This window comes from Homalodisca vitripennis, chromosome 8 (assembly GCF_021130785.1).
Source record: "Homalodisca vitripennis isolate AUS2020 chromosome 8, UT_GWSS_2.1, whole genome shotgun sequence".
Taxonomy (NCBI): Eukaryota; Metazoa; Arthropoda; class Insecta; order Hemiptera; family Cicadellidae; genus Homalodisca; species Homalodisca vitripennis.
This window is the reverse complement of record NC_060214.1, coordinates 40258338-40330426: the sequence shown is the minus strand read 5'-3', so window position 1 is coordinate 40330426 and position 72089 is coordinate 40258338. Positions and strand designations below refer to the sequence as shown.

The 72089-nt window shown below is 33.1% G+C and overlaps 1 protein-coding gene and 1 long non-coding RNA gene across 3 annotated transcripts; both read right to left on the bottom strand.

The window, feature by feature from the left end:
• Nucleotides 1-24067: 24067 nt before the first annotated feature.
• Nucleotides 24068-42161, bottom strand: LOC124367596. Its single transcript, XR_006922913.1, has 2 exons — nt 41996-42161; nt 24068-30764 (listed from the first exon to the last, which is right to left on the bottom strand). It is a non-coding gene; the product is annotated as an uncharacterized LOC124367596 (long non-coding RNA).
• A 2324-nt stretch (nt 42162-44485) lies between these two features.
• LOC124367595 (putative gustatory receptor 28a) lies at nt 44486-70476 on the bottom strand. Of its 2 annotated transcripts, XM_046824554.1 has the most exons (5): nt 69769-70476; nt 61569-61846; nt 59633-59701; nt 55934-56023; nt 44486-44670 (listed from the first exon to the last, which is right to left on the bottom strand). In XM_046824554.1, exons 1-5 carry the CDS (start codon nt 70451-70453, stop codon nt 44536-44538), a joined length of 1257 nt encoding a protein of 418 aa, XP_046680510.1. In that variant the 5' UTR covers nt 70454-70476; the 3' UTR covers nt 44486-44535. The 2 variants fall into 2 exon arrangements, with proteins under 2 accessions (XP_046680510.1, XP_046680511.1); XM_046824555.1 differs by lacking the exons at nt 44486-44670; nt 55934-56023 and adding an exon at nt 58318-58357.
• Between the last annotated feature and the right edge of the window lie 1613 nt (nt 70477-72089).

Here is a 72089-nt window from a genome sequence, read left to right as displayed (position 1 = left end):
TCTTGGATTGTATCACAAATCTAATTACTCAAATATTATTTCAAACTAATAATAAATAACTCATTAAGAGCATCTTTACTGTGAAAAAACACGGTTCGTGAAAATAAATTAACAGCAGCTTTAGAGTATCTTATCCCTATTTTTTATTTTAGTAATTTATTATGCAAAACATTTGAAATACATGTTTCAGGCCTATCTAAGGATAGAATATAATCATATATTTGATGTGTAATGAATTTATTTAAATATCATTGTTTTAGGACATATTTATTTACGAAAATTTAGTCAAGCGACAATCAGATGTATTTCCAATAAAACCGCTTATCTTTGATTTTGTCATCTATAAAAGCATTATTGTCTGAATATTACTGTGCGATTTTTCTTGTTGTTTATTATTCTTAATATACAACAGATAATCCAGTCACTTTATTGAGTTTTTTTAACATATATTGTGAATAAATTTAAGTTTTATGATAAATAAGATTATTATTGTTAAATAAGACGTTTGTTTTTGTCCTTTCATTGTTCATAAAGGCGTTCATTGTTGATACATTTGCAATATCTCTAGTAGTTTTTAATTTATTAAACAAAAAAGTTGCTTGGCAACAGATATTAATGTATTTCCTGTACTTTAAATGAAGGGACTAACTAAGATGTGAGCAAAATTGACTTAAGATATTCTGGAGTTGCCGTTTACTCGATTTTTGTCTTGTGACCTCCTCGCTGAGAACCTCAATGTCGACAGTGTTTTGTTACAGTAAATCTGTGCATATGATAGTTTTATATATTTGGTCATTGGATTTGTGATAGAACCCTCTCAAATTCATTTTCTTGCAATATTTTACAAAAATTGCACATTTTAAGAAGTTAAAAGGTAAAATATTTTAATAACCACTATTTTCAAAGTATTAAAATAACATCATAATATATTTTTAGCCGCCATAAAATTTTAACCAAGAATTTGTAGGATTAAATTTATTGATTTTAAGATATTCCATTTTTAACAACAACAAAAAAACGCACACTAACCGACAGAGGGGAAATTAAGCAACGTAGATCCATAATACTCAGTATATAAATGTGTTTTGGCCTAAGCAATAACGCTTTTGAAAATATGGTAGTATATTTATTGCTTCGTATTTTAACATTGTTTTCAGCGTTGTTTTTTAATTATAGTTGAACTAACTGATATGGATATAACTGAATGATTGTTTGTCAAGTGTGTTTGAATTATACTATTCAGTTTAAATAGTATAATGCGTCCTTAAAAGTAATTGGCCCTTAATCGTTGCAAAATTACAATTTCACGGTTCTAAATTTCCCCGCTTTTGATTGGTATTCGAAAAATTAAAACAAATAAATAATTGTTTTTAAAGTGGTTGATATAATCTCTGACCATGTACATTTATTACACATGCCGGATTTAAGCAATATCAGTTCCTCTGCGTTGTTTGCACCATGGTTTCAAATGAATTTTACTTTAAAATAAAGCTGTATTTGAATGCCTTGAACCTAGTTTTTTACTTAAGTATAATTGATGCATAATATTTTTACAATTGGTAATGAACTGTTTGTTTTTTAAATATTATGTAAACCACAGCAATGCAGTAAATATACTCATTGCAATATATTTAAATTATATATATATATATATATATATATATATATATATATATATATATTTATATTATTTTATTTTGTTGAAAAATAAATCGCAATATGGTTAAATGTTTATTATTCTATTCCGTTGGGGTAATTATTCATCTCATCAATAAGGTATAGGCGCTGAATTAGGACCTCCTATTAGAAGGGGGTGCTAAATCTGCACATGAGCACAGTCAAGGCGCTGAATTAGGACCCCCGTATTCGAAGGGGGTGCTTATTCAGGGCCTGGACACGGCCACTGTGCTCATTTAGCACCCCCTTTCGTGACGTCAAAATGACGTCAGTAGCGAGGGGGTGCTATGTGCAGGGGGTGCTAATTCAGGCGCACCTTTGACGTCACGGCAGGGGGGGTGCTAATTCAGCACACGGACATGGACAAGGCACTGAATTAGCACCCCCCGACTACAAAAAAGAACTCCAGAATATCTTATGTCAATTGTGCTCACATCTTAGTCCTTTCATTTAAAGTACAGGAAATACATTAATATCTGTAGCCAATCAACTTTTTGTCTAATAAATTAAAAACTACTAGATTTATTGCAAATTTATCAACAATGAACGCCTTTTTGAACAATGGAGGAAAAAACAAACGTCCTAATTAACAATAATTGCTTCGTATTTTAACATTGTTTTCAGCGTTTTTTTAAATTATAGTTGAACTAACTGATATGGATATAACTGAATGATATTGATTCTTGTAGATATAAAATAATATTGAAATTGTTTGTCAAGTGTGTTTGAATTATACTATTCAGTTTAAATAGTACAATTCAGTTTATGATACGTCCTTAAAAATAATTGGCCCTTAGCCGTCGGAAAATTACAATTTCACGGTTCAAAATTTTCCTGCGTTTGATTGGTTTTCGAAAAATTTAAATAAATAAATAAATAATTGTTTTTAAAGTGGTTACTAGGTTGATATAATCTCTGACCATGTATATTTATTAAACATGCCGGATTTAAGCAAATCAGTTCCTCTGCGTTGTTCGTACCATGGTTTCAAATTAATTTTACTTTAAAATAAAGCTGTATTTGAATGCCTAGAACCTAGTTTTTTTTCTTGAGTATATTTTATGCATAGTATTTTTACAATTGGTAATGAACTGTTTATTTTTGAAATATTAAGTAAACCATAGCAATGCAGTAAATATACTCATTAATAAATCGCAATATGGTTAAACGTTTATTGTTCTATTCCGTTGGGGTGCTTATTCATCTCATCAATAAGGTGTAGGCGGTGATTTAGCAGCCCCCAGATCCAAGGGGGTTTTAAATCAGGACATGAACACGGTCAAGGCGCTGAATTAGGACCCCCCTATTCGAAGGAGGCGCTAAATCAGCACATGAATACGGTCAAGGCGTCAAAATGACGTCAGTAGCGAGGGAGTGCTATGTCCAGGGGGTGCTAATTCAGGCGCACTCCTGGCGTCACTCCCATAGTAGGCGAAAAAAACGAGTGATTACCATGAAGAAATGGACCACGAAAAGTTTTTAGGCTGGTTTGTAAGCAATCTTCTTCCAAATTTGGAAGAATCCTCAACCATAGTATTTTATAATGCTAAGTACCACTCAAAAGTATTGGACAAGGCCCCAACAATGGCTTCAAAAAAATGTTTGATGGTGGAATGGCTACAGAAATTCAACATCCCATTTGAAGCAGACATGAAGAAAGCAGAACTTTTGGAAGTAATAAATTTACACAAGCCTCGCTTTCCAAAATATGTTATTGATGAGTTAGCCAAGGAACGTGGCCATACTGTAATTCGTTTACCTCCGTATCACTGCCACTTCAATGCTATAGAGTTGATTTGGGCCCAAATCAAAGGACACGTTGCAAAAAACAATAAAACGTTCACATTGACGGAAGTAACAAGATTAACCAAGGAAGGGATAGACTTAGTAACAGGAGATGAGTGGAAAAAAGTTGTATCACATACAAGAAAAACCATAGAGGAAGCGTGGGAAAATGAGGGTGTTCTGGAAACTGCGATTGAAGAGCTCATCATCACGTTAAACAGCGACGACGACTCCAGCGACGACAGCAGTGCTTTTTCGGATGACCAAAATTTGGGAGAAGATCGCTTTGACCACCTGCTATCAGATGAATCTCAACATGACAGTGAAGATGAAAGTGACAGTGACTTAAGTGGAGTGCAACAATTATGCCCAGAAGGTAGAGTACTACAATTTGATGAATTTTAATAAGTGTACGTAATAAACAATTTCAGAGTACAGCTACTAAACTAGACTTAATTAAACGTTATTGTTTTGAATGACAGTAATATGTATGTAAATAAAAATATTTAACATTTAATACTTGTTGATTGTTTTCTTATCCTGCTTAATTTGATAGATTTACTATTTTATACATATATATATATATATATATATATATATATATATATATATATATATATATATATATATCGTTCAATTTTTCGAAAAAAATAAAACGAATATATTTTTAACTCTATTTCCGCATGCAAATACGACAAAACTATACACTTAAAAACCATATTTTAAATAATTTTTATGAATAGGTACTGGTTTAAAATTACATCATAATATTATTATCTAGCCAATTGTAATGATATTTAAAATTAAATGTGCAACCAAATATTTATGTAATTATTTAAATCAATATTTACGTGAGTTTGTTTCATTTATTAACACCAAAACGAAAAGTATGAGCAAACAGGTTCATACAAGGTCATGAGTGAACTTGATAATAATTTTGTGTAAATGACCAAAAGTCACTCAAAATTATTAACCGTAATGAATAAATTGATAGCATAATAATAATATAATCAATTGAAGACTCAATAAACGGTCAGTGAAACGCGCGTGGCTAGCAGATCTGCTATACCCTGTAACACCAAGCGACGTCAACGTGGCAACGCCGCTCCCCCTCCTATGCCGAGCGCCAGTCCTATTTTGTAATCAATTCAACTATAATAGATGTATTTATAATTTCTTAAAACTTACAAAAGGAATTATTTCCATCACTATCCAAGTATACATCATTCCAATTGACTGTGTGTAACTTATTCTTAACAAGATTAAAATCTATAGCTACTTTCAATAAATCAGAAATTTGTACAGAATTTACAGATGGGTTTACAGCTTGTGTAGGCGCAATTTTAAAATTTACAGCTAATAAGCAATGATCAGTTATACCCTGATCAAAAACGGAAGCCTGAAAATTATTTATATACTTATTCCTTACAAAAAATGGTCTATTATTGTTTTCTATTTCTATTTTTTGTATTGTTATTGAAATCCAAAATCGTCAAAACTTAAATCTGTAGAGAGCTTTTCTTCGGTATTTACCGACCGAGTGATTTTTTTCTCGGTAACTATACAGGTAGTCGAGTACAGTTTAATGATAACAAAAAATCGTCGTCCTACCTCAATAACTGAAGTCCGAGTAGTTGAAGTTCTAATCATTAGAGTTTTTCTGGTGTATTTTATTTCCGACCGAAAGCGATTTTTTTTCCGATAATTATATTCTCGTCTACAGTGGAATTATACAAAAAATCGTCATTATAACTCATTCATAAATACCTCTATCAATGAAATCCAAAGTAGCCGAACTTCTAATCAGTAGAGTTTTTCCGGTGTATTTTCCGACCGTTAGTTTGATCTGTACCCGAGCAACGCTCGAAAATTGCCCTACTTTTCTAAAGGGTTTCCGGCTGTCAGTGGCCCAATGTCCTCGAAAGGGTATTTCATTTTCTCCACAGAATATAGTTGTGTCAATTATACGCTTGAGTGAAGCTCTGTTTTGTTCTTTTTCTTTCTTATCCAGTGAATTCAACATCACTTTGGTGCCTTCTACTCGGTCAGAATCGAACTTCGAAAAGTTTCTGAAGATATACAAGAAAATTTGTGGTACTAGAGTTGCTGTGAGAGTTGAATTTACCTATTACATCTTTACACTTTCTGTAAGGCGTAGTAAAGCTCCATATTTTTGGTATTTACCTTTTACCAGTGAACTCATTGGCAAATAACACAAAAAACGTCCCGTAGATCCCCTGGTTTCGGACCCCCCCGAACGTAATTTCTGGCTACGCTACTGGGGCTTAAGTAATCTAACATGACAAATTCCATAACCAAGGAAAGTATGCGGAAGCAGGGAATATCGCAGACGATGCTATATTCGTACATTTACATCAATAATAATATGAGTAAACTGATCGAGCAGTTAGAAAACAAATAATTGTAAAACACTACTAGATTAGAGAAGCATTTTGTTATTTTAATTATGATATATAATGTTGTATGTTATTACGCTTTATATTTCCCTTTTAATCTCTCCTAAAAGAGTTTTCACTAACGTCAACTTTTATTAGTTCAAATCAGATGTTTATATAACAATTTGTTTACATGTCGGTAAAGTAATCATTCTATTTTAAATCATGTGGAAAACATAAACATGCATGATGAATAATATAAAAGTTTACCCCACTTGCGAAGAATACATCATAGGCGACCAAAAGAAGTAGTCAATTCAACAAGGAGCGATAGTAATCTCTCACTAGCACGCCATAGAGCGAACAAGCGTGACGTTCCGTTTTCGTTTCCACCATGGAAAACATACATCCATAGCCCGCCAAAAGAGGTAATCACTTCAAAAATTAATTGTAGTCACTTCAAATATTGATTGAACTCTAGCAAAAATGTATACAATACAATAGGCAATTAATAAAATTATCTCATTCTTATCAGTTTTCATTCTCCATTCACTCAGCTTACATGCAGTTACCCCAGTGTGACCACAAGAACCACCAACCGTCACTTCAGCTGATCTACAGCAATAAGGGCATAACCTCAGCCCCAAAGCGATCGCTTGTTAATGATTCTGATATTATATGGGAGGTCGTTCGTTCCACAATTGACAAGTGGATACAGTGAAAGATTCGTTATATAAGGCTGTCCGATGAATTGGAGTTGATAATAAAGATGGATCCCTACGAGTTCTACGAGCACCGATATCAGACATAAAAACAAAATTTTGGGCCAAATAACCTGGATAACCATTATGGATTATTGCGTGCGACAGACTAAGTAAATGAAGATCTCTAAGTTATTTGATTTTAATAGGGATTATTGCTCAAAATAAGGAGATACATGATCACCATGTCTTAAGTTGAAAATGAATCGAATACAATAATAATTCTGTGCACGCTAAATTTTACTAGAATCACTGAACAATGGCAAATGTCCGGAAAATCCTGTTTCCTTCACAAATTTAATAATTTATGGTAGACTATTTATAGAAAATATATTCCAGGTTTTGAATGTAAAATTGCGAGATTAAAACTATATGTAGGTTTTATGTACAGCAAAAATATGTAGGTAACCATTTTGCTAAAAATCGAAACCTACCCTTAGCTACAGTTGAGGCTGTTCAACTATCCTATCAGTAAGAACAACACATTCCCTGCCTAAATAAATTAACAGACTTTAAATATGACGACTTTTCAAGTAAGAAATTAATTTAGTATATTTTTGTTTTTTAATCTGTGGTACTGGAAATATTATAATATTGCGTACACTTTTTTCAAAATAATAACAAACACTCATAAGTTTTATGAAGTAAACTGTACATCTTGGTTGATTAAAACACTTTAACGGTGGCTACATTAACTTACAGTACAAGTACTGAAAAAGGCGTCTTGATATAACAACAAAATTATGATCTTCTTAGCTGACACACATAACGGCAGATGACTGTAATTAATATAATTATATGTTATCTGTAGGGCACATTCAAATTTTGTGTGCAATATCTGTATGCTGACTTCTTCTAGTCACAACTTGGTACCTTTGGCCATCTGCCACTCATCTTTTAACTTGTAATGCGGGGTTTTTTCTGCTAAATGTACACACTTGGCATTATTCAACATGTTCGTTCATACAATATCCAGTTTTAAACAGTATTATAGTCTCATTCAATACATATTAACAATATTATTCTTATCATAAATGGAAATTACAAAATAAAATGTTCAAAAAAAGATCTCTAATGATAAACACTTAATTCAATAGTTACTAAATTGAAAACTATTAATTACCATCTTAATTATAAACTAATAAAAGATGCAACATCAAGTGTAAGATGTAATATTTATACAAATTTGTATTGTTTTAGAAATGTTAACTATTTTCAGTGTCAAAACAACTCCAAAATGTTATCTAGCCTCTAGTGACTAAATATATTTGTAATTCATCGTCAAACATTTGCAATTGAAATTATTGTATATAAGTAAATAAAAAAGAACTATGACTGCACATTTTAAAATTTTATTTTCATATTAACCCTCCGCCACCCCCTAAAGTACATGTCATACTTTAAGACAACCAAACTGCAGTGTAATTTAAAATTGGTTTTCAATTAATAAAAACAAAGTTCAAGAAATTTATAGAGAGAGGAAATTTGGGGTAGTTCCAGGTTCAAAAGTAGCAATTTTAACTCACAATTACAAGACCTTCTGGTTTCCTTTCAGGCTGATCACAACAAGCTCATGTAGAGCAGTTACAAGTAGTAACATCTCCATTTCAAACTTTGAGCCTTTTGTAGTTGCCAACCAGATTGATGCCAAGGATTTGGAGTCATCACAAGCAGAGCAATCCGTCTTCACTGAAGATTTAAAGCTTGGAATCACCGAACAAACTCATGACTAGGATTTGGAGTCATCACAAGCAGAGCAATCCGTCTTCACTGACGATTTAAAGCCTGGAATCACCAACCAGGTTCATGACTAGGATTTGGAGTCATCATAAGCAGAGCAATCCGTTTACACTTAGGATTTAATGTCTGGAATCACCGACCAGGCTCATGACTAGGATTTGGAGTCATCACAAGCAGAGCAATCCGTCTTCACTGAAGATTTCAAGCCTGGAATCACCGACCAGGCTCATGACTAGGATTTGGAGTCATCACAAGCAGAGCAATCCGTCTTCACTGACGATTTAAAGCCTGGAATCACCGACCAGGCTCATGACTAGGATTTGGAGTCATCCAAGCAGAGCAATCCGTCTTCACTGACGATTTAAAGCCTGGAATCACCGACCAGGCTCATGACTAGGATTTGGAGTCATCACAAGCAGAGCAATCCGTCTTCACTGACGATTTAAAGCCTGGAATCACCGACCAGGCTCATGACTAGGATTTGGAGTCATCACAAGCAGAGCAATCCGTCTTCACTGACGATTTAAAGCCTGGAATCACCAACCAGGTTCATGACTAGGATTTGGAGTCATCATAAGCAGAGCAATCCGTTTACACTTAGGATTTAATGTCTGGAATCACCGACCAGGCTCATGACTAGGATTTGGAGTCATCACAAGCAGAGCAATCCGTCTTCACTGACGATTTAAAGCCTGGAATCACCGACCAGGCTCATGACTAGGATTTGGAGTCATCCAAGCAGAGCAATCCGTCTTCACTGACGATTTAAAGCCTGGAATCACCGACCAGGCTCATGACTAGGATTTGGAGTCATCACAAGCAGAGCAATCCGTCTTCACTGACGATTTAAAGCCTGGAATCACCGACCAGGCTCATGACTAGGATTTGGAGTCTTCACAAGCAGAGCAATCCGTCTTCACTGAGGATTTAAAGCCTGGAATCACCGACCAGGCTCATGACTAGGATTTGGAGTCATCACAAGCAGAGCAATCCGTCTTCACTGACGATTTAAAGCCTGGAATCACCAACCAGGTTCATGACTCGGATTTGGAGTCATCATAAGCAGAGCAATCCGTCTTCACTGACGATTTAAAGCCTGGAATCACCAACCAGGTTCATGACTAGGATTTGGAGTCATCACAAGCAGAGCAATCCGTCTTCACTGATGATTTAAAGCCTGGAATCACCGACCAGGCTCATGACTAGGATTTGGAGTCATCACAAGCAGAGCAATCCGTCTTCACTGACGATTTAAAGCCTGGAATCACCAACCAGGTTCATGACTAGGATTTGGAGTCATCACAAGCAGAGCAATCCGTCTTCACTGACGATTTAAAGCCTGGAATCACCGACCAGGCTCATGACTAGTATTTGGAGTCATCACAAGCAGAGCAATCCGTCTTCACTGACGATTTAAAGCCTGGAATCACCAGATACTCTATCTTCAATTTATAATTTTTACTGATAACTAATAAACCCTCTCTCTTCTAATTTAGAATTTTGAATAAGATTATGTTAAAATTTGTATTACTATAGTTACTGTCATCAACAATTAACAATATATAGATTTTTAAAAGCCTGTTATAAAACTTTAATTACTAATAATTTAAAATTGAACTGGAGTCCAAGGATGAAAATAAAATATGTAAAAAAAAACAATAATTACCGGTACTGTTATATACAATAATTGTGCAGCGCATTATTGGAATCCTTTATTCTCATGAAATATATCAAACGAAACAAGAATAAAATAAAGTAAGGAAAAAACTTAATAAGCATACACAATATATAAATGAGATGGCCAAAACAACAAATGGCCTGTTATACAGTGATAATACACAAAAAGAAAAAAAATCTCTGCGGATGCTGACACAGTTTCACAGCGTTATAGCCTACTTGATGAAAGATTAGGTGTCCTAAAGTTTATTCTATAATCGGGTCTCTATTTTGCTGTAGGCTTTAATTTTGTCTGTACTGAAGGATGTTTAAAATTGGCTTTAAATAATTATGTAAGCAAATTAAGACACTTACATATTTACATCTTAATAATAAAGTTGGATTTGTTATTTTAGTTTAACTCTTCAAAATTTAATCAGAAAGTCGGCATATCCTGTCTTAGTGTAGAGTATCAATTGCCTGACGAGTTTAGAGGTGTTCTTAGGGTTCTCTTGTTCTGTAACATCTCCCTTGTACCGATGGTCATGTTATACAGATACAGAACTTATTTTTGAAGTCATTGCAATTTTAAATCCTTTCATGAATTATCTGACCCTCTTTAGGTAATAGTGGTGAAGACTTGCAGTTGATATAATTAATCGTCATTATATAGGAATTGTATTGGATAATTGGAAAATATTTAGTTTATTTAACTTGTTTGTTTTTAAAAATAGCTAAAGTTTATATGAAGCTGAGTGTTATATCTTATTTTTGTTAACATGTAAAGTATCAGATGTCATCATCAGTTAGTGCAGACCAAAGATATGCACCTCTTGCAGCTTGAATTTTCTTGATAATAGACTGTTAATAGATCTTGGGTTAAATATGTGTGACCGGTGGGCTTAGAGGCAGGGAGGGGGCGCAACAGCACAAAAGTACTTAACTTTAAAGACAAATGATTAAATTATAAATAGGTTTTATGAAAAGAAGTGCTACTTTAACAGTCATAATTATAGTAGTTGGGAAGCGGGCAGCAAGTTCGGTGCCAATTTGAGGGTCCTGCAGTAAAAGTTTGTACTGGGCCCAGCTCAAGATAGGGCCAGCCCTGATTGGGCCATCTGCTATGTAAGTTTTTCTTAATGTTATTTTGCATAGTGGTCTTCTCAATTTACCCACGCTAAGTGAATATTAGACATATTATGGATAGTAGGAAGTAATTTAATTTGTAAATTCATATTTTTATTTTGTCTTCTCCACTTCTTATGTAAACAGAAAACCTTGGAACATTTGGAATAATGTGAATCAACATTTTTAATAAATTTAAAATTTTAACATTTTGCTTCCTATAACAATTCATTTATTAACTTACCTGATTTGATTACTGTGTTGCAGTTTTAAAGAACAGCTGTTTGATAACGCTCATTGTTGAAAACAACTGTTTGATTATACGCTTAGCTTCAATAATGATAAGGAATTAAAACAATCAATAAAATTGAAGGGGAACTTTTCCGGATACAGCAGATTAAGCGCTGTTATCAGTATATGATAAATATATGAAACCTTATGTATAAATATATGAAATATAGTATATGAGTACAAAGGCTACCGTATCATATCATATTGTGCTACTATGCTGTGGATATGTTTACAAAACTACAACACCTATAAAAGTCATACTTAAAAAACCCGTTGTGTGTTTGTTGTTTTAGGTCCATCTAAACAATCATATCATAACAATAAACAACTAGTAGGATGTTGCATTACAAACATTACGAAAACAACGGTATCTTTTTTTTAGAAATGAATTACTATAGGCTAATGTTAATAATTACAATACTCTGGAAGGCACCAACAGTCATTCTACATTTTATTCATCTCATAAAATTATAATTAAACAATATCTTCTCATATAAATTTGAAAAAGACACTGCCATAGAGACAAAATGAACCGTACAGCACAGAGCATATGCAAGCACAGAGCACAGTGTAACTAAGTTACGTTCTGGATGGAGTGACACATAGCTGTCGTCATTGCTATTTATATTGCCGTTTGTTTTCCGCTATAGCAGATTTTTCCACAAATCTGCTATTGATTGTTTCAAATAGGTGCATACTTGGCAAACAAGTCATTTAAACATATTCTGGCATATAAACAATGTTAAACTAATTAGTGTTTTTGAATTCGTTACCGCGTAACTTAAATAACTAAATGGTTGTTAAGTATAAACAATAATGCGTTTTAGCGGACACTCATGGAACTGCCCTCTCACTAATACTGCAGAAAACTTGTAAAAAATACGTTGTGTTTCAAATTTTATACACACTGAAGGGATCTTGTAAAATATAAGAGATACAATAAAGATTAAAAAGACAAACTTGTATGTAATAACAAGACCAACAAATCATTGGGGTCAAGTTGATCCCAGGTTGCGTCGTTCACTTGCTGAACTCAAAAAACTGTTTTTTTTTGTCAAAATTTTCAAACTATCACAGCACTCCTATTAGTAACTATATAGAAACGTTTTTATATGAAATCTGAGTGAAATTTCTTTTAGTATTTAAATATTATAAGGAAAAGTTTTTCAAGACAAGCATACGGGAGGTGTAGGGTTTGACCATTAGTTAGGTTTACAAACTATCTGAATAGTTGAAAAACAATTACCTTCACACTACTATATAAAACCGGAGTTTTTTTTTAATATATGTTAAAAACCACAAGGAAAGTATAACATTATTAAATCAATTATTTTTAAAGTTATTTTTTAAATCATTAAAACCTTTAATTTCATTTCATTAGGTAAACGATGGATCTTTGCATTTAAACATATTTACTCAAACCCCCTGCTCTTTCTGTTTGCTTTATTAAAAAAAGTCATTAAAATATTCAAAACTAGAAGAAATTTCATGTAAAAAATCGCTTCAATATAAGTGTTGTGACGGTTTGAAAATTTTGACCAAAAACAGTTTTTAGAGCGCAGCGAATAAATTGACGCAACCATAAAGTGAAAAAAAAAACTATTAGTGAAACACGCGTGGCTAGCAGATCTGCTGTACCCTGTAACACCAAGCGACGCGACGTCAACGTGGCAACGCCGCGCCGCTCCCTCTCCTATGCCGAGCGCCAGTCCTATTTTGTAATCAATTTAACTATAGTATGCACAACTGCAATTTTTCTCACTTATGTGTAGGATTAATAGTTTTTTTTATCTTTTAAATCTGCATTTTATTTCATTAAAATAGAGTCCAAACACGAAATGACTTCGACATTCCTGACGTATCTGAGAAATAAAGGGGTCAATGATCAACGGAACTTTAATATCGGTTACTTAGACTTTTACTTTAATAAACACCTGTTATAATGCAAATAATCAATTACCCGCGGCTTCGCATGCAATTTTCAAACTCAAAGGACGTAGTCTTCTTAGTGAGAGCACCAATTATGTACTCGTAATATGATGGAGTCCTATGGGTTTTCAAACAGAAGTAGGTATACATTCGTTACTCATAATTGTAGTAACCATGGTTAAGTGATTCATAAGTTAAATAACATTGTTACTGATTCAAATTTGCTTCGCACTTTCGCGATAGACGGAGCATACAGTTGTATTTCTAATCAAATAAATTTTAGATGCCAAAGTTGAGTTTGCTTGTTCCATTGTCTCGATCAAGAAAATATTATGTATATAGCCAAAAGGTTTCGAAAGCCTACGTCCGGCATATCTCAAGTGTCATAAGTTGAGCTTGTCTTGATCCAAAAAAGAGAATACACAGAGTGTCCCGAAACTCTCTGGACAAAGGCACAGCACGATATAGCTCAGATATAGACAAACATATTTTACTATATTAAATCTTCAAAAATTAAAGAATTAAATTATACCAAATTTGCTTCAAATGTTTACAATAACAAAGTCAGTTACTGAAACATATCATGAAATTATATTTAGTATGTTAAAAACGGCGGCCATTAAAACTTTTAGACTTTGAATATCTTAAAAACCAGCAATGTTTCTCAAGAATTAGAAGAATAGTAGTTATTAGAGGATTTGATCACAAATCTAATGACATCAAAATTATTTAAATCTGATAATAAATAACTTATTTAGAGCAGCTTTACTGTGACAAGAGATGGCTCAGTAAAGCTGCCGTTTATTTAGTTTTGCATTTTTTTGCTATTCGCTAACAGCCTCAACTGCTGAGGTTTTTTATGAGGAATTTTAAAAATTCCGAATATAATTTAATGATATTTGTTTCAGTAACCGATCTAGTTATTTTAAATATTTGAGCCAAATTTAGTATAATTTAATCTATTATTTTTTTTAAGATATTAATTTTTTATAAAAAAACACATGCAGACAGACAGTTGGGAAACTAACCATCGGAGACACGTGTTCATATGGTGAAATATATTTGTCTTGACCTGAGCAATAATGTGATATACCTTTGACCAGAGAGTTACGGTACACCCTGTATATATAGATGCGTAGGACCAATAAGCTCTTCGTCTACGGCCTTTTTATTAACGAAGGGGTAAAAAAGTCTATTCCCACAGTTTGAATCACTTCGTCTAATGCATTTGCGGTTTCATAGTTGAGTTTGCTTTGTTGATCCAACCAAGAAAATGTATAGGTACATATCGATTAAAAAGCGACTACTTGTGGTGTACAATATTTCTGGTGGTAAAATGTATTTTAATTGTTTACTATGAATAAATCAATGTATGTATGCGTAAACCTCAAAAGGCTACTTGTTCCCTTCAATTATGTTCTGCTTACCGTATAAGGGGAAGAGTAGACAATTAGGGTAAATGACCTTGAGACTAAGGTAACTCAACATTTCAACATAATCGGTTATTAAAAGTTTTCTGTGATAGAAGAAGTATTGTTGTTTTTTGGACTGTGGTCTGGGAAAGAATGATTGGTTGAGGTATGTTTTGAATCCATCTCTCTGTTTTTTCCCTTAAAGTACATTAAAGGAACCAACCAGTTTTTATTTTATGTGGAAGTAGTCACAGATTTGTTCATTAAGGTGGGTTTTATGACAGATTTTAAAATAGTATTTCTAGTGCGTTAAATTGTTTGAATTCGTGATTTAAGAAAACAATTATATAGTAATTTCGTCTTTGCGACTTGTATTAGACAACTGATCAAGAGCTGTATATATATATATATATATATATATATATATATATATATATATATATATATATATATATATATATAATTTAAATGTAAACAAATGTTTTAGCCTCTTTGGCAAACATCCGCTGAAAATTTCATCTCTCCGTCACATTTGGATTATTTTTACAATAGTATAATTTTTATAATAATACAATGTGTTTAGACCTCTTAAAAATATTATAACAAAAGTAACAGTAGACAACGAGATATATTTCTTAAATATTAGTTACTTCAAAATTGATTTGAACTATTTGAAAATTAATTAAATATAAACAAGAGCTATCACTGTAACATACTGATATCCAGTGCAACAAAATTATAACTTAGCATAAGAAAACTTCACTGTTGTAGTGACTAAAACCTCACGATATTTTAAGAAATAATTAAAATTTCTTTGAGTAAAAAGGAATACACAAAGATTCCAACACATAAAATATTATCAAGTGCAGTTATAATATTTTGTTTTGCTTTCTACGCGGTTACAAACTTTGTTTACAGAGATAGAAACGTAAGTATGTCTTTTTTGTTGTATTATTTCCCCCCATCTAAAGTAGTAACATGTAATATTTTTCATGTAACAAATATAATGCCCTGATGAAGCAACAGATCCGTAGAAAAGAATATGTCAGCTCTTATTACAAGACACTATACCACAAACTTATAATTTAACCAAGCTAAATTCTTCACACGGTTAGAAACTATGACATTTAAATCCAATTTTCAACTCTATATTTAATTTACTTCTTGTCAGTAAGTTTTCTAGGAAGTACGACATTTATACTATCACAATACACTATTAACAGTATAATAAATTTGTAGGCTATAATATGTTAAATACTACAAGATTCTCCACTCTTATTAGTGTGGAATTTCGTGTAGGACATATTGCACTATGGTATACGAGTGTGTGTGTGTGTGTGTGTGTGTGTGTGTGTGTGTGTATATATATATATATATATATATATATATATATATATATATATATATATATAAAGTATATATGGTATTACTCGTACGTAGCGGTTTTATAAAGTTTAATTTTATTTCATAAGTATTGTGTTGATATGTGCTGTATTAACACAATATTAATCACTAAAGTAAGTGCTTCTGAGAAACATTGTGCTTTCATCTCCTAAACAGCCCTTTCCTCCAGTGTGGGCCAGTTTCTCTTGGAACATGCCGTCTGACACTGACTTCAAAATGGGACTTTGGAAATGTAAAACGAGAAGGCGGTAATGACCCCCGGGGCGACCTATGACCATTATAATGACCTGGAGTGTTTTTATTGCATTGAAATAGTGCAGACTGAAATGTGGAAGTAAAGCACATTTTATTAGCCTTTGTGTTTTTTGTATCGGAGAAGAACAGTTGTAATTTTCACATAAATGCAAGACATCCGTTGTTTTATGAACTGTAATTTACTATTTATTCAAAGACGCCCGGAAATCTGTTATAGATTGAAATCAGCATGGTGGACACAATCGAGTGACAGACAGTTATCTATTGTAACTTTGTAACTTTTTAATGTGATTTTTCCGTATCATCAGTTTTGTACTACAAAACTTCAAAATCCGAAATCTTGAGATTGAGATAAGGTTGACATGAAATCTATCGAATACTGAAATTTAAATTGTTTAAACCTAATTTTCATGCTTTTTTATTGGGACTGGAAATATATTTCGAGCTTTAATGAATGGAAATCAGATTAAATATTCGGAAATTAAAAAGCAAGTTATTTTATGAATCTACTAGCAGTTATCCGCGGCTTCTCACGCAATTTCGTAGGTTTTGTAAGTGGATGAGCTCTTCTGGTTCGAGAATATTTCCAACATTAATAGAGAGTTTGCCTTCTTACCACAATCAAGACAAAACGCGTAAACACTGTATGTTAATGGCCATTGTAATTTAATTCGATTCGGTATTTTTTGCTCCGTAGTTTTTATTTTGTTGTTTCTCCATCAAGAAAATATATATCACAAATCACAGCAGCCTTCTTCTGTTAAAATACAACTAAGATAATTTTTATAACAGTCTTTGAATTTATAGACAGTAACTTTATCTTTTATACTTAATATTTGCTAAAAAATGAACAGTTAGAATTACATTAACAATGGCACTATTTATGTATTCGTTTCATTATAAACTGAAGAGTATTTTTAATGTTATAGAACATTTAGGACTGGAATTGTTACATTAATACAAAACCACAGTCCAGCAAAGTTTCATCTATAGTTCTTGCCGACTGCTTCAAATTTGTCTTCGGAGCCAAATTCTGACCATATTATGTTTTAGAACATTTTCTAATGTAGATGCATACTTACCTAATCGCTGCAATCTAAAAACAAAAAAAATCCTAATGGACATTCTTTCGAGAATTTACCCACTTTAAATATAAATAAATTAAAAATAGTGGTTAAATTAATTCAACATACGGTTGTAGGCTACTGTCATAAAACAATGTTTACACAGAATAGTTATCCTGTTATACATACTATCATTCTGTGTTTTCAAATTACGACCTGAATACAAAATTAATCTACTATACGTAATAATTTTTCACTTTAAGAATTGAAATTTACAATTTCTTAGAGGAAATTTAATTTGTTTAATGGGTAATTAACAAAGTTATTGTCAGTCAAATATAAAAGGCGTGTTGTACTGTTATGAATAAAAATTCATTTAATCATACATCTATTCGCTTTCTGTTTACTTTCTTTAGCATGTTTACGTTTTGTTCAGAATAAAATTTTCTACAAGTTTTTTTGGATCTTCAGACGAACATAACTCCAGATTCCAGGAGTCAAGTCTGAGACAGCGTCAGCTACCAGACGCTGCATTAAAAGGAGGGTGAACTGTAGCTAAACTCAAAATTCAATGTTATTCTTGTCCAAAGATGAAAAAATGTGTTTTTTCACTGCTTCTTTTGCAATTAACAGTGGTTTTGTAAAAAAATTACTTAACTTAAAGTTCTGGGACCTGCTTTATTCAATTTATCAGGTCAAAACCAATAAGAAACGATAGAATTCGCCTCTTAATTTAGCTTACCAGAAATTTCAGGCAGACCCCGTTTTACATGGCAGCCGAAATCTGGGCGAAATCTTTCGCTAGCCGCATCTGGCTAACGAAGCATTTCCGTACCCATGTTTATTTAAACATTTTCATTACTTTTGCATGTAGAATGAGCTCCCACAGTTTCTGCATATCTTCGTTAATCACCCTGTATTATTAGGATCAATTACAAAAAAAACGGTTCAATAGTTATTACAAATCATGACAAAACGCCAAATTAAATTATCATTACTGAATTAGCTTCATAAAAAATATGTTTGCATAAATTCTAACTGTTGCTATAATTTTATTTCCATTTTTCGTGTATATATTGATTGGTATTTCAAAGTCAATTAATTCATTCATAGTTTAAAGCAAGCTTGTAAATCAGGTCTGGTTAGTTTGGGCAAATTTGGGTGGTCAGTGTGTGGGAGGAGGTGGGTATCAGGATTATAAAAGATATACAAGTATACTTGAGATTTGAAGAATACTCATATAAACTAAGTTAAGAAAATAAAAATGAAAAAGTAAAAATACAACTCTTCTAGGGAACGATGTTCACGCCAAAGGATTGCCTTGCGCATCAGACAAAAGTGTCACTTGCTTTCAAGGATAAACTGCACAAGATTATATTTTGTTTATTACGATGTTCAATTCCAATCAAATATTTCCAAAAAAAAGATAAAGCTCTAGAAAGAAAGTGGTGAATCAAAACACTGGTGTTTCTCCATTTATGTAATTATTGGAGCATTTCACCAAAATATAGCATAGATATTCTACGAATTATTTTATTCGCCTAGCATTGGTAACAAACATGAATTTAGCCAAGGCGGCAAAGCTCCATAGTGAAAACTTTCATATATGACTTTCTGAGATCTTTGTTGGCGATGGTTCCTCCTCAAGGTTTGATCAATTAGCCTAACTCAGTTTTGTCACAAACTAAACAAATTATTTCAAGAAACTAGAGATATGGGTTTTGAAGATCTAGGAGGACAAATAGCTCTACTAGTATGAACAACAAAGGGAAATTCAAGAATATTTCTTATTTGGTTAATTGTAGTGAAGCATAATTGATTGGACATAATCAATCAAACATTTTCCATGAAGAGAAAAATATGAACAATGTTGTTTATTACTATAAACACTTAAGTAGGTAAGCACTACGATTTCTCTTGGAAACCCCAAAAATTTTGGTTATTTTACACAATCCTACCAAATAGACTAAGACCAACACGAATTATATTTTTATCAATTATCGAACTATGGATGAAATAATTTACTTTAGAAATAACAATATTTACAACTATACCATTGTTTTTAATTTAAGAAAATAAGTAAACAGATTTTAAAAATATTAAATTAAATGGTAATTTTTAATTTCAACCAACATCCCATTTTGTTTTTAAGGATATTATTATCAATATCATTTTCATGGAAAGACTACACATTTCTCAAGTACTAAATTTGTTCTGCCATTTAGTAAGTACGATAAATATTTGTACTTAACTAGCAATAGTTGCAAGTATTAGTTTAAACGTTGGTTTACAAATTCCTCTCTAAATAGCCTCAAAATAATTTACGGATATTCTCTGAAAACTAAACCAAACAATTTATTAAAATGCGTGCTCTTTGGTTTTCATTGAATTTTCAGGGTTTTCCAGCATCCACTGTTACCGATTTTGAGGCTTATTAAATAAAAGCACATTATATACATGCATGTAACAGACAAATAAAAATAAAATTATCCTCGACCGAAAATTAATTCCAAAAAACTAGGTGAATTATATACTAATCTGTTTCTGGAAGCAATAAAGGAGACTCACTCGCGATAAAATACGATTACTGTGTTTGACAACTTATAGTCTGCTGATGATTATTTTATTAATTATAATTCCTACACTAAATCAAGCATAAAATATGTTATTTTAGAACCGTGTGCCAAGTAGTAGCTTGAGAAGAAGAAACAATGAATCTTCACCGCAAGCTTCCGACAAAAATTAGCATTGTGAATTACGAAGAATTTCCATAAATTAATATATTGAAAATATTTAGACTAACCTATTCATTCGTTCCTCTTCCAATAAAGACTCTCAATAAACTCGAATCCTATTGTTCTTAACAGTATTTTTATGAAAGCAGAGATCTTTCAATGCACTAACTTAAGAAATAGTTTTTTTTTTTAATTTATTTTTTGACATCTTTATTGATGTTAAATATAACCATCCAACCCTCTGTTAATTTTATATTCACCCCAAAACGACCCAGTACAATCACTGGAAGTATTATGAAAACGTTATGAAGACTCATGAGTATGAAGGCTTCTCCGGAGTCTTTGCCAGGTTTAAAAGCTAGATTTAAAACAAATTGCATTCACGTATGATACATTGTCTTATACAAGATGTATACTAGTAAGATCAATCAATATCTTTGAAGAATTATAACTAGGTATTAATATAGCAATACATTCTAGACGGACATTCACCACCGAATAACTTGATATGCGTACGTGAAAAATTTGAATCTATTGCTTAATTAGTTCTCAAGATATTCTTATTTGTTTTTGAATTACTGAAAATTCAATTCAGCTCAATCAAATGCCGAGAATGGATAAAATACACCATCATAAAACTCAATTTTAAGTATATAGAAATTATTTAATTGTACAACTAAAATCAACACCTCAATTTGCTCTATATATATATATTATTCAAGTATTTACATTTTGCGTACACACGGCCAATTCTCATAGAAGTAGTGCGTTATAATTAATTTCGTTTTGTCTGTGTATAAATGAATCTAATTTCAGAATTAAAATCTATAAATTAATCCATTCTTAGAGATATTACACAAGGAAGTGAGCTTCATTGGCGCTCAACTAAATCTCACGCAGGTACCGTATGTCATGGTCAAACTCTTCCTTCTTTGTAGAAACGCATTTACTTTCAAACTTGAAATCTGGATCTTAATTTCTTCTCAAGACACTTAATCTTCCCTTTTCTCTCTGCCAAATCCCATAATCAAAAACTTTGAAGACTATGTAAAATTAATTACATGATATTTTAATTGCTCCGGCCATCCGGCCGCTGTATTCCTCTTATCTTATAAAGTTGAAAATTTTATTAGAAAAGATTGTTCGAACAGTTTTATAAATGTAAAATAAGAATAATGAAAACTGTCACATCAAGATTGAAAATATTCAGTCTAATTCAAGATTATTAAAAAGTACTAATATTGTAGTTATTAAATTGTCTTTTAAACAGTTATTTTGTTTAGTTCTGTTTCAATTATGTTTTACTAAAAGATATTTTAGTAATAACATGTGTTGATCAGATAGAGAAGGACCCAATAATTTGCATACATTGGAGTTGAAACCTGAGAGTAATCTATACTTTGTTTGAAGTTTGTTTTTGACGATGGAAGGATTGTGAAGGAAACGGGATGGACATTTGCCATCGTTCAGTGATACAAAAAATCAGTCACACTACGTTTCGAGATCTGAAATCTGATATCTTCTTCACGTAAGTAACTAACCTAACACATAATTACAAACTAGGCTAAAATAATCAAATAATACCAGAGCGTTGTAACACGCGTATATCAGGAATCACAAGCACCATGTTGTGTGCCAACTTCACAAACTCTAAAACATTCACTTGATAAAAAAACTAAACACAACACTAATTATTAAAACTGAACAACAGAATACAAATCACAATAGGTCATCATTCGCCGACCAACTCTCGGCTATAACTATATAAACTTTTATGTAGTCTATTATCTGTTATCTTATGTAGAGAGTTTACTAACTGATGAAATTATCTTTATTTCTATTGAATTTTTTAAATGATTTAATACTCTTCAAGTGGGAAAAACTTTAAACTCCTGTAAAGCCAACTGCTGGGATTGAATTCTTTATAACTGCCTGACACCTTGTTATAGATTATTGTTTTGTTTTTATATATTTTATGGTTAACTTTTTCTGTTGTATAATTTATTTTATAGACCTGCTCATGGCTTGAGGTATTAATTTCTAAAGTAAGGAGTCTATGGTCAAGGAAAAAAACATTTAACATAATTTGTATAAATCGCCAACTGGCTTCCAGTAGCAATTAGCGATCACTGCTGGTCTATCACGTACTGCGATTTCGTATCTGCTGTAGATACTAATAGCGCGATCAAGTCCCAGTAGCAATTAGCGATCACTGCTAGTCTATCACGTACCTACTGCGATTTCGTATCTGCTGTAGTTACTAATAGCGCGATCAAGTACCAGTAGCAATTAGCGATCACTGCTGGTCTATCACGTACCTACTGCGATGTCTTACCTGCTGTAGATACTAATAGCGCGATCAAGTCCCAGTAGCAATTAGCGATCACTGCTAGTCTATCACGTACCTACTGCGATGTCTTACCTGCTGTAGATACTAATAGCGCGATCAAGTACCAGTAGCAATTAGCGATCACTGCTAGGTCTATCACGTAACCTACTGCGATGTCTTACCTGCTGTAGATACTAATAGCGCGATCAAGTCCCAGTAGCAATTAGCGATCACTGCTGGTCTATCACGTACCTACTGCGATTTCGTATCTGCTGTAGTTACTAATAGCGCGATCAAGTACCAGTAGCAATTAGCGATCACTGCTGGTCTATCACGTACCTACTGCGATTTCGTATCTGCTGTAGTTACTAATAGCGCGATCAAGTCCCAGTAGCAATTAGCGATCACTGCTAGTCTATCACGTACCTACTGCGATTTCGTATCTGCTGTAGTTACTAATAGCGCGATCAAGTACCAGTAGCAATTAGCGATCACTGCTGGTCTATCACGTACCTACTGCGATTTCGTATCTGCTACTTCCGTGCAGGACTATTGACGATAACTCCGATTTGACAAGTACGTGATAAAGTAGCAGGTACGTGAATCACGACACACCACTAGTCCTATTATACGCCATGACTAGCGTAAACGAAAAATGATCCGGTAATTCCATTCACCAATAAGGTGATTGCAGTAAGCAGAACTTCAGGAAGTATACAGTAAACTTTCATTTAGGCCTGTAAAATTTGCCCCGTAATTTATCATGTAGTTCCAGATGCACCTTTTATATTTGATAATGGCTATGCATCTTCCTGTAGCAACCTGCCTGCAGTAACCACTTAGTAGTTAACTCTATTGAATCCACTTACACAATTAATCAGAACTTCGGTGGTTTTGACTCAGGTAAATAAATTAATCACGTGGCGATTGCATTTGAATGAATAATTTTAATTGCGAATCCTTACTCACTTAAATTCTGTCTTTACATTAATGTTATGAAATACTTTAGAAACAAACTAAATTTAGATGATTTTAACAATGTTACATTAACTGTACAGAGAGAGGACGCGGACAGAGATGTTGCATACCTAGAAGTCTAAACGCGACTGACGACCAGCGGCTCAGCAGGTCCAGTAGCGGTCATCGCCTCAGCGGCCGTGGCCAATCCAAACAGACTAGGACCTGTGGGAGAGGCTAGCTAGCCCTGGAGTCAGCAATTTGTATCAGCAGCGCACGAGGCTATCTGCACACTTTCAGCTCCATAACTTTGTACCATTTCTTTTGTAATAATATTAGATTCCAGAATATAGGCTTAAAACCTTAAATTACTTGTTTGGTAAGAGGCCAGATTAACTATTAATATTGAGAAACTTAGTTTCTTATGGACTAGAATAATAATTATGTGACTGGATTAGGCTATATTAATTCTGAACTCAGCTAACATAACATCCAGCAGTCAAGATTTACATAGTTATCGGGACAAGTTAAGTGGAAAGAAAAAAACTATCAAGACTTAAAAACTGTTTAATAAAACTAACTCAAACTTAACACTTAGCAGTTCACAGTACAGACCATGTCAAAATGTTTACTGCGTCTACAATACCCATTAAATAGGACTAATGCCGTAACTAAATAATACTACTATGTAATAAGTTTTAAACATACAATACTTTATAATAATTATTCAAGAAATAAAACTAGACATTCTTAAAATACTACTGAAAAACAAACAAACATAGTTACATTATTTAAAAAAATAGGAACTTGCTTACAACAGTATTTCAAATATTTACAGATAATATACAGTTTAATTTTAATAATAATGTCACATGTTCACAAATTAAATTAATAACAGTTTCATATTTTATTTTCAAACTTGCTAAAGACTTCAACAATAACAATAATAATAAATTATATTTGAACTTATAAAGTCAAAATTTAGCTAAACAATTTCTTTCAGTGAAATGAGGAGAATACAAAAGTTTTCTAGACGAAACGTTTGAATATTTTAACTCTTAAGAGGACTAAGTACTTTTCAAAAGAAACCAACATATAATGTTCGTATCAGCAGACTCATTTTGCCTCCAGGGAATTATACATCTACCATCTCACTGTAGTACAAGTTGGTAAATTTAAGGGGAGCAAACCAGTTAAAACCCAATTTTTTGTTTTTTCGTTTTTGCAGTTTTTAAATAGCCTGAAATGTTCTCTATACAATGATATATAACATGTATATGTTTTCTTATAGTAAGTTAGCTTAAAACAATATTTTCTGACGGTTTGCATGCATACTTCATACCTCACAACCAAGAACTGAGCGTGACGCATCCGAGGTTGTATTTCTCTTTACAAATGCTAGTATTTCTTTTTACAATACTACTTCATTAGTAATGCTACACGATCGACAGTATTTTAGAGGCACTGAGAACCACGGCCTATTCATACCGCTTCAAAACCTTTATATCAGAAGTATTAAAAAACATAAGCCTAGCACCTTTTTATGTGTATTTTACTATTCTATTTTTTAATATTGCAGAATACGAAGAGAGCCTTAGAGAAGCTTTACAAGATGATAAATCAGCGAAAACAACAATAAAAGATAAGACTAGTGAATAAATATGCAACAGAGAAACTTAACGTAGTTTACTTACTTGTTCATTACAACTTTTTAAGTGTAACTTTTTTTCTTTTTTTTTACATTTTCTTTGTTTCCTGCAGCTGTAATTGTTAGTGTAATTGTACCTACATCTCAGTAACTGTTGGTAGTACAGGCATGCAATTGTTTACTCATTTTTAGGCAATTTTAACACAACTTTATACCACAGGGTTTGTAAAAATATTACTTACAAAAGAAACGTTTAATTTCATTTGTTTAGACTTTTTTAACATTATAAAAAATCATAAATACAAAACTAAAGTATATTTTACAAAATCCTCTGGTGTAAAGATGTATAAAGGATCAATGTCAGTAACATGCAAAGTTTCAATCCTGTATCTTTTATAGTTTTTGGATATTGGGTACATAAGTTAACATGGCGGAGATGGGGATAATAAAAGCGGTCTGCTCCCCTTAATAACTTGAACCACCTATTTAACACAATTGTGCATGGAATCACAGCTCTATATTATGTTATCTTGACTGATATCACAAGACTAATGTACCGTAAGGGGTCTGATTCAAGTCAGCTTGTTAAAATTATAACTACATATTGTAGTACACTCTTGACAGATTTCATACTTTCACGGGGACATTAGTAGAGGTTCAATTTATATAAATAAGCACCATTTCAGGTATTGTTCGATCGATTCATCGATATTCAGCATAAAGCAAGCCATGACAGCGCACAATTTACAGGATTACTTTTGGTGGGATCCTATAATTTGTTCAGGCCCGAAAACCATAACCTATTAAAAGTATTGTTTATTGTTGTGTAACATTAAAACATTATTATGATCATAGCTAGCTTAGTAATACACACAGTTAGGTAGAATCCAGTACATTAAATGGTTACTGAAAGTAACCAAAGGAACAACATTAATATCTCATGTTATGACGAAAATATTGTTATGCAACATTTTCTGCCTACGAATCAGAGTACTGCCAGTAGAGTCTCGCCAATTCGAACAGTGCACGGATTCGCGGGAATTCGGAATAGTCGGATTAATGAATAGTGTCGACATATCGGCGTTGATGGGTTCGTGAACAAATCCTGAGGGAAGAGCAGTTCATTCACACACAGGCACGCAAAATGCTCTTGACCTTACCTTACGTTAGGCTACGTCGAACACGCTTCATCAACACCACAAATGATGTTATGTTTATGCGGCGATGATGGTGGAAACATTACATCCTCAAGTCGATTCACTGCACTTCGTCAGAAAAAAAAAACACTAACTTAACTTCTTAGTGTTTTCTTCAAACCTAGGCTTTAAGCACGGGTATTTCTTTATTACAAGTCCTTGTACAGTATATTTTGTAAAACAATAAATGTATGTTTTTTCACGAACGACTTTTCAGTTTTCAATTTCTTCTTTGTTCCAGTTATAAGATTAAAAATCAGAGATTTCATTATTGTATTTATAGAACAATTTGAAAATGTATACTGTTTCCGAACAATGTTCGGAATAGCGTAACTCTACTGTTTTGTAAAAAAATTCACACATTAAAACGAAAAATATAAAGCTCAAATCTAAATCAACATTTTTACTACATGACAAAAACAACAAAACTTTTCCCTATGATACTAACTGTACATTAAATAATAAAATACAAAGAAAGTCTCATAAAACACTATGTACTGTACTAATTTTGCGTACTACAAGAATGGCACATTAGTGTTTTTACAGATGACAATCATATTCAATATCAGAGCTAGTGTTTGACACCTCTAACTTTGGCTACTGAATCCCCTGAACACATAATTTACATTACTTATAGTATTAATCACTCACTTATTGTTAACTTTTAAGGCTTTCTAAGTGACTTACTAGCAGTCTATGTTTCGTCACAGCCTCAAACTTTACAGGTACGAGAATCTTTATTTAATGGAACTGGTTATTAATACATACGTTAAATGCATAATGGAAGGAACGTTTATAATATAGGCTACTCAGCAGGGAGATTATCATCTAGGCCCAGTTTACAATTTTAAATACCCCTTACACGTAAATTGTAATATGCAAGAGGAAATTTTAAGAATAAAATGAAAATTTTCCTATTTTACGATTTCATTTATTTTAAGAAAGAAAGATAGTTTGTATTGTTTTGTACTCTGTATGTTTAAAGCACATTATTTACCTTATTTATCAATTGATTTTCTTTAACTTGGTTGGATTTGTAACTACATTTTCTAACTAAAATTTAATAACTATGACTTTTTATCGCATATAATTTTTACGATATTTACACTTAAACATTTTAGAAGCTGCCATTTTGAAAATAAAGCATCTAAAATATTGATTTTTTTCTCTAATTGAGCCTTTAGATTAAAAAGGTACATACCAAATTTCAACTTATTACAAAAAGCTGTTCTTAAATTAAAAATAGTTAAATGGAAAATATGGTGGCTATTCAGGTAATTATTGAGTTTCCAAAAGTTGAAATTGATATTTTGGTTTACCTTTGGCCCAGGAATAACACCTGAAAAGATTGGTAGAGTTCTGGAAAATCCTGCATATATTTAAATTTAGGTAAATATCAATGTACCTAAATTTAACTTTTCAATTCTTAATAAAATATGAGATGATCTTGAAATGCCATCAAAAACAAAAGTAATGCCAGTTATCACCAGTTAAAAACTTGACAAAACACTTTAACAAACACGTAACTTTTATTATCATTATCTCATAATGGACCAGGTTCAAATTCAAGGAAGTCTAATACAATTTTTCAAATAGGTTTGGACAGTCCATAACTTTAAGTACTATTAATTAAAAGAATTATTAATACTGTCTATAAATAAGACAGTGTAAACTATAAGTACTATTAATACTGTCATTGGTGTTGAAAGAACCTAGTAAAATTGCACTCAACAAACAAAATTTAAGAATTTAATTAGTTAACTAGTTTAATATTGAAAAATGTATCTTAAAAAATAAGAAAATGGGTAATTTTAATTTTAAAGTGGTAGTGTATGCAAGTATACCATTTTAAGACCGGTGGGAATTCAATTCCATGTGTTAGCATCACAAAAAGTACGGGGCCAGCTATACATTTTCCCATTGATTCTGTATAGGTGACAAGTTTAGTAGGCATCCACCCCTTCGTACATAGTTCTTCATATTTTCTATAATTTGACCGACATACGTTGTGTACTTAGAAATTACAGATTATATATACGAGATGTGTTAAAATTATCAAAAGTTTTTAAGTTTTTGAAGAGTCTTATTGTAAAGTTTTTTTATTATGCTGTTTTTTTATGCTCCTGAAGTGTAATAACATTTCCAGCTCTATTCATTTCAGTAGCAGTTGCTAAGGTTAGATGTGTTTTATGAACTCATAAATTTTTTGTTTCTTAAAAAAATGGATCAACGAATTTGTATCAAATTTTGAGGGAAAAATGAAATAAAATATAACTATGTATAGGAAGTGTTAATAAAGGCCTAAATGGTGAGTCTGCTATGAGTAAAGGGTTTAAGAGTATTTAAATGTTTCAAACATGGTAGTGAACGCGTTGAAAATGATGAACGCTCCGGACGCCCCAGCACATAAAAAGCTGATGAAAATGGCAAAAAGTGGTTATGAACGATCACAGTATTATGATCAAAGAAGTTGCTGATAATTTTTTTCATATTAATTGGCTCATCCCATGGCTTTTTTTAATGTTTTGGATATAAAACTTGACAGCAAAATTGTTTCCAAAATTGTTTAATAGTGTTGAATGGCTTTTGCACCTGCTCATACTACATTGCTTGTTTCTGAATTTTTGACCATAAGTACTGTAACGCCACACCAGTCTCCATATTCTTCAAACATTCTCTGTGTGACTTTTTTGATTTCCAACAGTAAAGAGAAGCTTAAAGGTCTGTTCTTTTACAAGCACAGATGAAATTAAAAGTGCATCTCTGAAAGAGCTAAAGGCTATCTATCCCAAAGATTGAGTTTGTGAAGTGTTTTAGGGATTGGGAGTGCCGGCATAAGTGCATATTATCTAATAAGAAATATTTTGAAGGTGACAAAATTAATGTAGATGAATAGATGAGCATTAAAACAAAAATTAAAATTCCCATTACTTTTTGAACATACCTTGTATGTTCGTTTCATACAATATATATATACGTATATACAATACAATTATATACATACAATTGTATATACGTTTCATACAATTATTCATGTTTACTCTACATCAAGGCATTGAAACAGTTATTCTATACTTTTGCTTGTACTATTGTACATTTCTCTTTAAATTTTGTTTTTTAGTATTGGTAATTTTAGTAGTTAATTCTTAGTAAAATACTAAAAAAATCATTTAAATATACTGTTTTTTTTATATTTAATGTTTACTTAAAAAAATTTGATTGTAACAGTACACTTTGTAAATACACCCTTGCCTGCCTTTTTTCATAATACCAATCCTGCTTACATAGTAATTAATAATTATTAATAAATTGCTGCTAAAATTTGGTGATCATCAGTTAAAAAGTCAAACACTTTACTCTTATGATTGTTTTCTTTTAATATTGATATCACTAAATGTCTCACCTCATCCACAGTAGCTTGAATGGTTTCATCAATTTTACGAACAGCATCAAATATTCTTTGTAGAATATGAAGATAGACTGAACTTAGGTTCTCATGAAGACAAAGAAGATTATCCTCTAATTTTTTAAAACACTTGGTGAACTGAGGACCGTACAACGTGACAACCTTTTCACACTGTTCCTCGGCGAAAAACTTCTCCTTCCGTACAAATTCTTCTGAAAGGTTTGCACACTTTAGTTGTCTTTGTAACCTGTCCTTCTGAGCAGAGATGATGACGTAGAGTGCTTCGGCTAGTTCTGTTGTAAGAGTTTCCATTTCTTTAAATTGAAGACAAATCCCATTTAAGTAATTCAGGTGGGTCTGAACATCACTGTACATTTCTGTAGATTTATCTAAACAATCCTGAACATTATTTTCAAAGCAAACCTTGTTGTTGTTGATTTCCTTATCTGAGCACAAAATTACATCATCATCATCGTCAGATATCCAAATTGTTTCATAAGGCTGTGTTTCATTTTCTGTACTGCCTGTTTCAGAACGAATTGAAGATTTTCTTTTTGAATGTTTCTTCTTTTTCTTCTTCGGCTTACTACCCTGAATCTCAAAACAATTCGTTTCACCGGACACTCTCCTTAGAATAATTTTCGGAACGGTTTTTACAGACTCACTATCTTTAGGCTGCCTAATGGTCCTACCATTTTCAAAACGTTGACTGTTTGTATTTTTTGGACTAACCGGGTTCTCTGACATTCGTTTCTTCAACAAAGTTGTACAATGACAGTTCATTTTCATCTTGAGGCGATGGTGAAAGGTCACTTTCAAAAAGAAGAGCACTGTTAGTGGTTTCCATTGTTTCTGCTTTATCCTTTGCAATAGTTACTTTGACAAACAGTGATCTTTTTATTTTTATTTTCAATTCATCCACACAATAAAGACAACTGCTTTTGCACACAGGAAATATCTTGTACATGATTTACAACAAGAGCTGTTCATCTTGATCACTGAAACAAGAGATATTTTTATTTTATAAAACAAAAACAAACTTAATAAATGTTTTGATCTCAATAAATTTTTCAGCAATTTTTAAATAGTAATCTTTTTATTGTGACATTCTCAAATGCAGACAAAATCGATTCATATAGTAATATTAAGACTTGTAAATTACACAATTGGTAGGAACTTAAAAATCAAACTCAAATGCAATTTCAATTATTACAAATTTAAGTAAAATTTCAGAAGTAAGCTAAGAAAAGCTAAATGAATGCAAAAGGAAGGAATAGATGATTAAAATTGTGTAAACTTGAAAACATACTCAATTTGCTTAATTATTGAACAGTACGTATATAAAATGGCATTCAAAAAACAAACCAAATGTAAGTTTGAATGTTCTATGAATTTTGTATTAAAAATTGTTAAGGGATCTCAAAGAATGGCAATATTAAGGCTTATATAATCATAAACAACATGCAATTGATAAATATATACAAACTAAAAGGCTGATTTGTCTTGAAAAATAAAAGTCAGAAAATTGAAGACAAATCTGATATTTTACGTAACACTGCCATCTTTGATCTAACTACATATGATTGTATATCAGATCAAATTAATTTTATTATCTATTGATACGCAAATATCATGACTAAGAAACAAACCATTTTAAGTAATAGGAGGAGACAGAAAAAGATTCTAATTTTTAAATGTTGTAGATACTCAGACATCTTTTGTTTTTGTACTACTCAAACATTATTGTCAATGTATTTTTTTTATAAGCTTTTTAAATTATGCTCCCAGTAATATCTACACTTCACCGGTCCTCACACTATAAAATGAAACGCCATCAGTAGAACTATGAAAATAATTAATTGTTGAAACTAAATAACTAAATTATACAACATTAAAGAAAATCAGACCTTGCTTAAAACGATCTAAGAATTAGAATAAACTGCTTTCACAATGTATTGTCATTTTCACATTCCATAAAAATCTGCCAAAGTCATTATCTAAAGAAATTTCAATTATTACAAGTAATTGCGATGCCAGTAAATTTAATTACCGTCAAATACTACAAAATAAGAACAAACTGAGAATCTCTTGATCTGGTGAAAGTCTCAATATTCAAGGAAGCTTTTTGGACATGTCTACCACAACACAAAAGATCTGGCGTTATTCTGAAACACTCTACTTTGTACACTGAACTGTGATGTTCAGTTTTAAACTGATGTTATAGATCCCTCCACCATCCCTGGTGTTGCAGAACATTTAACTCAACTTAACCTAACTGGGTTTAACACAATCAAATGCTGTATCTTGCATTAAACCACAAGTACCAATCCAGCAATCTGCAAACCCTTCATCCACATATACACTGACTACCTGGGAGACGCACTGCTGTGCTGATCTCACATTTTCTCCTGAAGGCGTGTGCTAGATAACAGGGCAATGAGATTGGTAAGGAGATTAGACGTAGCCTCTCACATAAAAATTGAGTAATTTACCACATCATGGAAGTTTACCATCAGCCAACTACCAATCACACCAACTGAATTATTTTTGACAAATTTTTCTGGAACATTATGGACTCTTAGCACTAGGAGTTTACCTTTGACCAAGTATGACTCTTAGGAGTTCTAAACACCTCCTTCAATACAAGATGCCATCTGCTAAACAACGTCTGAAATATTATCCAAGGATTGGTTAATTGTAAAGATTCAATGCTTCCACCTTTTAAAGCCTGATGGGTGGCATCTGTCTTTATTTTAATTTGCCAAATGATGCTGTGACTGCTGTTAAACATGTACTGTGTTGTACGTGTAATCAACTGTGTTGTACGTGTAATCTACTGTGTTGTACGTGTAATCTACTGCATTGTACGTTTAATCTACTGTGTTGTACGTGTAATCTACTGTGTTGTACGTGTAATGAACTGTGTTGTACGTGTAATCAACTGTGTTGTACGTGTAATGAACTGTGTTGTACGTGTAATCAACTGTGTTGTACGTGTAATGAACTGTGTTGTACGTGTAATGAACTGTGTTGTACGTGTAATCAACTGTGTTGTACGTGTAATCAACTGTGTTGTACGTGTAATCAACTGTGTTGTACGTGTAATCAACTGTGTTGTACATGTAATCAACTGTGTTGTACATCTAACATTAATATGTATTATTGTTGAGGACGACTGGTCCACTACCACACATGGCTGTTTCATATGATGTTGATTGCTTAGTGTTAATAATAAATTGAATTTTAGGATCAGTCACATGTTCAGTGACTGATCGGATGAAAAACTCTAGCCACTAATTAACTATGACACTTGAACACGATTGATCAATGATTAATAAACAATGTTGGCAAAATAATTTGGGCACAAGTTCAGTGGTTAATTGAACTATAAGCTTGTAATTTTCTAGATGAATAATTTCAGGATATAATCTCCAGATGCTTATTTAAAATACAAGAGGAATGTAATAATTTAATAACAGTGTAATTACAGATTTTTTAAAGGATTTTATTATGATAATCATAAATAAGTTTTATTTAATTTATCCTTAATTTAAAATGATAATTGGACTTATATTATACTATTGATCTTTCACTTAATTTATTCTCTTCTGTCATATAGCCTACTTTTTTATGTTAATTCAAATTCAACTTTTTATAGTGAGAATTTTATCAGATTTTTAAATTCATAAATAAGAGAATATTTTTGTTACATTTTACAGAATTGTTTCTTAAAAACTTTTGGTTACTATTTAGAGTTGGGAAAAACTTACTTTGAGTCTTTTTCAATAAAATTTACTAATCGTTTAGAAAAATTAAAGCCCAATATACTTTTTTGTTACATAGACTTCACAAAATTCATTTAATATATTCTACTTGATATAGAATTAACTTTTTTAATTGTGTGAACTTTCACAGTAAATAAATTAATACAATCCCATATAATAATAGTTTAAAACAATTTTGGTAATTGTTTACCTTATCCACTTCACAACAATTGTTTTTTCCAAAAAAATGCTTAAACATTAAAAAAAAAAAAAAACAATTTAACAAAAGCCAAGAAAACAATTATACTTTGGAAAGATTTTTAATCTCGTAAAAGGCACTAATAGTTGAACAGGTTAACTGTAATGGCCCCGTGCTGATGGTGAAAAATGAAAAACATCCCTTGAGATAGTACTGATCAGTAAAATATAAAATTCCAAAAAGGTTGATCACTAATGTTCACTAATTATTAGAAACTCATCTAACCATATTAAACCCATATGAAACAACGAAACAACAGCGTATTTTCAGCTACAGGACAATGACTACCGTACCACATCTGTTGCATAAAGAATAGGAATGGAAAATTTTACATCAAACTAAAAGCAGCACAATATCAGAACATTATTCTATCACAAACAAAAAACTTGACAGAGCACTGTACATACTGTCAGGTAAAACATTTTTCACTTTTACAAGTTACATCCATAGTTTTAGAAGCTTACTATCACACAAACACAACATGACTCGAATGCAAAAAGGCTAATGACAATGACAAAACACAAAGAACGTCTTTATTTTGAAATATAAAACACAGCAAAATCTGACCAATCATGTAATGGGAAAACTCTTAAATTATCCTCATACACAGGTGGTAGCCATATTCTGGCTTCTAAAATTCCTTATACTTTGCTCTTGTGAATATTGGTATCCCACTTATCCCCTCCACCCATAAAACCCCAATTTCTCTCAGTCTCCTAGATTGTTGGACTATTTGGGATAAAACTTAAATTTCAAATACATTATCGATTAATGTGCAATATATGAATTGTGACCGCCTAAAAATTCTTTCTAGAAATGAAAACACACTATTTTAATAAATTAATAAAGTGGTTTTAGATTGTTATAGCTAAATATTATTCACAATTTTGATCATCTCTGACTTATTATTGAAGAACATATGACTTATGATTCACTAATGATTAGGATGTCACAATTGTACATTACGATCAAATCACAGGCAATAAATATATGAAGCTGATAAATTTGATATCAATATTGGAGAGGATATATTCTATTATGACCCCGATAGTAAAAATGAAGACAATTTTTCAGAAAATATAGAAGAAATTTGTGAGTAAAATAATAATTAAAATTTGAAAAAGAAAAAGCTGACATTTTTGCAAGTTGCAGAAGAGGAAAATGAAGATATAATGATTGAAATACACAGTCTTGAAACAAATACAATGTGTCTGTGGTGTCTGCTCCTGGAGGCACCTTTAATTACGGTTGTGAAAACTTAAATGACCTCACTAAAACATTCTCTAAAAAAAGACCATGCTATTTTTATAGTTGTTGCAATGACACTAAACAGATGACTCATCCAGTGAATATTGTCAACAGTTTCAAATTTTAATTCATAATCAGTGTTGCTTCCAGAACATGCTGAGAGTATACCAACTGTGATATGATCTTTACCAACTTAACCACAAGATTGACATAATGAATAATAACCTCAAGAAGTAATACAAAAGAAAAAATTCATCTTATATCAACGTATCTCACATTCACAGAAGCTGCTATACAAGACATGGATTACACTTTGACAAAAAGGGTAAACAAAACCTTGTCCAGGCTATTGTCACCAGCATTGCCCGCCCAGGACTGGACCCAGAGACTGACACCAACATGAGCAGCAACGGTGAGATTGAGAAGCCAGAGATACTGCAGCTACAACCCAGACTACCATCCATGGAGAACTCCCCCCACTGCCCAGACCTGCACCCAGAGAATGACACCAACATGAGCAGCAACAGTGAGATTGAGAAGCCAGAGATACTGCAGCTACAACCCAGACTACCATGGAGAACTCCCCCCACTGCCCAGACCTGCACCCAGAGAATGACACCAACATGAGCAGCAGCAGTGAGATTGAGAAGCCAGAGATACTGCAGCTACAACTCAGAGTATCATCCATGGAGAACTCCCCTCACTGCCCAGGCCTGCACCCAGAGAATGACACCAACATGAGCAGCAACAGTGAGATCGAGAAGCCAGAGATACTGCAGCTACAACTCTGCAGCTACAACTCAGAGTACATCCATGGAGAACTCCCCCCACTACCCAGGCCTGCACCCAGAGCATGACACCAACATGAGCAGCAACAGTGAGATTGAGAAGCCAGAGATACTGCAGCTACAACTCAGAGTACCATCCATGGAGAACTCCCCCCACTGCCCAGGCCAGCACTCAGAGAATGTCACCAACATGAGCAGCAACAGTGAGATCGAGAAGCCAGAGATAATGCAGCTACAACTCAGAGTACCATCCATGGAGAACTCCCCCAACTGCCCAGACCTGCACCCAGTGAATGACACCAACATGAGCAGCAACAGTGAGATTGAGAAGCCAGAGATACTGCAGCTACAACCCAGAGTACCATACATGGAGAACTCCTCCCACTGTTTTTATTTAATTTCTAAAATTAAAAACTAGCCAAAGGATATTGCTCTTTGAATTATCTGTTACATTATTTGGTCTAACATTTTGCTTACAGTCCATGAATATCGATGATTCCTTATCATTCAATAATCAACATTGGAAAGTTTTGGTGGCCGCTTATTATACTGCAATCAAACAACTTAAATGATGTCAGTTATGTTTACCCTTTTAAGTAATTGTAAGTATTATGCTTCTCAAATGTAGTATAAACAAAGTTGTATTATTTTCTATAGTCTAAAAATGCATATATTTCTTTTACATATAAGAATATAGCTTCACTATAATTATATAATCTTAAAAGTCTATAACGTATTTCAGTTCAACATTATTGTTCCAAATTAATTCAAACAAAGTTAAATCATCCGTATATTTGAGTAATGGCCACTAGAGATTATCTGCAAATCGGTCATCCAAATCGTCGGATTAGATGTTGAAAACAAAATAGAGTATAACAAAGCCTTTTCTCGTGCTCAGTCTAACCTTAAGACAAAAACACACATATAATATTTAAAATATAACATATTGTATTGTAACAAAACATAAACAGTAATAACATTATACTATTAATATAAACTTTAACTTTCTTTAAGAAAAATTACGGGGCCTCCAAAGCAAAATGAATTTAAAATAAATATTTTAAATCTGTTTAATTATTGTCTTTCTTGATGGACTCTCTATTCTTAAGTCCTAAATAGAATTATTTATATTAACATTACAAAAAATTAAATATAATGGTCAAAGGTGTGCTACAGTAATAAAGAAAAGAAAAATACATAGACTAAAAACATACATCGACATAGACTTGGACATCGGCAATGGGAGTGCCGATGGCAGAGCGGTCTAAGACGTTGGTCTTTGAGTCTGAGTTAGAGATAGCGCAGGTTCGAATCCTGTCTGTGACCGTTGCACTTTTTATCAGTACCATCGACCTTGTACTGTATCGACTCTCCCTCTTATTCTGTTTGATAAGATCCTCGCACAGGCCAGTGGCCCTTGAGGATGGACAGAATAAGGCTTAAAAGGGGATCGGTCTCTCCTTTAAAAAGAAAAATTCATATACATATACTCTCAGACAATACGCATACATACATCTGCATTTTTATACTTAAGAGCACTCCAGAACAAAAACTCAATATTAATACATAAATATGTAATAACACAAACATTGAAAATGAAATCACATAACTTAGATCATAAAAATTAAGTAAGAAAGTATGCGAAAAAAATAAAATAATAATAAGAATAATCTATGTAATACTTGCAAGTAAATTTCAATTTTACCTAAACCAAAAAGCCAAACTCTCAATTTAAAAAGAAATTCTGTTTTTTTATTCATGTTCTTTAGAGCATAAGGCATGTAGTTAAATAGTCTAAGTTAGGTGCCAAAAATTAACAAGTTTTGGTAAAATGAGTGTTTTTGGGTTTTGGAACAAATACATTATCAGATTTCTCAACTTTAATCTATATTCCCCACCTCACTCAAAATTCCCACTATCATAAAATACATTTAGCACTTTGTACACATATAAATATCTCAATGGAAATATTTTTAATTGATTACATAAAGGATGTGATGGATCTCTAATATTAGGTTTTGATATAATTCTTATAAAGTGTTTTTGAATTGTAATTTTTAAACTTGAAACATAAGTAACCCACTCAACATACAATGCCATACTGCAATCTTACTTACAACTGAAAAGTAAGTAGTAAGGAGTTCAATAACTCATTATTATACATTTTTCTTCGAACGTAAAAAAGTCTTATTACATTTATCAATTTAGAATTTAAATTTGCTATATGTTAGTTCTAGATATTTAATCTGCGTATGCTCTAATACTTCACAGCAATCTAAATTGCATGTTATGTTATCACATAGACATTTGTATATTTTTTATTTTTAAAAGTAGTATAACCACGTAAACAAAAAAGCATGTAACTTGTTTTACCAGGACTCAAGGCCATATTATTTTCAGAAAACCACCATTTCAGAGCTTCTAAATCCTTACTCATAGTGTACTCTCTATCACACTGCTTGTTTTCTATGTAACATAGCATAGTGCTGTATCATCAGCAAATGATGTAACCTGTCCCGTAAAATTTACATTACAAAGATCATTTATATATATTAGGAATAATAATGCTCGCAATAAAGAACTTTGAGGTACACCATATTTAACTATTCCAAATCCACTAAAGATATCATTAATTCGTACACACTGTTTCTCCCTGTTAGGTAACTTTAAAACCATTTAAACACAATCCCTCTTATACCACAATCATGCAATTTGTTTAGTAGCGTTTTGTGTTTGACAGTATCAAAATCTTTAGTAATATCCAAAAATAAACCACTAACAATTTTTCCTTTATTAATCCCTTCAGAAACTTTATCAACAAAGTTTTCTAGAGCCAGTTCCGTATTTAATCCCTGTCAAAAACCATACTGATTTTTACTGAAAAAAAACCTATTAAATCAAGGTAACAGATTAATTTATTCTTCACTACTTTTTCAATCAATTTAGAGAATGATGATAACATGGATATTGGTCTGTAATTACTGCAATTTTCACACGAACCTGTCTTATAGATAGGAATCACTACTCACTCCTTAAGTCTCTCTGGAAAGACACCAGTGTGTCTTAACAATTAACAGTGTGTGGTAATACTTGAAATATTTGCCATTTTAGTTTTTTTATTGTCATTGAACTTATATCATCCGATCCAGGACATATTCCATTCCCCAATTATTGGATTGCTTTTTCTAATTCACTAGCTAGTACAAAACCTAAAAGCATTGAATCTCTTGAAGAGAATTTTAAAAATATATCCTTTATTTGAAGTAAACCAAAATTATCGGGTTTCATATTATTCACACTCAATTTATCGACAATAGTTAAAAAATATTGATTAAATATGTTGGCAATTTCTAAAGAATCTTCCTTAAAAATATTTTCCACTTCTAGTACTATATTAGTATGTTGTTTTTTCTACTGGTTAGTTACTTCATTTAGTATTTTTCAAGTTTTTTTTAAATTTCTCTTATTAATCTCAAAAAGAATTTTGTAATAATTATTTTGAAGTTCTCTCAATGTCTACATGTAATTTATTTCTAAAATATATATAAGCATGTTTAATTTTGTTGTTATTAGGATATGTTTTGTTTTAATATACACAGTAAATGTTTAATGCGAATACTTTTGCAAATACAATCACTGGTAATTGTAATGGCCGGAGCAGCAAAAGATGAGTTTCGCGTTATTTACTTACTGTATTGAAATTGCACTACAGAACAAAACAATATAAGGTTTGACGGGGTGGAAATGAGAAATAACGAAGTTCTAGAACATAAAAAATGGAAAAACTGTTCAAGTGCGGAGCAATATTTCCATGTTGTACATCCACGTCGGGCATCACGTGACCTTTTGTGACCATGATTCAACCTCGTGATGACATCATTGGATGCGGCACCATCTTTGCTAACGTAATTGAAAAATAATACTGAAATGAGCAGAATTTTGATCCAAATGAACAGTATGTTTCTTAATTTTGAGCTACAAATTAATTAGTTGTTATCGAGTTCAGATGAGTGTCTCCCGCCGAACCCAGCGCTGATGTCAACGAAACAAAAACATCCCTCGAGATAGTACCTATCAGTAAAATATCAAATTTTAGAGGGGCTGATCAGAAATATAAATTGAATTGTAATGCAAAGCCAATTATGTACAGTGTAAAAAACTTAATAAATCATGAAAACCCATAATATAAATATGTAAATCGTCATTAATAGAGAACACTTACCATTAGTGTGTTCCACAGAATGTGCAGAAACTAAATAATCTCGTTTCGGACGAAACGTAAACTCTTAACATGCCCGACAAAACACTTCGACACACCAATTCACTACGATTGGTCGAACTAGTGGATGGTTAGGCCATGATTGTCACGCACTCACTCGATCCAAACTACAGTACACGATATCTAGTGAAGCACTGACTTCTGCCCCGGAGCGTTCAGATAATAGATACGCTATCAGTCCCAGCCGCAGATAATATTTACAGATATCCAGACACAGCACACTAACAAAACATTAAGAACTTAACTATTTATGTATATACAAAATCATGTTATTTGCCATTTGCACGTCCCTAAAACCATATATATTTTTTGTTCAGGAGAATGAGCAGAATACGTTGATAACGTCAAATTCGTGATTTGCCAGGTCGGCCTTTAATCTTATAATTTCCCAATCACTTATCCATGGTTTTAATTTTTTAAACCAGGTCCGCTTATTGTACTTTAGTCAAAGGTCCGACTTTTTGTACTGTTTCTACGTTATCTAAGTCACTGAGCCAAAATTGTATTTCCAATCCTTACTTTATGTGTTACCTTCACATAATAATTTATACTTGCATGTAATATTAAAAGGCGCTATTGTCTGTTCTAGTCCAAAAACGTGTTTTTGCTATCCCACCCATTCCCCTACCCTCAACAAATAACTAGACGTTTTTTACAGTGATGTTCGATTATCCAAAAACTCCCATGCATAAATTGTTTCGGATAAACGACACTCTACTGTACCCATAACGTAATTTGGTTTAAGTAGTTATATCAAGGATTCTTTACTCGTGAATATTGATGATTTAAGTGTTGAGTACTATTATTATTATACTGCAGCCTTAAAAACAATAAAAAAAAGCAATCAAAAAAGAAGTAATGAGATAGGCTAGTTTAGTATAATTATATATGTAACAACAATTACATTAAATACTTAAAAGAAACAAACAATAACCAATATTATTACAAGAAAACGTTACCGTGAATGAGAACGGGTAGTGTATGATAAGCGGACCCGGTTTTTTATATCGAAATTGGCAAACGATATTACTTAATCATAACCATCGATATAATCAATCGATACTGATTAATTATTTTGAACTCTTAACTTAAATAATCTATATCAACAGCTGTAAACACTCTAAAATAATACACGTAGGATAATATTTCAATTTTACATAAGTAATTCTAATTATTAAAATGGCAGTCAATTTTAGAAAACTACATAACGTTGCGTGGCTTCAACATGTTGAACTCGTACCAAAAAAACCCATTATGTGAAATTTGTGGGAAAGAAAGAACTGTAACTGTGAGAGGAGTAAATGGTCGTCTTCAGTTTTCCTAATTTTGGTTCTAATAATTTGTTTGATCACTGTAAATATTAAATTCATATTTTAATTTAAAACATATTCGATTGTTATTAAGGACTATCTAGGTACTTTTATATTGACTGATAGTCTAGGATTTGAGATGCGAATATTAGGTATCGATGACTATATTCTTTGATATGAGATGCGAATATTAGGTATCGATGACTATATTCTTTGATATAAAAAACCGGGTCCGCTTATCGTACCCTACCCATGAGAACAAAGATTATAAATTTGTTCCTATACAGCTAAATAGTTCAAGAAATGAAGTCGAAATTTTTGCAGCTAATAAGTTAAGAGCTAGAAAAATTTAATCCGCATGAAGGTAAAAGGCCTATAATATAGATGTCAGGCATTCTTAAAAAACTTAACTAATAACTTTAGCCACTCATATTACTTATTGTTTAAGAGAAAAGGTTAAATAGATATTATTAAACAGGAAACAACGTAATGTGAAGTAACTATTTAAAGTAAATATTTATCTGTCAATGTTAGTAACTTTCAAACTATTCTTTTAAATTCAGAAAATAATAATTACTTACAGTACATAAACACCAGTTGACTGATAATAAGAAACTTATTGTTTATAGTGATTTACACAATTATTTATTTACGGGCGGTTTTAACTTTTAACACTAACACCTTCAGTTTTAAACGACGACGCATCAAAATGTTAGCCGCCTCAAATGAATTCAATCCAATCCACTCCTGTCTTCTGCGATTCTACGCCTTGCTGCAGCTCAGCTGTTGATATCCCTCCTCCAATAAAAAAGCAACGGCCATCAAAATATAGCAGTAAAACCAAACCAATGTCGCTTAGATATACTATATTTCACAACCTGTCGAAAAATGGAGGGTTTCCTCCTGCAAGTCATTAAACGAACACTTTAGTAGGGCAAGCAGTGGAATAAAACATTTTCTTACTGGCATAAGTACTATGATTATGGTTTATTTAATGTTATACAAAAAAAACTATATGTGTTGAACAACAAATATAACAAATATCAAGACATTGAGAGAAACAATTAATGAGTTTTTACGACGAGTTGGTCACATATATTCTCTGATTGAAATACTTATTTTAATTTGTAATTGTGCTAGTTTTTCGATCTTATGTAAGTACTAATAGGCTATAATTTTAGACTCTAAGTACTAACACCTTGGTTCTGTTTATATTTGATATAATTGAATATAATGAATTATAAAAGGTGCCAAACCAGTATTGTTAAAACATAAGAATAACCCCGAACTTAATGTGATTTGTACAATTACAACTCTAAACTGTAAACAGATTACTATTAGTGGCGATTTACCACTGTTAAACATGAATTATTCCAAGAGTAAACGGGATTTTAACTGCATAAATGGAAATCTACTAGTTCAATTGGCATCCTTCAACCTAAGTAACACGTTCTGGACTCTGATCAACTGTGTAGACAAAATAAGCTTTTCATCTCAGAACAATTTCGTTTCAATAGATGAAAATGAAGCCAACTTTGAAACGGATGACAAGACCGCTTTTGATATTCATTCTAAGCCAGAAAAAACTTCCTCGTATGCTTCTTTGCGATGTGGACAGTTATAAAAAAAAGTTACATATATATTAAAACACTAACAAAGCACGATTTTTCCACTGAAGTAAAAGTTAAGTCTCTTAAGCTAATTGTTCAAAATATAGATGACTTTGCTTAGTACAGAAGTCTAACTGCTTTTTATGATGACCCGAATGTTAAACATCACAACATAGAAAAATAGGCCTAGTATGTGTTCCATACGAGACAAAACAAGAAACTTGTTGCTAAGGAACTTCCCTTGCACCCTCTCGGATGAAGAAATTCGATCAGCATTAGTATCTCTTGGATTCCCTGTAATAAAAGATAAAATGTTCATCCCACTGTGCACTCTGTCTTTAGAAAACAATGAGAAAGCCAAAAAATATACAAAATTGCCAGATTGTGATATGCTGTGTTAAAACCGATGAGTTAAATAATGTATTAAATAGAAAATAAAATTTCAAGACACAATTCAGTGTACCGTTGTCAGCGATTTGTCATACAAAACACCGTATACAAACTAGACCCGAGGTGTATTAGATGCGCAGGACAATGTCATTAATCGGAGTATTTCCGCAAAATGTCACCATTACATGTGTCAACTCGGTGCGACCCATACTTACAATTACAGAGGCTGTAAATTTTATAACGCTATCTAGGAAAACCTGTGAATAAACGCCTCCTTCGTACGAACTTTATCAAATATCCTGCTCGAGCAAGCTCTAATGTAAAATACTGTTGCACTAAACTCTCTGTATTTATAACTTTTGTTTTAACATCATCAATTTTCTATACCTGCAATTAATTGTGTATGTAAATAGACTTGTTGAGATCTCAATGAATTTAACCATGTAATTACAATCTCAACTGACAATTGCATACCCTAGGGATTGCGTAAATAATCAGAACAACAAGTGATGACCAGCTATCAAATGGAGAGAGAAGTTCATTATTGATAAGATCAGATTTTATTTAGAGAATGCATTTACACCTTGTACTCAAGAGCCATTTAACTATTTCGCAGCAAACTACCTTAGTGCGTGAAGTAATAGAAAAATGTAGAACAAACTTGGAATAATATGGAAGCCCCAGACATTTGAAAAGTTTGTCTGCATTTGATAAAGTGAAGATGGGTCTAAAAACAATGAATTTAGCAAACGACGTGCCTATCTTATTGCCTTCTGTAAAATAGCCTGTTTGATTGCGAAAAATTAAAGCCTAGGCCTTAACTTTCTTGATACCTCATAGACATCAAACGCAGACAAATTCATCAGACAATATATAAAGAAAATATATTTTCAAATTAACCAGAGTTGTTTTAATAAGGGTGTTTTAACAGAGTTTGATAAAAAAAACAATCAGGTTGAGTCTTCAAGATTTAGTTATAACTTCTTAAAGATTCAAAATCAATCTTCACAAGGAAAAAGGATATTATGTGGAAGAGGTAAATTCGTTTTAATGATTCATTGAATGTCCATGAGCAATTCAATAACAAAATAATTATTAAGGTACACAAAAATGTTGAACATTTAAGATCGATTGACAAATGAAGAAATATTTGACATATTGTTGAATTTAAGATCTGACGCCGAGGATTCATCTGGATTTTGTGTCGTCTGGAATTGTATTAGGATGACAAGGTAAGTAGTAACCGATGCTGCAATCTGTAACAGGGAAGATACAATGAAAATGTTGCGCTATCCTTAAGGCATTCAATAACGAAATAGGTTTCCTAAAGATTTGATTTAACGTCTATAAGTCCTCTTACTTGTATTCTTCTAATATTGAGAACTTAATACATTCAATCATGTTTGTATGTACTGTATGTTAACGCATTGCAAGTCAGCACGTTGAGCATGCGTGATAGTTAATTTATTTTGAAGAATTCTGAAGTGGCAGTTAACTGCGTTTCTACTAAATTATATCCGTGGGTCAATTTTGCTCAGCATTAACACTTTTTGTTTAACTGTACGATCATAGTTTTCGGCTTTTGGACCACCGTTCTTTCTTACTCATATCTGTTTCTTCCAGTTCAGGATTTTTAGATCTAATCTTTGAGTTCTATTGGGTATTGCCATCTCAGAGTAAGTCACGCTAAATCCCTACATGATTCAATTCAATATTTTTATTGCATAAGGTACACAGAAGTACATCGAAATCGTCAATACAGAATAAATCTAAACTTAAGTATAAAAGTGCTATCAACAAAATAAAATTGAATAGTAGTCAAAAGATAGAAATAAGCACACAAAAACAATTATTTAAATTAAAATTTAAAAGCCACTGTCAGAGAGGAATTCATTTACACTATAAAATTCCTTTACTATTAAGTATCTCCTCAGGTTCCTTTTAAAAATTGTCAGCTCACAAACCTCCTTCAAATTTTGAGAGAGAGAGCATTATAAAAAATTACACCCGCGTGCACCGCTCTAGTCTCGTGCAGGGACAATCGATGATTCAAGCTAAGTAACGGCCGAATCGATGTTCCAAGCCACATGGGAAGCTAGAAGTCGATTTCTGGACCTCCCCTGGATTGCATTCCCAGGACACATGTATATGCTTAGCAGGTTTTAGAATTGAAGCTTATTTAATGTCTCTTAAAAAATGATCATAGAAATCTATTCTATTATTTAACATTAGTATTGGTTCAGTACAGTTCTGTGTGGTTTGGTGTTTGTTGGGTCATGGCACCTTTAGCTAAGCTTTATGCTGTTACTTTGAGTTAAGATCAAGGCAGTCTAAAGGTCTTGTGGCATCATCTCTTTTGAGTGACTTGAATTCATTGAGATTAAATAAGAACACTTTATTGTTGTAAGTGTTCTAGGAGTTCAAATTGTAGTGTTGAAAAGACTTTAGCCCGCAGGGGAAAAGTGGTATTTAATCTGACTAGAAAACGTAGTGACCATTCTGTAAATTCTGCTGCTAACGCTAAAAGATTTCTGCAGATGTTAGTATCAGAAATTGTAGTATCAGAAAGGATTAGAAAGGACAAGATTATTGAGTCCTTCCTTAGAGAATTTATGACAATGAGATCCAATAAAGCAAACTTACTAAAGAAACCACAAGCGTCAAAACTGATGTGATTAATTGGCTGAATCAATTTGTTTTACTTCCCCCAGAAGTTATTTTTTGTGCTCGAAGTCCTAAAAATCACTCAAATCTCTAACGGAAAGACACAGTAGTATTATCAAAGGATTCGACAAAACGTTTCACTTGTCAGTAGTTACATGTAATGCCATAAAGTCAATACTCATAATCCAATGATTTAGCAGGGAAGTTCTTAGGTCTCTCTTTAGGGGTATACTCCATAACGACTAATATGGATCTTTTTAACTATCGGAGAAGGCTATGAATGAGCATATATATTGTTTTTCCGAGGTATATTGACAAAATCAAAGATATTTTCATCTTTGATAGCAAGAATGTGGTGAGGATATTTTTTTTGTTCCTTAAACAGTTTTTGACCCGTTTGTATATACAGAACTATCTTTCAGCAGTACATGTCAATAATACTCAATTATTTAAATAATAATAATTGTTTACTAAAAAAGCAATTGAAAACATTGAACATTTGAGGGGCCGGACTTCTTGAACCCCCTCGCTGGCTACGTCCTTGTTTGACTGGGACGAGTTATGCCTATTGATTATTCGAATATAGCTATAACCTGACCACCTATCTGATTCCTGAATATCAGAAAATGTTATTGTTTAAAGAGCTGTTAGGTAACACGCACTTTGGTAACTTTAATTGCTGGTATTTTTCAGGAGATTGATCTAAAAGTTTTCCCCGAATGGGTTGAGTTTCGCTCACTTGAAGCCAATTACGTTTTTCTTGCAATAATTTCTTCTCATTTTATGCATATTTCCTTGACACTGATCTTTAAACAAACACTTTAAGAGAAAATACAATTAGGGAAATATAACTTCTTAATGGTGGATGAGTTTAATAGTGCGGACTATGGCTGGGATGAATGTTCTTTTACTTCTGGTCGTAGTGTTTATTTAACTCCATTTATGAAGTGTTTAAATTTGTCGCTACCCTATCGAACCAGAATGTGCTAGGCCTTATCCTTACTAAATATTGTAAAAACTACTTCAACCCAGGCAGAATTAGACTATTCGAAAACATGGATGATCCTTCTCTTAAAATTTGTATCCAAGATATCAGTTGGTTGAAGAATTCTCTTGATTTTGAAATATTAAAACGTTTTATACTCATAACTAGCTAAAATACCTTCGTTTTACACATTCGATAATGCAGCTGAAGCTTTTAACTGAGCACAAGAACGTAACCAGAAAAGAATTTGGGAGGGGGTTCAGACTACTGATATTTTCCCGTAGTGGACAGAGAGTAAGGCCTATTTTCTTTTAATCAAAGTTCTTGATTGCCGCACTTTTTTAAAAACTCCAAAAGAGCTTTTTCAGCCTTGCGGATGCGCTCTTCAACGAGGCGTTTCATGGCTTTCGCCAGGTTTACCCCAGCACTAAGACCTAACTCTTTCACCATTTTTACTTTGGAGAAGTAACCATCATTATAAGAGAGGACAGCTTCATAAACCCCGAATTGCAATGTATCAACAGCTACAAATGTTCTCTTTGGTAGACGGGCCCATATGACGTTGTTTAGCGACTCGTTGGGGTTTTGGGACTTCCCCTTCAAGCACTTTTTTAGCAGCTCAGGATCTGACAGGGCTTGGAAAATAGGTTTTCTAGCATAATGGCTTCTGGAAGATGAAAGTGCTGTGAGTGGTCATAAGTTTCATTACTAAGTACACATTTGTTGTACTTACACCAAGTATCTTCGGTTTTAGGGCACAACTGGTGAGTAGGTTTTTCATTCGAGGACTGAATGTGGAAGTATGAAGCCCACACTGCTTGCTTCATACCATCCAGATTGTGAGGATTTCTCCTGATAGCCAATCCGTAAAAAATTTGTATTTTTTGAATTGCTGCTGCTGTTAGCCTATTTTTACCAGACAAAAATTTGCCATCCGCTAATTTGAATTTCTTTTTTTCCGCTATAAGTTTCCGCAGTCTCGTGCCCATTCTCTTTTGTACGTGGCCAACGCATTCTAGCTTGCTAATTGCCACATCTTGGCCATAAGGATGAGAGTCACATACAGATTTGTAGGCATGTGTATCACCGTCACCTAAATACTCAGTGTAGCGAACGTTGTACTAAGGAAGCGATCTTTCGAATAGCTTTATTGCCCCTTCTACCTCCATCCCACCACTTGTCCCTTGGTAGTTAGCCTTACATTCTACAGTGTGCTCATTCTCATGTCTATTAGGGCACTGGCAGTACTTGGACATGGAGTATATATCAACCACCTTGCCTGTATCAATCGTTGTCATTGAAACAATGCCATTCATCGACGTATGTCCTCTCTTTTGCCAAGAGCCATCTATAGCGACACACAGATCCCTAACGTTTTCATTTATTTCAACAGCCTCTTCAACTGCAGTTCTCATTGATGTCTTACATAGTTCTTCAGCTTTTTGTGATAGCAACTGCTCATGTTTCTTTTTTTTTGTTGGCGGAGAAGGTAAGTTCATAATACCGCAAAGCGACTGGGCCGCGGTATACCCTTTACCAATCACTCTGAGGCCATATACTAATCTCAAATTTAGGTCAAAGTAAGTTTGAGCTTTGCCATCATCACTAGTAGTAGTAATTTTGTCACAATTAGGAAAGGTCTTATTTACATCACATTGTTCACATGAAAAAACAAATTCAGAAGCTAGGCCTACCGCAGTCTTCTTACTAAAGCTAAGCGTTCCGTGACAAGATTTACAGACTGCAACCTCATCTAGAGCACTTTTTGGTTGAGCCAAGTCAACTATTTCATATTCTAGGCTATCATTTGTGCTGTATTTACCTAAGTTGGGCTGTAGCTTGGATTAGAGGTAGAAGACTTCGATTCTGTGGTGCCTGGATCAGTTACTTCAGTAGGCCTAGGCCTGGGCTTAGGATTACCAACATTCATCCTGACTTTGAAAGCCGAATAGCGGGAACCATTTTTATTTTGGTTACCCATAACTAATACAAAATAAAACAGTAATATTCACTAAACCAATTCACAAATAAACAATGTGCACTAACACAAAATGTAAAATAACTCAAACTAGTTAACTCAGATTACTGTATTATTCACTTTCAACACAACTGACCAAAAGCAGAAGCATAACCACAAAAGTAAACACAAGTTAGTAAACAGACAATGTTGCCAGCTGTATAAAGCATAAACATATTCTGCAGGGACTTTGTTATTATAAGAAGTTCCTGTGACAAAAAGTCGTAAGAGCTGGCAAAATTCACGCAGAGATATCGTGCAGTACTTGTTTTAAAATATTTTTAAGTTGGGTTATAAATTTATTAGTACCATGTGTTATACATCATTGGATTTAGAAACTTTCAAAGAATAATAATCAACAAAAAAACAAAAATCGAAAAAAATTAAATAAATTCGAGTTAGACTGCCCTTAAGCGGAAGCGCCTGCTCATGAAAGTTTAAAGTTTTCTAAGGTTGCAGATGAGTATTCGGGTCTAAGAAACATGTAGTCTAAGAGCTAGTGGTCGGCTACCTGTATGTATTTGATGAGACCTAGGTTTTTGTACATTGAGGGCCCCTATACCCACTGTACATGAGATGGGGAACCACTAAGCTCCAGGTGGCCGACTTGGCGGGCACTCAGGTAAGACAGGTATAAATTTTTGGCCAATTTCATAAGTATTTGATGACGTCTGCCGTTTTGTAATTTGAAAATATATTATTATTATTATCCGAAAAATAACAATGGCAGACCATTATCTCGCGGATTTCATTGCGGCAGACGATTTTGAAAGTTCTCAAAAAAATAAAATTTTTGAAAGTAATTTGATGAGATCTGCCATTGATATATTTTATTTATTAGGGTCTTAAAAACATATTGATCGTGGCAGACGTCTATATAGCGGACATACTTTAGTAGAAAAAGAAAATCTTAACTACTATCCGGTGAGATGTATGAATAGACCGCTTTAAGCTATCTTCCTTTTTTCCCCTATGGATTACTATTGTTTTCATTCTAGCCTATAATATTGTCTTGTATTGTTACTAGCATTCGAATAATTCAGGTTTTATACCTGAGAGGGCCAAATTGTATCCCCACCCTTATGTTTTCAGTATATTTCCGAAACCTTCATACAATTGGCTGCATGCTCGATTGTCGCAGTTGTATAAAAAAAAGAAAAAAAAGATACCTCGTTTTTCGTAATCTTTGCAATAGCTAAATCTTAAGTCACTTGCATGTACTCTTCATTTAGCTCTTGCAAGGCTGCCATGCATTGCTGCATAGTTGCCAAAAACTACTGCATTGCTTGTTGGTGAGTGATTAATCGGTGTTTAATATGTAATCATTTGTCGTGGATTATTATCACTCACTACGTTGCGGTTAAATCCAGTTCCACGTAGGGGTATTTAAACAATCCTAAAGCATGACTTAACATCCAAAATTCTGTCAATTCGATCGTAAAAACTCTTTATGCACGATTATATGAACCTCTTCTTCGCTTTCAGTTTGAATGTTACTCATTTTTTGAGTTTTTTAGCGCACTGTGGTAACTCGAAATCGATTGTCTCAAAAGATTGTCGTCTAGGCCTGTCACGTTTACATCCTTCATTATTTTCTTTTTCCTCTTCTTCTTCCTCTTCTACATTGTCGTCTTTCGGGTTAATATTTTGGTTACATTATTCCAACATTATCATGATGAGTGTCTTTCCCAGTCTTGGTATCAACAAATCGGTCATAATTGTCGACCTGCCGGTCATACCTGCCACAAGATTTTTTCTTCTTTATTAATTACCTCAGGACATATTTCGGTATGTGAAACTGATGAAAATGTTGCCTCTGTTTCTAACTCCTCGACAGCGGTGTAACTTATACAATGACCGTAACGATTTATTATATCGATAATCTTACGGACTGCTTGTAAGACTTTTTAACGCCATGCCTAAGCAAATGTGTTTAGAGTTCTTCATGTTACCATTGTGGGTCATATATATATATAACGTCCTGTGACAGGGACTGTATGTGACGTTGAAAAACTGTCGCAATTCCGCCGTTTTACGTCTTGATCATCCAAGAATTTATGAAGAAAATTCGGAAATCATAGGTGGTGTTAAACACTCACCTTTTATTAAGCGTTTCACTGGTTAAATTATTGGGTAATTTTTTTATGCCCATAGTTTTCCTCTCGTAAAATGGCAGCAGCTTCTCGTAAAATATCTTGGTCTTTCAAGTGCGCAAATAATGAATCATCAATTATTGTTGAAATACCCATTGGAAATATCCAACAAACTTTTTTTTGTTGGATATCAAAATTTGAATGTTATCGACAAATTTCTTGCGAAGTTTTTCTTCCGAATAAGATGCGTTAAATATTGATGCACTTTGATCTGAAACTTTCACTTAATTCTTTAAATATTTCATGATACTCTTTCAGGATAACTCAGAAAATAACAACGTCCTCGATTTATCACATTTTTTCAACTAAATGACATATTTCTTTATAAACAATTTCATGAACTTCTCGGGAGATGTGCCATGCAGTACGGACAGGACTTTTCACGAGTGATCTTTTTTGATTCCTAAAACTATGCAAAATAAATTTCATGGTAATATACTTCAGATGAGAGACAATTTTCTATTTTTTTAAGTTTCTTGGTAAATTGTAGTATCTGGCTTAAAGTTTAATAGGATACTCTTTTTTAAATTGATCCTTCTCTGAAGACTGTAATGGGCCAATTTTATATCGAAATGATTTCTTTTTTGTTACAAAAAAACACAAATTTGAGTTTGCATAAGCTAAAGTATCGGAAGTTCAGTATCGGAAGCTACAGCATTAGAAAATTGAAACCAATCGATGATTTTGCTGAATCTGAAGATGACCCCTCCTCCAACGAAGTTCAGCTTCAGCGTCGATTTCTTTTTCTGTTTCTTTTGTCTCAAGAATGTTTGCATTGTTTTCAAGGGAATCATGTACACTTATATCCTCAATTATTGAACTACCAGCTGATGTAAATGGCTGTTCAATTGCAGACAAAAACTTTTTGTACTTTCAACTCAAGAACCTTTTTTCAACATCTGTCGTCAAATACTGCCTTTTTAATGCTGTAAATGTCTTATAACAAACTACTATGGTATGCTGAATCATAAATTTCGTCCGGGAAAATAATGTCTTCATATTTTTAGTTTGTGGAATTTTCTGAACCTCAAAATCCTTTTACATTTTTGATATAGTATCATCTGAAAACAGCAATAATTTGTCAATTTTTACTGAGTCACAAAAAACACACTTCTATTCTGGTTTTTCACTCGACATTCTCACAGATATATTAAATAAATAATAAAGAAATTAACAAAAAAAGAAATCAACACTACGTATTGTTTTGTTTTCATTATATTTAAGAAAAACGAGGTAACCTTTTTTTAATACAACTGCGACAATCGAGCATGCTTGCCAACTGTATGAAGGTTCGGAAATATACTGAAAACATAAGGGTGGGGATACAATTTGGCCCTCTCGGGTATAAAAACCTGAATTAATTCGAATGCTGAGTAACAATACAAGACAATATTATAGGCTAGAATGAGTACAATAGTAATCCATAGGGGAAAAATGGAAGATAGCTTTAAGCGGTCTATGCATATATCTGACCGGATAGTAGCTAAGATTTTCTTTTCCTACTAAAGTATGTCCGCTATATAGACGTCTGCCACGATCAATATAAGTTTTTACGACCCTAATAAATAAAAATCAATGGCAAATCTCATCATTTACTTTAAAAATTTTATTTTTTTGAGAACTTTCAAAATCGTCTGCCGCAATGAAATCAGCGAGATAATGGTCTGCTATTGTTATTTTCCGATAATAATAATAATATATTTTCAAATTACAAAAACGGCAGACGTCATCAAATACTTATGAAATTGGCCAAAAAATTGATACCTGTCTTACCTGAGCGCCCGCCAAGTCGGCCACCTGGAGCTTAGTGGCTCCCCATCTCATGTACAGTGGGTATAGGGGCCTCACTGTACAAAAAACCCAGGTCTCATAAAATACATACAGGTAGCCGACCACTAGCTCTTAGACTAATGGTAAATCTAGAACTGGATAAAACAAAGGCAGCATACTAGAATTTTTAAAGCGCTCTTCAAATATAAACTGGCCAACTTCTGAAAATATATGTTAGTCTATTTTGGGAAGATTTTCCCTCTGTTCTAGTTATCAATTTATCAACCCAACCGGCTATCGGAAGAAAGTGTTATGTAACAAATTAAAAGTTACAAATCGAAGAAATTATTCGGCTGTATACAATATTCAAGATGTTATATTGCTTTCAAATGTCTTTGAAGATTTTAGATCAATTTGGTTAAATTGTTACAGATTAGATCTAGCTCATTATCTAATTAAGACTTCATAGGCAGAACCAACCAATGATGACGTGTGAGCTTCACTCCGTTATGTCAATGTTTTAATGGATGTGACAATGAGAGATGAACTCATTTCAATAAAGCGTTGGCGTTCCTTCAATATTACTTGATGCTGGGTAGGCTGTCACTAAAAGTTTAAAATTTTGCATGTGGGTTGGCAGCATTCCTAGTTTATTAAAAATATATCAGATGTCGTAACTTCTATGCTTCATATCTCAAAGTTCGAATAGCATTTATTTATAGGGCAGTTTATTTCCATTTTCTCTCCATTTCCATTCTGGAAACCATAGAAGTCACGCTTATTACAAAAGACTCCAAAAATCTCTCTAAATTTAAACATATGTAATGTAGTAAATCTTGTCATTCTGGTAATAACTGGTTATGTGTTTGCGTTACAATATCAGAATGAGACTATCAATAATGACTTCTAAAAGACGTTTGGCAAGCTCCCACATCATATTTTTTTAGAAAGCTCTTGTATTTTGGGATTTCTATTAATCTCAGGATCAATTCCTAACTTTTAGAAAGGACATATAGAGTAGATTTTTAAGTGTGGACAGATAGTCTCTTTGCCAAGTCAATGATATCTTAGGGCTTCAATTCGTCTATCGCGACCAATTTATATCCTGAACTGGTAAGACCAGAGTTGTGATGATACTAAATCTCCCCATCTCTTTTAAGAGACAGACCATTTAGTTCTATAATCTTCCATAATTCCGTGTTAGGGTAACATACCCTTGAATCTTCAAAAAATGATGGTGGGTTACTCGTAAAATGAATCCTAATTGTTTCTTTCTATAGGATTGAGGATTGAAGTAACGCATATCATACAGGATCTTGCTGTCCTCATTGATTCAAAACGGATATCCTCTCAACATAATATAGCAGTGCTATTTTAAAAGTTAGGAGGAAAAATAGCTGTCTCCGACATGTACTGCCCAATTCATTTTAACAACGTAATAAAATTTATATTATCTGATGATTCATAGATTTTTGAAGCTATTTTGATTAAACTACTATGTTGTCTCGAACAAGGCCCAATATTTCGTAAAAGTAGAAATTATGACTCTGAATATGACTTTTATTTCATGTATAAGTTTACTGACCTGGTATATGTATATACCAATTCAATTCCCAGCTCATCGTATTGATAGATTTGTATCTATTGTCACGACCTACTGGGGGGATATAACTTGTATATGAGAGATCTGTTTGTTATTTTATATTTTTTGATATGTGATTCGATTAGATGAACTGCTGGGTTCTAAACTTAGACGACGCAGCATTAAATTTATGCGCATATTTAGGTGGTTTGCTCAAAAAATCTTGAACGTACTGTAAGTACACACTCTCGCATCTCGTGAAAAGGCCTGTCTCTGGTTCTTTTTAGCGCACAGTTATTTTTTATAAAGTTAAGCCAAACAAACCAACATCTTTAGTTTTTAATATAAGTGAACTAATCTTTCGTAGTTGACAAGTTCTAAATACGGGGTGGGCCATAAGTCAGTTGTCACTAGCAATCCTTAGACTTTGCTTTTCCTAGCGTAGTAGTTGTAGTTGACTAAGTCAAACACTAGCAGTTTGAGGTTATGTTTGTTTATTGTCGATATCTGAGAAAGTATGAATAGGACATTAACAACAGAACAGCGTGTGTTTGTTTTGCAAACATGGTGGAAACATGATCATAATTATAGTGATGTTTGTGATTTGTTTGTGGAACGTTTTCCAAATATCCAGCCTCCATCTCGACAAGGTATTCGCAAATTAAATTTAATGTTGAGCATTTGAAGGAACGAATCCAATCAGAATTTGAAAACTTACAGTCCAGGAACATTTGCGACAAAATTTGTAAATCTGTGTTAAAAAGATGCAATCTTTGCTTAGAACAGCATGGAGACCACTTTGAGCATCTTTTGTAGGTTCATTGAATACTACATGTTTTCCTGTATTAATAAATTGTATTTGTACTACATAGTAAAATAAATGTATTTGTATTTTCGCTTGTTTGGTATATTATTGCACCAAATGCATTTTTGACAACTGACTTATGGCCCACCCTGTATATCTGTCCACTGTGAGTAGCCTACTTTAATGAACCTATTTTTAGGTAATTTCACTTAAACCACGGGAACTTTAGGGAGTTACCCCGAGTATCAGTAGCCGTGTTCGATAAAATTATTTCGTTGTCTAATATTATTTTTTGTATTGTATAGATATTTAATATAAAAAAACCTATATGTCAAATGAGGTGGTGGTCGACCTCCAGAGATGTTGGTGGTCCCTGAAATTGTTTATATACAGATCCGTACCAAGGAACTTATTCTAGGAAGGATAGTTATTATGATTAAAAAGATGTTTATACTATTAGAAAAAAGAACAAAATGAATGAAAATATATTAGTAAAGTAAAAAGAAAATTAATAAAGGTTAAGTTCAAGAAAGCAATATTTACCGAAGTCAAAATGCTGTTGTCTACTTGGAAAAATCCATTCGCCGAGAAAATTGCGTTGCGGTGTGTTAGTTGAAGCAAAAATGTTTTGAGCTGAAACATAGCAACTGTTATAAATTATAATTACAAATGGATCAATAAAGCATTATACTAGGCATCATATCAAACATTATAATATGAAAAACGAATCAGTATATGAGGAACAGTATATCATTAGAAAGAACAACATAACTGTTAGAGAATCTAATCACCATTGTGTCTAGTGTCTTTTACGAGCAGAAGTTTTAACTCGTATAGTGCCTTATCCAACAATTACAAAATGTAAATTCTGCCAGCTCCTTCATTAAGTTTCCTATTGTTTCATTATTGGAGAAATGAATACATACTAAGTTGAGACAAAGGCAAACCGTGCATAAATGTGGATGCTGTTGGTTAATCGGTTTTAGTTTGCTATAAAACCTAGAGAGTGTGTGCAGCTCTCGGATCAAAAAGTTTAAATATCTCAGTTTGAAAGTTAACCATAAACACTAACCACTTGAGTTACAGTAGGGAGGACGTTACAAACGAAAATGGTAACGGGTTTTGGAACTTTGTAACCAAATTGCAACTTTTCAAAATAGGAAACTTGTGGCCCGATTAAGGCTAAATTTTTATGAGTGATAGTTAGGCTACTATTTCTTAGTATATTTTTAAATTTTATAATTTTGTGAAAAAAGGTATTAAATATCTTGTATCTTTTATTCTTGACCGGATGGTAAAAAATCGTTATTGGCCTCGTTATGGATTATTATTATCTTAGGCGAGTAAATTTGTAAACCAATATTTAACATTTTTAATTTTTTATATTGATTTAATTTAAGTATTTATTATTTACCGCGGTCGGTGCCTTGTCTTCTGAACGCGTAAACCGCCAAACAACCACGTACAAAGGCAAAACCGTCTTGGTATTTAATAAGGCTTGTTTAACAGGTACGTTTTGTAATATGTACTCTTGACAAACTGTATACTCAAATGTTTACTTTTCATAACTATCACTGGTTGTGTTTGTCGTTATAAATTATTACTCTGAAATATTCTGGTTGCCCTGAATTGATTTGAAAAACGCAACCAAATAAATTTGTGTTTAGGCCGGTTTAAATCAAATAACTTTGTCATGTATTACATTAACTATGGTGTTTTACTTTTATATTTTTGTTCTCTTAGTTACGATGGTCAATCGGAGATAAATGTGACTTAGTTTTTATTGTATTAGATGCAATGGAGTTAAATCATTCATACGGACGAAGTATGCTGAGGTTTTTTTTCAGTTAGTTCTAACGTCCACCGCTAGGGCTGGGCCATGTAACTTAGATTGTTACCGTTCAAATACTTACTACCTGAGTCTCTCAATCCACAGATGGCAGTCCAAGCGCCTTTAATTTCCTTTTCCATGCCTTAGTTTATAGCATTGAATGAGTTATCTCTTACAATCAAAAGTGTTATTCACTTTCACATTGTAGACTGACAGAGTATATTAGTGCGTACTTAATTATACATAAATTAATAAGGTTGCATTATTTTTAGTGTCATTTTTGTAGTAAATGGATGTATGTTATATTAATATTTTGTGTAGTAACAGTATTTCTATTGAACTTTAAGTTAAAAATAAGTATTTAAATTTTTTTCTCTGGATAGCCTACTATTACTAATATCCAAGGTGCTAAATACATTAGTACTGTTTGTTACATAACAATGGTGCTAAGTTTAATAAACATAACATTATGTCAATGCATCTAGGATATTACATCCAACAAGAGGAAAATTATGATAAGGCACAAGAACCAGATGTGTATAATTTTAAAGGTTTGAAAATGTAATATGAAATGATAAAAGATTTTATGAGATGATAATAATAGATTTAAACTTACTTTATCACGCATAATGGAAAAACTAGGTATCCTCAGAGGGTTCACTTCTGGCTGGTTTATACCTTCCAGATGAGCCCACACTGGTTACAGCAAAAACCGATGTGTCACTTTAATCGGAACAACCTTATGGGTGTCCAAGAACGGCACATCATTAACCGCAAATGTCCAGATCCTGATGCGCAAGGATAATTTGATAGGTCTAGTCTACTGCAGGAGATGGTTATTGGAATTGGTAGGGTCCGTTCCATAAGAGTTAAAGGTTCTTGCTAGCCTAGACATAAGAGTGTGCCACCCCTGACTGTTTTGACTGGAGAGACTGGTTCAAAGCTGGCTTCTCCTTCTTCCTAGGGGACATTACTTGAGATTAGTGGCTAAACTTTTCCTCATGGATCTCAACAGGAGGCGACCCCTATCCCTGACCTTACCCATCCAGAATATCCTGTCACTCCGGAAGCAGCGCAAATGTCCTTATAGGACTAGGTGCAATTTTCTAAGCTTCTTGTTCTCTGTGTAGCTGCTACTGAAAAAGGTAATTCTAAGCAATATATGGGTCAACCTCGATTTTTCTCATATTACAATATAATGTTCCAATAGTCAATTAGAAAAGGAAATGACTAGAATTTCTTGCCGGAAAGCAGTTATAGGGAGCAGGCAACTCATATTACAATATAATGTTCCAATAGTCAATTAGAAAAGGAAATGACTAGAATTTCTTGCTGGAAAGCAGTTATAGGGAGCAGGCAACCGCGAGAATTACCTATTAGTGATCAGGGGCACTGACGTGATCTGGGCTTCAAATTTGGAACTACTCGAGTTAATTTTTTTTCTAAAAGAGCAAGCAGCGCGAAGCGCTGCGCAGCGGGCAAGCATCGTGCGTGATCTTCGTCTATACTGAATTGATTCAGGCCAAAGGAATGACACAGATTCCTTTACCAGATTTTTACGGAGATTTTGTATTGGGCGGATTATATTGGTTTACTTTGCTTTCCAGCATGTAATTATGTGTTTAAAATTGTTTTACATACATTACCTACATTATATTGTAATATGTAATAACAATTTATCAGAAATTTTTAATAAAAAAAAGGATCACGCACGATGCCTGCCCGCTGCGCAGCGCTTCGCGCTGCTTGCTCTTTTAGAAAAAAATTAACTCGAGTAGTTCTAAATTTGAAGCCCAGATCACGTCAGTGCCCCTGATCACTAATAGGTAACTCTAAGCAATATATGACCGTCTGGCGGTTGCCTGCTTCCTATAACTGCTTTTCGGCAAGAAATTCTAGTCATTTCCTTTTCTAATTGACTATTGGAACATTATATTGTAATATGAGAAAAATCGAGGTTGACCCATATATTGCTTAGAATTACCCTGAAAAATATAAAATTGGAGACGCAATAATACTTCTGAGGGCAAATTAGTAAATCTTTGCTATGGATTACTAACTAGAATTTTATGTAATTTTTAATTTAAGCCCCGCCATCTTAGAATCATACAAGATATCAAAGTACAAGCACTTTTAAAATACCATATTTTGTTGCACTCATAACCTATATTAAAATACTATATGAATTTAAAAGTATATAATTTTAAATAATTAATGTTAATAGTCTATACATTTTGAAATAGCCAAAAATGATAAAGACATTTATGAGTCACGAAACCAAAACTATACTGAGCTTACAAATTTATTATTAGGTGACTAGTTTAGTTATATTTCAACTACTTTAATCTACTCATCATATACAAAATGAATTGGAGACAGAAGTATTATGTAGGTACAGACTAATTCTTTACTTGTTTTCTGATTTCTGGATCCAAGTCCTTGTTGACCAGTCGGCATATGGTTGGACCGGTCCTGTCTGCCTGTAAATGTTGTATGATTTAAAACATTGAGTGCAACAGAACACTGTAACAAATTCACCTTGAAGAGTTTTGTTATTTTAAAATTAATAATCTGTGGATCCAAATTTAATAGTGTATGTTAAAATAGAAAAAAAACATTTATTACAAACTAGTATAATTTACATTCATTAAATTTGTATAAACGGCAACAACCTAATTTAATTTCAATAAATATTGAATCACTTACTACAAACTCGACCCGAGTCTCTCACTTGCTGGGTGAGTGCGCTACCACTACACCACAGAGCACTTCACGGAATTCGAGTACAGGTGGTGCAAGTTCACATACCTTTCAAAATAAGCCCAAATTTACTTTATTGTGACATTTTTTAGATCAGGAGAAAAATGTTATTTAGTTTAAAGCTAATATTAAGATGGGATATGTTTAAATGCAAGCAAAATCTAATATTTTAATGCACATCCAATTTGATTGGATATACAAGAGATTTTACTACTCGAAGTATATATTATCAAATTCAAAATGTATAACATCTAAATTATTATTAATTTTGTTATTAACTCCCCCTTCCACCGTCATATTTCAAAAAAGAATGTATATGTTAATTTATATGTAAAATCATGAAGTTGATGAATGCTTGAGGACTGAGAAAGTTTTAATTCAACTGACATTTATACGTATGCGTTAAATTAAAATTTATTATTCTCTGTTGAAATTGAATTCAAAAAGGTCCAAAAATATTTGATTGAATATTAGAGAAACTCAACTTTTTCCAAATTGTGGAAAATCAACTCCACAAATACTTGCCGCATCACGAAACTAATATTCTAAAGAAAACATCGAAAGATAATAAATAGACTTTTGGGTTTTTATATAAACGAAAGACGGTTAATATGAATTTTGGCTTAATTTAATTATGAATAGAAAAACCGAAGAACACTTCCTTGTGATCAACAATGCCACTAAATTTAAAAATCAGAATTAATATTTTTTTAGTCACTGCTTAATTACGATCAAAATACGATTTTCAATGTAAGGTTACATGTTAAACCCCAAACTGAGATTGAGTTATCTTTTAAACTTCAGGGCTAGACCGAGAGGCACACGTAAACAAGATTCAGTGAATTTAAAAATTGTATAAAAAATACACCTTAACATTCTTTAAAACCAGAGTTTGAAAGTTTTATTTCATTTGAGTTATTGATAATATTTGACAAGTGATATGGGAAGGGGTGATGTAGCCTTTAAATAAAACCTTAAGAAGAAAGAATTTGTCATGATATAGACAACAGAGATTATAAATATTAATATTTGTAAACACAGTTGAAAAATCAAAGTAATAAAGAAAACAAATAAGAGGAGTATAATGTATATGTATAGTAAATTTTGTCCAAAAGTAACACATTCAAAATGTAATAAAGTAGTGTTGTTACAGATGAGTCATTGATGTATTATCAGCTAGTTTAGAATATATTTCTGCGCAAAACAGAACACGCACAAACTGAACTGCACTGAAGCAATTTGAACAGTAAATAGAATTTTTATTATATTAGTTGCATATGCCATGAATCATTCATTCTCTCTCTCTCTCTCTCTCTCTCTCTCTCTCTCTCTCTCTCTCTCTCTCTCTCTCTCTCTCTCTCTCTCTCTCTCTCTCTCTCTCTCTCCTCCCTCTCTCTCTCTCCCTCTTTCTCTCTCTCTCTCTCTCTCTCTCTCCCCCCCTCTCTCTCTCTCTCTAATATTTTAACAAAAAATAACCTAATTCTTAGTTAAGAGATAATTTTTATTTTTAGACTAATACATGATTAGTGGACATTTTAATGTTAACCAACGAGCAATACTTATGTTTTATGTGAAACAGATACTTACAGCGTTTGTAACATCCGAGGCAGAATTAACGAGGAGGACTAAGTGAGTAATATGAGTGCTTATCCAGGTCGCCAACAAAGCTAGGGAGGACAGCGTTGGCGAAATAACTATTATAACAACGAAGAAATAGTACAAAGTGATAATAACGTGTACAAACGCTGAAAAGACCGCGAAGAAGAGTTGGTTGTTGTAGAACATGTTGGCTTTCTTTACGGCATCGCATAGCAACCAATAGCACTCTGACATGCTCTTTATGGAAGCAACAGTCGAAGCAGCATCTGAAAGAGTGAAAAGGATATCTGTATGTTAGCAAAAATGAGTTAAATATTGATAGATATTTTCTCTTTCCTTAAGGTACAAATAATTCGAATGATCTAAAGAGGTGTTTCACCTTAGGATACAACAACCTTAGCACGAAGCAACGATTAGAAACATTCTATGAGATTAGGCATCAACTAATGTTAGCATTACTCTTGAGTCTGTAAAGCTTAAATAGTTTTTCCAACATGTTTAGCCTCCTTTTAGACTATAACGTTGGTAACATCTCTTCTTACATATTCTTTCCAATTGTCTGCTATAATTTGTGCTCATAGCTGTAATAGACACATTAGTCACATTGGAAGTATCTCGTTCATTGGTAGGAAGGTTCACTTCTGGATGGTTTATACCTTCCAACTGAACCTACACTGGGTACACCTAAAAGCGATGTGCCATTTGTACCTTGGCAACACTAACTGCTAACGTCAAGATATTGGTGTGGAAGGGTGGATCGATAGGGCTGGTCAGCCGTGAAGGATGACTGTTGGGGTGGGTGGAACTTCCTTGATGTGTGGAATGGGTTGTTCTCTATCCGTTTTGAATGGAGATGCTGAAACAGAGCTGACCTTCTCTTCTTACAAGGTGACTAGACATGACTTAACGCAGAGTCCGCTATGCCTCCTCATGGGATATCGACAGAAGATGGCTCCTACCCCCACCAGCCTTGCCCATCTATCTGGGTACACATTTGTCAAATTACGAGTAGTACCAAATTTCAAAACTCGACTTTAATAATTCTTACAATAGTTCTGTTCGATGAAGTTTTAATAGCGCTCTTTTGTTTAGAGTAGCGATCCGTTTTAATGGCTGAGCTTCAGCAAAGCCTATCACTCGTGGGCTCGAAACAGGCCATTTCCATCTGTCTGTCTGTCCGGGCGATATCTCGAAAACATGAGACCAATGTACTTGAAATTTTACATGCCGTTTTATTTATATATTAGCAACACTGAGTTTGATAATGGAACATGTCACTTAAAAGGATTTGGCTGTGCGTTATTGAATATGTTTACATTGGTCTTATAGGTAAACAAGCAGAGTACAATAGCGTGAGATTTTAACATATGCCATATTTACACATGTAGATTATTCGTACAGTAAAGAGAAAAAAAATAGAATGAAAAGTTAAAAGTTGGTGGCTATGTCTGATTTCAGCGCACTCTTGCTTTGTAGTACCCTCTCTACCTCACTGGAACTAGTACTTGTAAACACTGCTATGGAACCTAATTTTTTAAACCTAAATTTTCATGTATCACTTGGCAAAATATGTCTATAAATTCATCTGCAGTCTTTACATTTTGCATGAAACTTTATTTATATATTCACAAGAATGATTTCTATGATGGTGTACTGGTGTCCAACCGTGGAATTGGCTGAGTGTCATTAAAGACTATCACTCAGTAGGCTGACAAAATGTCTTTTTTTCTGCCGGGATGTGTAACAATTTATTTTCTGTATGATGTCTTTACGTCTATCTGACTACAGGACACCTCGAGCATGAAATGAGCTAAAGGTTTGAAGTTCTGCATGCGGCATTAACGAACCCTGATATGTTCATTTTACTGTACACTGGCAGGCATCATCGGGTTTGATAAAGATGCATGTCCCCAATAAGAATTTCCTGAGCTTAACCATGTTTAAGTGTAGGGAGGATATTTCGAGAACAAATTTAGTTATAAATTTCAATTGTTATGGATCTTTATTTCATCATAGACAAAATGTAGCTTGATTGTTGATAATATATTCTCATGCGATTTGGCTCGGCATAACCATGATAGCAACAAGAATATCAGAATATATACATTTTAAAACAAACTGAATCCAATCGTTTAAGATTTTAACTGCTGATTTTTATTCATAGAGTACACGAAAAATAGTGGAAATTCATATTGAAACTTGATGGCAATATTTGATTTAAGCACTACAGTACCCTCCTTAGTTCACCGGAACTTTTATCATTTGAATACTGCTGTGAAACCTTACCTAATCTTGGGATGCATTTGGTGTCAACCTATCTTGAAATAGATTTCATCTTTTGACTTCAAAATTTGCGTTTAACTTCATTCCTACATACACAAGAGTGTGCTCTATGATGGTGCGTTTCCAAATATGAAATTTAGCTGAGCGTCATTGAAGACTATGACTGAATAGGCTGACACTTTGTCTTTTGCCTGCCGGAGAGGGTGTAAATATTTTTTTATGATTCACTGTACTTCTACCTATCTGTAGGCCATCTCGAGAATAAGCTACCGATTTTAAAGCTTGAATGTAATCTCAGCGAAGTCCTATACACGACACATGGTGTGGCGTAGCCTACTCCTACCTTGTCTTCTACTAATGACCTCATTTGTATGAATCGAATTAGCTGTTTCCCGCGGTTTAGCACGCTTTTCGTAAGCCTTGCCAGTGTATGAGCACATTTGGTTCAAGTGAATTGTATTTCCAACGCCGATGTAGAGTTTGCCTTATTGCCACGATCAAGAAAATCTGTAAAATGTCTGTATTTATAGCCATTATACTTGTAGCCTACATGTACTTTATTATAAAATGGTCTAACACTCAAGCTTTAAGGTCAATCAGAAATGTATGTTAAAGACAAATGTATGTTAAACTCAGCGCCTTCAACTAGTGATGGCAATTGAATATACGTAACTGTCTCGTAATTGCAGTTTATAATTTGCAGGCGCTTTAAAACTTTTTTATTTTTTGCAGCGCCGCCTGGTGGCGAGTTACATCAATGGACATATCACATAAACCATTTTCACTTCTACAATTGATATTTCTATCGCCAGCAACTTCTTCCCCATCAAAATATTTTCTTCTATATTATACATTCCGATGGATAACAGATACTTACACTACACAAAACTACTACTATGGATAATAAAAGTGGTCAGAGAGGAGCTAAACATTACTTGCCTTACATAAAAAAGAAAGTAGCAGTAATTTCAACATCAATATGTATACATTTACAAAATAATTAAATTTATTTTAGTTTTTAACGAAATAAATGTAGTGCTTATAGTTATTTTATTAATGTAAAGAAACCACAACTAAAAAAAAATATGGTTGCCTGTAAAGTCGGTTTTACGGGCGAAGATTTTACGTGACAACGTCTTTTTCTCGGTAGAATATTTATTGATATGAATATTATTAAATTGCACAATAGGAACAAGAAATTGAATGAAAATAAGAATTGCACAAATTTTAACTATAGAAATATATTTTGTTTACTAAAACATTGTACATAATTTGAAATTAATTAAAATTTGTTATTGTAAATGGTAAAGTTGAATAAAACATTTACTAAAATTGGAATTTGAAATTCTTGCTAAACACAGTTAAATTCTAACTCCGCGCGTGGTGATTGGTCGGTTTAGTTCGTTTGTTTGGTCGCACTGTTATGACAGGTTAGAGGTTATAATTTGTTATTTTAAATGTTTGACTAGCAATACGCGCTGTTTCTTCTCAATCGACTGAATTACGATTGATTGCAGAGAGATTTAAACTAATAATTTACTTAACACTATCAACATTTGTCAATAGTATGACATAACCTATAAACTCAGTTTCTCAACTTTTGTGTCAATCTAACAATTAATCAATCAATCATAGTTTACGATAATGAAATATCAGAGTACAATTATTTACCTTTATTGTTGTAGTTGTTGTAAATGACGAATCTAAGCACTCCACATTTTCACGAATAAACATAGTTATCTGCTTTATCCCGTGCGGCGGTCCCACAGTTATCTGCTTTATCCCGTGCGGATCCCGTGCGGCGGACCCACTGGACGGGCATCGTAACGTTACCGGGCGTTACACTTTTTCATGAGTGACTCCGAGCCGCAACCTAATTTAAGACGTTGTCACGTCAAAACATACATTTTGTGAAAACGTCACACTAAATGTATTTAGTTTCTAACCAAATAACGTTAATTAGTAAGATAAGTTATCAAGCAGTAATGTCAGTAATTATAAGGTTATAAATATTTCATACCTGTAGTATAAAGAGTATCATATGTATATACTTGATTTCTACGTAATGCTCTAAACATGTGTCTGTTTATTTCTTGTTTGATATTCATGTTGACAATTTGAAACCTTTCAGTAATGCCTTCTGTGACGAAAGTGAACTGAACAAACAATAAGGCTGGAGCGAAGTATAGGGCTAAAATTGGGACATACATCACATACTGGACTGCTTGATTTTTCTCCAAAAAATTTAAAAAATCGTACAACACGTTCCAAAACAAGAGAGCTATTACGTAAGAAATCACGAGGTAGACTCTTATTTTGATCTTGGACTTGTCATAGTTGTAGCAAAGCTTTTTGTCTGTTCTGTCCAAAATGGAGCACATTTCTATAAATATCTGGTGTTTTGTCAAGGAACTGAAAAACACACTTAGAGCCAAGAGGTGTAGGGAGACACTGTCCAGGATGACAGCCAAGGCTCCGGTTTTATTGACCATGCGTAATGGACGGCCTTTCAGCATCAACCGGAAGTCAACAGCCAGCGATAAGTAGGTGGAAAGTGTAAGAAACAAGTTGAACAACACGCCAAACAAAAACTTTTTCGAAGAAAATACGAGTCTGGAAGGTCCTCTTGGACCATTTTTCATCTCTAACGGGCAAGAACCAATTATTTGACCAAAATAAAGAACTTCTTTAGGTATAACGTACATCTTATTACACAACTTTGTACGTAAGCCTTTTTAACAAAAATTTTCAACACGAACTAGTAACAAAAGATAATTGGAAGCGTATTTTATTAGTGTTTGTTCTGTCTGTCGCGTGTGCTTGTTTATCTTTAATGTTGACGTGACTGATTGCTGTAAACAAGTAAGCTATATATTCTGACTTGCAGCATTTATTCAGGATTACAAAAAATTACTATTGTCAAACTACACATATTAAAAATGTCTCATTTCATTTTCATCACACAAGAAAACAAAATACAAACGAAATAATTGTTTAGTTAGTATCTGAGGATGAATCAAAACCTGAAAATTTAATTTGATTACTTGTAAAGTATTTTAAATATTTTCCCCCAGACCATGATAAATGTAGCTATACATACATTCCAGTTTTCATTTACAGTTTTAAAATGTACACTTTATTAGTCTTGTGGTAGCCTACTGATGCCGATTTTCCCGTAGTTAAATTCATTTTTAGATTGGTATAAACAACAATGGAATTATTTCATTTCATTCTTTAAATATTTTATTTTATTTCAGTAAAGATTCATTTGTTAAGAGTGTTTCTGGGTTACACTGTTTATCAGAACTCATGTTGCATTTAATAATTTACAGATCCACTATAAAACTTCAGTAAATAAGTTAAATTAACAAATAAAACTGTAGTTTTAATGACCTTAAACCTACATTAGATCCTACACAAAGTTCCAACGTTAGTTTGAGAGCTTGACACTCAGAGAAATATTTACACAATCTTTCATTTCAATTTTCCGTGTCAACCTAGGAAAGTTTAACTCCCATACATGGCAGGTACTCCGTAAAGTAAGTCTCTCACTCAAATACTGAAGTTCCTTAATGATATAACTTTGTGAGTCATGCAGTATGCAAGCATCCTGAATATGGTTTCCATCGGCAGTATATTGATAACATCCTAATAGATATACACATCATCAAAAAGACTGCGATTCAAAATGAACGGTATGGTAGAATTCTGTAGTTTTTGTAATCGATCAATGCACCTCCCTGAGGTATTAATGACATATGCAGGAACAATAATAACACACTGACAAAACTAGGGCTGTATGAGTTGCTCCTTTGAGATCCCTGACAGGATATTCTGCAAACTGCACTACAGCGTTTATCCCTCCCAAAGCTCACTGCATAGCTAAAATGGCATGGCCAGTGAAAGTGAGGTTTTAATAAAGGTTTTGTGCGATAGCTAATTGTCAAACATTGAACAGATTCTTTAATTTTTGAAGATTCAGTTCATTTTTATTTTGTTTGTATCTGTATAAATTCTATTAAGAGTTTCTTTAATTTTATTTTACTTAAGTCTTACACAATATATTTGGTTTTGATCTCAAAACGTAACCGTTACATTTCTCTGCCCCGTCACGTCAAATGGCTGATTCTTTTGATGTTTTCATACATTTATAATTATAAGAGTTTAGAATTTAGTTTATATTCCAAATTATACCTAACCAAACGTATTTTATATAAATTAAAATGCACTTGCTTGATAAATTTAGGAATATAGAAAAACTGTATCCATCTGAGTAACATAAGTGGTATTTGGAATATGCCCTGCCCATTTTAATACAATTCTGAACAAAGGTTGAATGTATATGTTAAAACTATATTCCAAACTCAAAATCAAATCAAAACTTCTAAAAACATTCACTATATAATAGCCTACATGGAAATGTTAATAATACATACCATAATATTATTTATAATTAGTATAATGGCTGGAATAAACAAAGAACCAACAAATCATTTATTCCAACAGCACAGGTTAATGTTAATACAAGGTTATATAAACACCAGCTTCACATTCCCTCAATAGCGGACCTGATAATGTCCTGATGGACGATGTTAAATATTTTCAATTTTGATAAAGAGGTAGTAAGGTGGAGTTTCACACCACATTACAACCCTCTTAAGTTAACTAATGCGAACGTTATCATGTACACAAACGAACACATACATACAAATTTGCTTCAGACATTAAGTGATGGGAAAGATTCCACTAAACTCTCAGTCAAATTACTTATTTATTGAATAATTAACCAGATTCGTACGCCTAACTACAAATATATACGTTTAAAGGGAAAAACATTGATTTTACAATTTAAAACAATGTTTTGCAACATTTCCTTGTACATCTTCTGTACACAAGTAGACATAAACCAGATTTACTTGCGGCTGCAAAATCATGCAAAAGAACAAAAAATTCAATTATCCTGTGACAAACGGATATTGATTTTCTGCAGACCGAACATATTCTCTCTGTATTAAGGACACTACTCTATGCATACGCAAACACTCGTATGAATATTAATGCGTTCACTATGCAAAGTAGTAAATTGCATTCTGTAGCTCTATTATCTGTGTTCTTATAGCACTGTGTTCTGACCTAAATTCCAAATTTCAAGACTCTGCGCCTTTGCAAAGTTAGTTTAAATCGATAAAATACTTATACTTAACAAACAGGCAGGAAAGTGAGTAATACGAGAACTACCATTAAAAATCCATGCTCCACCCATCCCATATCCATTAGTAATCCCAGTAAAAATAACACAATAAAAAAGCACTTTACCGTTTACCTCACTATAGAAATGACATTGCAGGTTCTTAGCTAAAATGTCCAAGCTTTGTACGATACCAACAAAACAAACATATTATGCTTTCTCGTTGCCAACATGGTTACACACAAGACATGTAACCAAAGTAACTTTTAGATGCAGAAATCAAGATTTCTAAGTGTCTATGTGTACCGTTTTGTATTCCGATGTATAAGTAGTAAAGGTAGAGTTTCATACCAAATTAAAACCCTCTATGCAACATCCTTCGACAGTTTCATGTCCGCAGACAGGCACAAATCGCAATTCGTCATCAACAACTAGTTGATAGACCGCTAAACGCTCAGCTAATAAAAATTAATACATACATTCTTTCAGTATTTCCAGTATTGATTAGTAGGTCACACTTTTGTGACTTGGAGATATAAAGTGGTGTGAGAGCAAGATAACTTTTAAAAGTCTTTAAAAATGACTAAGTTGTATCCCTTTAATTATGATTTCATAACAAAAAAAACTTTAAATGAACCAGTGGAATTACTTCAGGAAATTATACTGACAAGAGTAGTTTTATATAGGCTATATACTTTATAATAAGACACTCAATACCTGTAGAGTAAACATCTTTAGAGTATCCCTGTCTTCTTCTAAATGCTCCAAAAATGTGTTTATTTATTTCCAGTTTAATTTTTATGTTCACAATTCGAAACCTTTCAGTAAGGCCTTCTGCAACAAAAGTGAACTGAATCAACAGCAAGGCTGGAGCTAAGTGCAGAATGTAGCGTGGGATGTAAATCATGTATGGAATGTTGTCTTGGTTTTTCTTCTGAAACGATAGAAAATCATGACACAGATTGTAGGACAAGAACGCTATCAGAAAGGAGAACACTAGGATAACTTTCATTTTGATCTTGGATTTGTCACACCTATACGGAATCATTTTGTCTGTTCTGTCCAATATGCAGCACATATCGATAAATATTTGGTGTTTCGATGAGGAATTGAAAAACACACTAACAGCCAGCAAGTGTAAAGTGACAAAATCTAGAGTTATAGCAAGGGCACCAGTTTTACTACTTATGTGCGCTGGTCGGCCTCTCATCATTGACCAGAAGTCAACTGCCAGTGATAAGTAAGTAAAAATAGTCAACAGCAAGTTGAGTACGACGCCACATACAAATATTTTTGAAGAAAACACGAGTCTGGTGGGTCCTCTGAAACCGTCCTTCACCTTCAGTGGGAAATAACCGAATATTTGACCGATGAAAAGAACTTCTTTTGGTATTACATACATTTTACTTTGCTACACTCTGCACAACTTCGGCTGTGAATGTGAATGTCTTGTCAACAGAACAAAATTGCAGGCAGACGTTTATTAGCGTTTGTTCTGTCAACATTATTAGTCTCGTCTCCAGTTTAGAGTTTCTGGTATAAATGAACTCGCCCTATTTCTGACATAATAGGGTGTTCAGAGATGAAAAACTGTATCAAAACTTAAAGATGTATGTATGAAACAGCTAAAATGTATGTAACGTATGAAATGTTAAGTAATAAGAAAATTATTACTTAACATTTTTTATGTTGCTCTAAGTCACATCTGGGTCCGTGTTGATGTCTTCTAACTGTAGAATGGTAGTAAATCTGCTCAAAAAACATCTCTCGAGTTAGTAAATATTAACTAACGGAATATAATATTACTGAATAGTCAACTGAATACAAATTCTTGAGAAAGCTATCAAATATTATGAACCTATTTGCATTGATATATTCTATTGAAAAGCCCACCTAAATAATTGCAAGTAGTTAATTTTACAACGTTAAGACGTTTCGTCGTTTTAGTAATTTACATTAACATTGTAAATTACATTATATATCGTAAGGTTTTTTAATCATTAAACTTAAATAAAATCATTAATAGAAAAGCTACAGCTCAGCTAGCTTCCAAATTTAAAAAGAAACATACTAAAATGACTATGTGTTACCTAATAGTTAAAGACCCAAATCAAAAGCTCTAAGCCAACAAAGACCGTCGCAATGTGGGACTCCTCCGTCTCTCTCAAAAACGACTGACTATGGGTAGAGTACGATAGGCGGACCCAGTTTTTTATATCGATATTGACAAACGATATTACTTAATTATAACTTTAGATATAGCCAACCGATACTGACTTTTGAACAATAACTAACTTGTATAAACTATAAACACTTTTCATATAGTAAATGTGTTTTATTTAATAGTTATTTAATAACAGTCAGTCGAATGCTCGAGGAGGACCTTGCAACGAAGTTTAAAAAGTGGCATATCAGCCGACGTGCTTGCAGATCATCTCTGTGAGTACTGTACAGAGGAGTATTGATATCCGGTAGAAAACAGAAATAATTACGCGTATTTCGTATGTCATGTTATAAATGTTTGTTTTGTTGTTATCATTTCATCATTATTCATGAGTTTTTTTTGAAGTGAAAACTTCTTTAGGCGCGTTGAGCGTTTTGGTAGAGGGTAAAATCCTCGGTTCGCGTCACCGACATGCTAATGATACTAACCTGCATGAAAAAGTCAGTCTCGCTGTGTTTTTTAACCGTAGACTTGGCCGCGGACTACTAACCTGCATGAAAAAGTCAGTCTCGCTGTGTTAAAACTGTCCCGGCGGAGTATGAAAACAGACTGCGAAAATCAGTGACCTTTACGGCTTCCTCTCGCGATTTAAAAGTGAAGCCAATGTCGTACAATTCTGTAAGATGCGTCAAATTAAAGCTCTTAATATTGGCAATCTATTGGTTACATTTTTTAAATATTAAAAAAATTTCGAAATAATTTTGATTATTGTTTAAATTTTACATAGCGTTTACAATGACAAGAAAAAAGTAGTAAGCGAGGATTTTTTTTATTTTTTGGTCAGACAAAATTTGTCAGCGAGAAAGTTGTGTGA

What these genes read in the sequence shown, in the direction of transcription:
- LOC124367595 (XM_046824554.1), bottom strand. Translation starts at nt 70,453, where the DNA reads ATGTATGTAATACCAAAAGAAGTTCTTTTCATCGGTCAAATATTCGGT. An exon ending in TAAAGATGTTTACTCTACAG is followed by an intron (nt 61,847 to 69,768) that starts GTATTGAGTGTC and finishes TCACTCTTTCAG; the next exon opens with ATGCTGCTTCGACTGTTGCT. An exon ending in CCTCGGATGTTACAAACGCT is followed by an intron (nt 59,702 to 61,568) that starts GTAAGTATCTGT and finishes CAACATTTACAG; the next exon opens with GCAGACAGGACCGGTCCAAC.